Here is a 72,089-nt window from a genome sequence, read left to right as displayed (position 1 = left end):
CTCAACAGTGCTTACCTTGGAGAGGGATACTTGATTGATTCAACACCCTTGAGAGATGAGTTGAGGTGGGAGGAAAACTCGGGTTGGAGGCGTAGCTGCGCATGTGCAGCAACAATAGGGAAGTAGGTAGGTATTGACACCTGTTGGCGGTGATTTAGGCGGGAGTCAGAATTTTGCAGGTCGTTGAGCAACAAAATTTCATGTTGCGATATTGAGCTCAACTAGTGCTACGACGGACATTGATGACCCACCTGGGTGATAGCTTTTGCATCTACACCACTGGCATGGTTGGTGAGATTATGGGTGATATGTGGCCAGTGGGATGACAGGCTTTATGACAGCCATTTTGGATTACTAGATATAGCCATAGTTATAGCGCCAGCTCATTTAGTTAGGTTCACATTATGGACCGACCCTTGTACGTTGTAGTAGTTGAGTACTAACCCATATAGTGTGTACTCTTATCTTTATGTTATGTTGGTTGAGTAGAGAAGAAGAAGATAGAAGAAAATTCAGCTATCCATCTCTATCTTGTGTCTTGCTCTCTCTTGTGTGTGTGTGTTTGCTTGCTAGGGTTTGAAGCTCTCCCTCCCCCCCACATTCTCTTTATGGTATCAGAGCTTGGTTCGTGTGAGAGCTAAGGAGGCAAGCAAGAGGCATGAACAAGCAAGGAAGGAAGCGGTACTACACGGGTAAGAGCACCATCATCTCTTTCCCCTTCTTGGTTTAGGTACAACACCCTGAGTAGCTTTTTGAGAGCTACACATCTCCAATTGAGGAGCAATTGAGAAGCTGTCTTCATGGGAGCGGAGCTACAGGGCAGGTATATCGTCCTATTGGACATACGTTTTTCGGCCAGATTCATGTTTCAAGCGCGTTACGGACCCCATTTCGTCACTCCAGGGTATTTTCAGTAGTTTTCTATGGAAGTTCTGGTAGAGAACTGTTTTTGCTCGAAATATGGTTATTATAGTGCAGCGGTGCATTTTGGAAGTGCAGACAAGGTTTGCACATGTATTGTTGATACTGGGTGTATGTACATATACTCTGGTCACATTTGGTGACACACAGGCTATGCTAAAGTATCATTGTTTGTAGCAGTTTACAGGAGATACTGTTGTATTACAGGTTGCATACAGAAGTTGTCTGTTTTGCAGGTTATTTGATTGCTAGCAGGAAAACATGTCTAATGGAATTAATCAGATTTTTAGTGAGCAACTGGATAAGAATAACTTCCATGCCTAGAAGTTCAGAATGACCAATTTCTTAATGGGTAAAGGATTTTGGGATTATGTAGAAGGAGGCAATGAGGAGCCTCCAGAGTTATCTGGAGGCGAATGCCACTCCTGCAGACAATGAGGAGCCTCTAGAGTTATCTGAGGAGAATGCCACTCCTGCAGATATAAAGGCATTCAAGGATTGGAATCAAGGTGCAAGAAAAGTCATGTACTGGCTTTCAATTAGTGTCACAAACATTATGATAGGACACAAAAAGGATGCAAACACTCTAGCAGTTGCATGGTTCAGATGTTCCAGACTAACACAAAGGCAAGGAAGTTGCAATTAAAGCAAGAGTTGCATATTGTGGAAAAGAAAAGCATGTCCATCAATGAATATTCCTTAAAGATCAAGGGCATTGTTGAATCCCTTGGGTCTATCAATGTATCAGTGTGGTGGGGAGGATGATGATTTGGTGACTATCTGTCTGAATGGGCTTGGCAAAGAGTACAAGCCATTCAAGACCTCCATTGTAGTTAGGGAGAATATTCCCAACTTTTAAGACTTGATATCTATGCTGATCATAGAAGAAAAGGCTTTAGGTGAGGATTCTTCTTCACAAAGCAAGAACACATCGGAATAGGCCTTCTACTCTAATTCAGGTAGAGGCAAAGGTAGAGGTCGTGGTTGAGGCCAGGGTGGTGGCCGATAAGGAAATCAGAATTCTGGACAACGACAGTCCAATGATTCACAGCAAAAATCATACACATGTGGAAAAGGCCAGTCTAGAGGCAAGGGGAGCCAAAGAGGCCGAGGTGGTTAGCAAAGGAATCAAAATGCAAATAGCATAGAGTGCTATTATTATGGCAAACTAGGACACATGGTAAAGGACTGCTACAAAAAGCAGAATGACATTAAAAGTGGGAAGTTGCAGCAAGGCAACTATGCATCATCTAGCAAACATGGAGGTGATGTGACAGAAGTGAGCAGTTGTTTGTGATGCAGCACATGCTTATTTCCATAACAGGGGATGTGTCAGGATCTTAAGATATATGGTATGTGGATTCTGGCTCCTCTAACCACATGACCAGTCATGCTGAGTGGTTTAGAGATATGCAGAAAATGGAAAAACCGGGTTATGTAGAAACAGGTGATGATATTGTGCATCCCATTGCACATGTTGGTAAAGTGCCATTGACTATGCTGGATAGCAAAATGAAGTACTTGGCGGCGAACTGATGTACTTCATGTTCCAAATATTACAAAGAACCTGGTTTCTATTGGACAGATGGTTGAGCAGGGTCTAGTGAGGTTTAATCCTCAAGGATGTTTTGTGGAAGACTTCAAAAATAAGTGTTGCTTGGTTGCAAAGGGTAATAGAAATGGCAGGATGTTTACTTTGAACATGCCTGAGATAAAGGCAGCCATGTTTGCGCATAGAACAGGTGTTATTGCAGATATTGACATATGGCACAAGCGCATTAGTCATGTGAATGTACAGCGCGACTAAAGTCTATGTAGGCCCAAAATATTGTTGTTGCAGGTTTTCCAAAGTTTAAGGTTGACGATATGCATAAGGTATGTGAAGCATGCCAACTTGGTAAGCAGGCCAAACATGCTTTCCCACATAAAAAGCATGTCAGTGCAAGGCCATTGGATGTCATACATTCAGATGTATGGGAATCGACCAAGACTACAACAATTGCAAGTTGCAGGTACTATGTTACATTCATTGATGACCACACTAGGAAAGTGTGGGTTTATTTCATGAAGGAGAAAAGTGAGGTGTTTGCTCACTTTTAGAGATTTAAAGCCTTGGTTGAGAAAGAAAAAGCCTAAGCTTAGATGGTGGGGGACAATATTTCTCCAATGAGTTCAGTGATTTCTTGAGAAAGCAAGGAATCAAGAGGCAGTTTACGTGCAGGTACACTCCGTAACAGAATGGTGTTGCAGAAAGGAAAAATAGGCACATTCCAGAAGTGGCACGTGCCTTGATGGCTGAAAAGAATATGCCACATTACTTTTGGGCAGAAGTAGTAGCAATTGCTGTGTACATTATGAACAAGACACCCACTACAGTTGTTCATGGTATGACTCCTGAATAGAAGTTTACAGGCATAAGACCGGATGTGTCTCACTTGAGAGTGTTTGGGTGTATTGCATATGTACATGTTCTTGATGAAGGGAGAACAAAGTTGGATCCAAAGGCAGAGAAATGCATCTTTATTGGTTATGCTATGGAGAAAAAAGGTTATAGATGCTATAACCCTACCACTCGTGAGATGCGAGTAAGCAGAGATGTTGTCTTCGATGAGATGAGTAGCTAGTATGCACTAGTAGTAGTGAAGGCAACAGAAGATGTAGATGTAAGAAGTACTAATGTTGCACCACATGTAGAGGCTGCAGCAATGCTCAGTGGACCTGGGGAGTCCTCGAGCAATGGATCCAATGTTAGCCCATGGTCAAGCAGGTTGAGGAATGATGTAGGTACACATGTATCACGGAAAGGGAAGGAAAAGGTAGATAAACCTTTTGTGCCTAATCTGTCAGGAGGTCACTCATATGTGGATGGTGACTCTAGTGGCTCTGAGCAAATCCTTGATGAGGAGCTCGGCATTCCGTCTGTGGTTACTTGTGGTGTAAGGAGAACCAAAGCTATTTTGAGGACACCTGTGATCCAACAGAAGATGTAGATGTAAGAAGTACTAATGTTGCACCACATGTAGAGGCTGCAGCAATGCTCAGTGGACCTGGGGAGTCCTCGAGCAATGGATCCAATGTTAGCCCATGGTCAAGCAGGTTGAGGAATGATGTAGGTACACATGTATCACGGAAAGGGAAGGAAAAGGTAGATAAACCTTTTGTGCCTAATCTGTCAAGAGGTCACTCATATGTGGATGGTGACTCTAGTGGCTCTGAGCAGATCCTTGATGAGGAGCTCGGCATTCCGTCTGTGGTTACTTGTGGTGTAAGGAGAACCAAAGCTATTTTGAGGACACCTGGTAGTGATCCAAGTGTACGCAGATCTACAAGGGTTAGATACCTTGTTGAACCAAAGCTATTTTGAGGACACCTCATAGTGATCCAAGTGTACGCAGATCTACGAGGGTTAGATACCTTGTTGAACCAGAGCTATTTTGAGGACACCTTGGCATTCCGTCTGTGGTTACTCGTGGTGTAAGGAGAACTAGAGCTATTTTGAGCACCTGGTAGTGATCCAAGTGTATGCAGATCTACGAGGGTTAGATACCTTGTTGAAAGGTTGAGATATGATGGATATACAACCCATCATTATGCTTACATGGTAAAAGCACTAAAGGAGGTTGAGCCCACTTGCTTTGATAAGGCAATTGGAAATAAGAAATGGGAAGATGCCATGGACGAGGAGATGGCAGCATTGGGGATGCAAATGCAACATGGGAGTTAGTGCCTTTGCCTAAGGAAAAGAAGGCAATTGGATGTAAGTGGGTGTATAAAGTCAGGCACAATGCTGATGGTTCAATGAGAAGATACAATGCAAGATTGGTTGCCAAGGGCTATGCGCAAAATTATGGCATAGACTATGAGGAAACATTTAGCCCGGTTGCAAGAATGGCAACCGTGAGAGCTATCATTGCTATGGCTAAGCGAAGGGTTGGTCTCTACATCAAATGGATGTAAAGAATGCTTTCTTGCATGGTGATTTGCAAAAGAAGAAGTGTACATGATGCAGCCACTAGGTTATGAGAGTGATGCACATCCAGATTTTGTGTGCAGGTTACAAAAAGCCTTGTATATGGCTTGAAGCAAGCACCCAGAGCATGGTCAAACAAGATCAGGGAGTATCTTGTTACCATTGGATGTTAGATATCCAATGCAGATTTTTCATTATATGTGAAAAAGACACATAGAGAGATCATGATATTAGTCGTCTATGTGGATGACTTGATTATCACTGGTGATAGTGATGCAGACATACATGATGTCAGGATGCTTTTGAAGCAGAAGTTTGAGATGAAGGATTTGGGTGAGCTGCGATATTTCTTGGGCATAGAGGTGGTGACATCACCTCATGGCATTTTGCTATTGTAGAGGCAGTATGGCTTGGACATGTTGTCCAAGTATGGTATGATAGGCTACATGAGTCTTTTGCCCGACTTGAAAAAATTAAGGCGTCTGAAAGAAGAGTGCAAGATGCAACCAACTTGCGCAATCTACTAAACATTCACACATCTGATAGCCAATTATTGATATAATGTTAGAAACAGGGCAGGCACAACAGCTTTCAATGCAATGTCAAAAGCAGCACCCATGGATGGTTACTACACCAGCACCTTACACACCATATTATGGCCAATGGCAAGGCTGAGGAATAGGGGGTGCGAGCAGTCATAATGTTATTACTACGAAATGAATGTCAGCTATTCTAGAAGCATCAAGAAGATCTGCAAGAAAAGGTAGGCGAGTCAATGCACCAGCTGTCCATAAACATTATCAACATCAAAGATCGGGAAGGTGCACAACCAACTGTGGCAGCCATCACTAGATCCCAAAAGGTGAAAGAGAGGTTAGTTGTGTCAAAAGAACTAGCCAGAAATAAGAAAAACAATGTGGTCTGGGAAAAAACAAAATCAAGTCAGAGACTTTGCAAAACAAAGGAGGTGCAAGAATCAGAGAAAGAGAATTGGAAGCAAACCTTTCAATTCCCAAGAGGAGCAGAGGAAATCTCGGAGGAGGCAAAAGAACAAAAACTGCGAGAAGATAAGCCTCGCCAAGGATTCAGATAAAGAAGCGACACGAGAGGAAAATCCCTACATAATGGCCTAGATAGCAAAACAAGGGAAGCTGCGAGAAGATAAACCTTGCAAATCAAGGAACAGCAATAAGCTAGAGAACTAAAGGAAGAAGAAGAGCGTGCATGTAGCCACAGTTAGTAGAACATAGTGTGCTCATGAAACAGGAAACTTGCACAAAAGCAACAGAACAGAGTGGGAGTGGACAAGCCCACAGAAAGAACTCAAGTAGCATCAAGAAGCAATCTTGAGGCAGAGGCCTCAAGTGCTGCAGAAAGAAGACAATAGCAAGAAAAATAATTTCCTTTGGGCACAAGAGAAAGCAGGAAAATATGACGTATGGGAGGACATGAAGGGGTTAAAACTCGAAATATTTCTAGATGAACTCATGTCCTTAGTGCCCACTTACAAGGAGAAATTGCTAAGCAATCTACTTGGTTCTAGCAGTGAGTCAAAAGTAGACTACAAGTAAGTCAAAACAACAAAAGCCATAATGACATACAATAATGTACCCCAATTAACACTAATGTTAAAGGGAAAGCAGATACATGGAGTGATATTGGATGGAGGATTGGGAGTTGACATACTGTCAGAAGCCACAACAAAAGAACTCGACAAACTATGACCATGCTCCTTTTGTTGTGAAGATGGTAGATCAACACAGAGTCCACCCCTCAAGGGGAACACATTCAGATTGCAAGATATGATTTCCCTATCACTTTTCTTGTTCTGTGAATGGAAAATGATGGATCATACCCAATGCTGCTGGGAAGGCCATGGCTCTAGACAAGGAAAGATCGAATACGATTGGCATAGAGATCAAATCACAATCACAAAAGGGAAAGAGAAGGTGAAAATCTCCACAAATCCAAAGAGGGAAGTCAATCCAACTGCTATCAGACCATTGTATGCAGCAGAAATACTGAACATGCTCGAAGGTATTGAAGAGGATGAGGAGGAAAGGATCTTCAGAGAAAACCCACATCTCATATCCTTATTCCAGCTAGACACAGAATAGATTGTGTCCAAATACTCAGCTGAAGTACTGAACGTCCAGAAGAAGCTACAACAGCAACTGACACAAAAGCAGTGTCAAAGGAGTAGACAAGAGAAGCGAAAACTTCAAAAAAAGAAGCGCAAATTGACACAGAAGTAGTGTTAAAATAGAAAACAAAAGAAACTAAAGCCTGAACAAACACAAAGGAAAACCATCAGCCAAAGGGCAAAAAGAATGGATGGAAGCAATGCGCTGCAAGGATAGGGAGCAACACAGCAATCCATCTATGTGTACAAGAAGAAGAGCTCATGGAGCTCAATCTGGAGAGATAGAAGAGCTACCACAGACAGTAAAAATCAGTGCAAAACTAGAAGAAGCAATGCCGAACAAACTCCAAGAACTGCTGATGTAGTATAAAGATGTCTTTGCCTGGAGCTACACAGATATGCCCGTCTCATCAACCCAAGCTTCTATCAACACAAAATAAACCTAAAGGAGGATGCAGTGCCAATCAAGCAACAATGGTATAGGATGAACCCCAACTACGCTAAGCAAGGGAACACATCATTTGGCAATGTATTGATGCAACAGATAGAAGAAGAGTGGTACAGACCCATTTACTATGCCAGTCGGATGTTGTCAAATGCCGAGAAAAATTACAGCACCACTGAGAGGGATGCCTTGGGACTAATTTACTCAGTCACTATAAATTCCATCATTATCTGCCTGCTAGGAAATCATTTTGTGTTCCATGTCGATCACATGCCCTACTATATTTGGTGAATAAACCAAATCTGACCTAGGAAGCTAGCCAGGTGGATGTTTCTACTGCAAGAATTTCAATTCACCACCACCATCGTACACACCCCCGAAAACCAAAATATAGTATCAAATTTCCTCAGTAGAATAGACACATGAGAGTAGCCCACATGGGTAGCTAATTAGTTTCTGGATGTAAACTTGTTTACTATTCAGTCCGCACCCATGCAAAGAAACTGGTAATTTGACATGCTACAATTTCACAGAAGACACATTGCCCGCTAAAATGAGCAAAGATCAACAGAAGCAGTCCAAAGCAGGCTTTACCTTGTGATTGCAAAAGCCCTGTACAAACAAGGAATTGACTAGGTGGTCCGCAGATTGTGCGGCTAGAGCACGAAAAGACAATTGTCCTCACACGAAAGCACATCAAGGAGTGTCAGGAGGACACTACTTTGGAGAAAAAACAGGCATAAAAGCCTTTCAAGTAGGCTTATGGTGGCCCACTGTACTTAAAGATGCATAGGATCATGCCTGACAATGTGATGTGTCAGTGGCTTGAAAAATTGTCAGTTGTTTTGATGATTGAATGCCCCATATGGCCCGTCCTACCACTTGAACCCTTTTAGAAGTGGGGAATGGATTTCATGGGACCATTCAAACCCTACGCAAGAAGGACTGGTAAGATACATCCTTGTGGCAACAACTAACTCTACTGCACCAAATGGGTGGAAGCAAAATCCCTCAAAGACAATTCAGTTGCATAGTAGTAGCCAAGTTCCTATACAAAAACATCATGACAAGCTTTGGATGCCCAGTGAAGTTGGTTGGTGAGATGGGGAGGACACTTCATCAATGAGGTGATTCAGAAGCTGACTCAGCAACACATGATCCTCTACAAAAAATCAATTATTTGCTATCTGGATGAGAAGGTGCACTCCGCACTACTGTGGGCATTCCGAACAGTATTCAAGGTAAGCACTGGATTCACCCAATTTTCTTTGTTCTATGGCTTAAAAGAAGTAGTTCCAATGAAGTATGTGCCTCAAGCCAAAATACGATGGATGGATCCGTACCAAATAGCTAAAAAATTAAGCTCAGGCACATTCAGCCTGAAAACTCTAAAAGTGGGGAAATACTACCCAAGCTTGTAATGGATTCACACTCCGACCCTACAAAGAAAGAACTGACAAAGGGAAGTAACCAACCAGTCAGGTGACCACAGAGGCAGACACAAAAACCCAATGCACGATGATGTTGATCCCCATCTATACAGTGCAACAAGATGAAGATACGTGCACAACACTCCGATAGGTGACATCAAATGGAGAGCACATGCATGATGAAAAGCAAAGGTGTGGGAACATGGAGCAAAGATCAGTAAATAAGAAACGTAAAATATGGCACACACACACATGGGAATCGTGACATTCTTAGGCGGCTACCTTGCTTTTGGGGAAATCATCATGGGTAGGTGCAAAAACCTCAAAAACATAGCCCCAATCAAGGAACTATTAAAATTACAGCAATGTGATGAGCTATGGTGGATCAAATACTAGAATCAACATCATTAACAAAGTGATTAGATGATAATTAAGATGTGATTAGTGAGTAATTAACAAATAGCTTAATGTAGGCATGGATAATCAAAAACCAACAAATTCTCATTAGGCTAATGCCTCAATTTATAGAGTTTACATCCAAGCATCTAATCCCACTGATTTCTCCTTGATTCACTCTACCTCTTTTGCTTGATTCTCTCCACCTCTCCTAGAATATCTCCACACTTCCTAAATCTTCTCATGCTACCCTTTATTCTCTCCCAGTAGATTCTTCTCACCTTTTCACAGGTTCTCTCACATTTACACATTCTCTTTTACAGCCTCTAGCCAAGGGCTTGTTCCCGCACACACCCTATTCACTTGTATATTTCAACACCTCCCCTCAAGTGAATACTCCTAGCACACCTGGACCTTATACCAAGTTTCCCTCTTACTTGATAGTCTGCAAACAACTAGTCTCTAACACACCTCCCCTCAAGTGAACTTAGCACACCTGGACCCTATACCAAGTTTCTCTCTTACTTGATAGTCCGCAACCAGTGCCTCAAGTCCCTAAACTCATAGTCCTTTACACTCTCTCTCTCTCTCTATGTGTCCAAGGCTACTACAAGTGCCCGCGACCTTGATTAAAGTGCTCACACATACATCTACCACGTGGCCTACATCATCGGTGTGGCTCAGAGGTGGTTTTACTTTGTTGGGGCAGGTTACATTGGGTTGTGGGGTCTCTCTCTCTCTCTCTCTCTCTCTCTCTCTCTCTCTCTCTCTCTCTCTCTCTCTCTGAGATTTTCACATGGCTCCTCACTCTTTGGAGCCTCACATCTTCTCTTGTCTTCAGTTTTCTTGTCATGGCAGCTTCTCTTCACTTGTCCGTCTCTTCTTTCAGTCTTCTTGTTGTGGCAGCTTCTCTTCTCGTATCCATGTCTTCCTTCAATTCTTCCTCTAGATCTTCTTCTCGGTGTGGATCTTCCTCTTAGAAAGAGATGTTCTTCTTCTTTCATGGCTGGGGGCATGAGCTTGTCCATCAGGTCTTCTTGCTCCATGTGAGCAACATGTTTAAATGTTTTGCTGACAGTTCTTTTGGGCTTTTGATGATTATCTTGTGTCATTATGCAATGCAAACCCAAATCTATGCGGGAGGTCTTACCTCTTGCCTTATTATGGACAAGGGCAGTGTCTGATCCTATTTTTACACTGATGTAATGTGCCCAATACATAATGCATATAGCATTCATTCTTATTCACATTCCCAAATGCAACTCTGGTTGTGAATAATCTTGAATTTGAGTGTGATTTGCAGGCATTAACCAAGGGTTAAATGCAAAATGATGATTACCACAAATTTATCAGCATAATTTTACCAGAAATTACATTAAATCAAGGGTAACCAATTTGTACAGAATGGTTGGAGTATCAAACCAACTCCGAATTGCAATCTGAAGTTATAGGGATCACCAAAATACAGTGATTAGCATTGATTAATCACTAATTAGCAAATTAATCCTCTGTTTTGTGTGCAAAAAATAGAGTATGCGGGGAGCCCAGATCTGAGGCCTTAGAGTTCAAATGAGCTCAAATCCTTTCAAGGCCATCAATAGCAATTAGTCTAGTAGAGGATTAAGGCAAGAAACACAAGATTTGACCAAACATTGAATGCTTAATCTCTGTTTTACCACCAAAGTCACCTACAAATTTGATGAAGAGCTTGGATCTCACTATAGACTTGATCAAATCAATTTCTGACTTCACCAGCTTGTAGAGCATGCTTGAAAACCCCTGGAGCTATGAGGAATTAGACCAATTTGATCTCATGAAGTAGAAAACTCAGATTTCCTCCAAAAAAGGCGCCTGCAAATCGTGCTGCCGCGCCGACGTTCTGCGCTGAGTTGCTTCAATTCCTTTGGGCTGTGTGTAGGCCCTTGAGTCTAGAATGAGTACCTAAAAAGGCTTGGGCAATGGTTGAGCCTACAAGGAGAGGGAGCTCCTCCACTGGCTGGGGGTGCAGAGGCTAGTTGAAAAAGAGGTGAAAATATTAATTTTCTACTAATCCTAATTAGCAAAGTAATTAGCAAGATAATGGGCTCACAAATTGATGGATTCTAGGCTTGACTCTCATATCATGTTAAAATTACAACAATGTGATGAGCTATGGTGGATCAAATACTAGAATCAACATCATTAACAAAGTGATTAGTGAGTAATTAACAAATAGCTTAATGTAGACATAGATAATAAAACTAGATAATTAAGATGTGATTAGTGAGTAATTAATAAATAGCTTAATGTAGGCATGGATAATCAAAAACCAGCAAATTCTCATTAGGCCAATGCCTCAATTTATAGAGTTTACATCCAAGCATAATATCCCACTGATTTTTCCCTTGATTCACTCCACCTCTTTTGCTTGATTCTCTCCCTCTCCCAGAATATCTCCACACTTCCTAAATCTTCTCATGGTACCCTTTATTCTCTCCCAGTAGATTCTTCTCACCTTTTCATAGGTTCTCTCATTTTACACATTCTCTTTTACAGCCTCTAGCCAAGGGCTTGTTCCCGCGCACACCCTATTCACTTGTATATTTCAACAGGAACCCTACCACAATCAAACTCCCCCACCCTTGCTCTCCTTTAATCATTTACAAACTACTCTCTTGCTCTTCCCCACTACTTTTCCTTCTCAAGCCCCCTTTCTATCAACCATATTATCTCTTCTTGACAAAATCAATAACCAAAACCTACCATGGCTAGCAGCAACAACCAGTTGAGTTTGATTCCTACAGCACTATCCTAGACCCTGTGTTTCAGAGCAAGAATGGCTATAGAAGGTTGGGCTGTTTGGGTTTGCTACCACAAAGAACTGGATGAGCCTGTAACAAGAAAACATGAAAGCCAAAGTGTAACTAGCAGAGTTGTCAAAGAAAAACACAGTCAAGATGGAGGGATGCAAGGCGGTGCCGATTGCACCAGAAAACATAGCCAAGGAATTCAATCTTCCTATGGAAGGCATCACCAATGCCAACTCCTATGATGTGGATATTGAGGAGGAGCTCTCAAAAGTCAGTAAGGAATACCTGTTGCCACATGGTGTGATCTAGGTGACAAAGACAATTCAGATTTTACCTTAATATGATCTATTTGCTTTGCCAAAAACACCAACATCAGCAGAACCAACTACAGACTCTTGTGGCAGGCAGCTGAACATGGCCAGAAGGTGAACTGTGCAGCAATAGTGTGGCTAAAAAGAACAGCTAAAGGCCAAAGCATAGATTCTAGAATATGCCGCCAACTTGCTTGCAAAATTCAAACAGCAGTACGAAGATAAAGATTGGGACCTGCCTCCTGTCAACTCCTACAAGCTGGACAAATTTCTCCGCCCTGCAAAAGTACAAATGAGAGGAACAATCCGCATCCTAGGCCCCATAATCCTTAGCAGAGCAGATCCAAAATGATGGTGCATAACTAGGACATCTGTGAAGAGGACCGAGAGGCCGTGTAGTAGCTAGATCCCAGCCCATAACTACAAATATCTACTAAACTATTCTTTCATTCTCTAAATTACCAAGCAACCCATGTTGATGCAGAAATAATTTTTTATCTAATTCAACCCTAGGATAACAGGGGGGTTTGAGATGTGATCCATAGGAAGGAAACAGATTTTGGTGATGACAGAGTAAAGGGTCAGCCTGGTCAACCCCCCAACCATCTCCACCTTCATCAAACCTTTCGATCCACCTCTCAAGTAGCTGTTGGCGTAGAGCCACCGGGCGTGCCAGTTGTTGAGCGTCTGACATGAGCTGATTGGTAGGACCTAATAGTTGTTTTCAACATGCTACTTTACTAAGTGGACAGAAGCCAAAGCTACACAAAAATCCGATTCAAGGTCCATATCTAAATTCCTTTATGAAAATGTATGTACTCATTTAGGTTACCCACTAGAGATAGTGAGTGATCATGGTAGCCATTCATATACGAAGTGATAAAATTCTTGCTCAAAGAATCCCTTATGGTACATAGCAAATCTACACCTTATTATCCACAAACTAATGGCCAAGCAGAGAGCACAAACAAGACATTTTGTGCAATTCTCACTAAAACCGTAGAGGCATCTTGAATGGATTGGGAGCACAAATTACATGCTGCTCTATGGACCTACCATACAACTTACAAGGTAGCTATCAATAGCACACCTTTCCAGCTATCATTTGGGCTTGACGCAGTAATGCCATTAGAATATATTGTTCCAAGCCTTCGAATATCTACTCATCACAAACAACATGGAAATCTCTTATCAAAAAGACTTATTGAAATGGAAAAACTCAATGAATTGAGATTGAATTCTGCTTTGCAGATTAATGATTGAAAAGTTAATGACACAAGCTGTGGTTTGATAACCAGCTCAAATATAAAAACATGAATAAATGAGATGATACTTATGTACAATGTCAAAAATGGAAAAAGAAAACTCAAATATAGATGCCTAGGTCCCTATAGAGACTGACAAATCACTCCGAATACTAGTCTGACACAAGGTTAGAATTCTAGCTCTTCTAGAGTGGTATCGTTACCAGGGTTAGCGGCAACGAATCGTCTAAAAGGAACAGAAACACAACCATCACCATTGGTTTGTGCTAGCGAAAAATAAGCCGGATCCCAGCCAATCAATCCAAAAAGGACTAGTTCAGATTGAGAACTTGGATGGACAAGAAATGGTTGATTTTTTAATGGTAGCAAACTAAAACGCTACTATGGACCACTCACCCAGGATATGCTCTATCAAATCCACAAGAAGAAAGAAGAAAAGCAAAAAAAAAGACAACGAAAGGCGAAAAGCACAACTTGAAGCACTAGCTCAACAAAAAAAGAGCCAAAGAGGATGAAGGCCTGATAATGTACAAATATCTGTTCATAAAACTTACAAGTATCGATAAAGCTGAACTTACAAGTATCGATAATCAAGATCCGTATGTGGAACCAACTCGTCTAGAGATAGAGTTTCCCCAACTAGACAATATAGTAGCATGGCCAACCCTGGTTGATACAAGAGCTAGCCTTAACGTAATGTCATGGGAAACATGGACCTTGTTAGGTCACCCAAATCTCACACCGTCCCAATAGAAACGGTTGCAACAATTGTCAAACAATGACTATATGAAGCCTTGAAACTAAGTTTGTTATTGGGACTAAACATGCATTTTGTAAATTCTATGTGACCCCTGCAGGAACAATTGAAGAAAACATCATACTAGGGAGATTGTGGATAATGACCACGGATTTTATGGTCAATTGGACAAAAATAATGGCAACCCTTCAATTGCAAAATGACAAAGCGACCATACCATTGGAGAACGGTACTAACCAAAACCATGCAATCTCTCAAACTTCCACTAACAATAAACAAGTCAAATAAGTTTTAAACATGACAAAAATATTAAAGTTGTTGTGTCGACAAAAACCATAAACCTTAATAAAAAACCACGAACAAAAATTAGAACCTAGGCAACCAACAAAACAATTGCCTAAACAAGCCCCAAAAAAAGTATGGATACCAAAGAAAATCTTGGATCATCAAAATAGATACAACGCCATACCAAAACCTCATCCAAAGGTACTCCATACATCCAAAATTTCCAGCAAAAAGTGAAGCCGCAACCAAGATATCCAGCTTCAAAATAAATCTGGATACCAACCAAGCTCCTTGTAGCCTAGGGCTATTATGAAGGCCACTCTAGTATTTGGATCCCAAAGAAACCCCCTCCATCAAGGCCTAACCTTTCTTTACAAAGAGTGACCAAGATGGAGTGGAGACCAAAAACAATATGTTTATGCCACCCAAATGCACAAAGTAAGCAAGAGTGGAGACCAAAGGCTACAAAATATTTTGTAGATGATTCCCTAGCCTTTCAACAGCTACCTATACCTGCAAAAAATTCAAAAGTAGCCATACCCATCTCTATTACCGTCATAGAGTCACATCATCAATATCAACATGTGGATTTACCAAAATCCACACAAAGCCCATGTGCCACACCACAAATTCGGCTTTGCCAGTTGGAAAGCCAAAGTCAAGTCAAATTCACCAACAAATCCAGCGGCCATGATAGCTAAGGTATCATCATGGATGAGCAAGAAATTTAATGTTTAGGTTTCTTAAAACTCTAAAACTTAGCAACAATGTACATATGTAACATAAAACTCAAGGAAAATTGTTTAGAAAATTAATACTGGGAATTGAAATAATATCTTTTTTTTTTTTTAAACTCAGTCTTCTATGACTTTTGTTACTATAGGCCATAAACATGGACTTCTCATGGGTAGATACGGGTGCCCCAATCATTGACTTGGATTGTACAGAGTGGTTCTACCAAGGGGAGAGAAGTATTCCTCCATTCCAAACCTGTTCTTGTTACTTTTATGCATCATTAGGAGAAAGGTGTTTTGTTATTGCATTTGTGGATCTTTTTTGTTCACAGTTTCATCCTTCTGCCCCATGTTTAGTTTGTGAGAGATGCATGCTTCCCATAGCATCCTCTTTGTGCTAGCAGTGTAGAACTTACTTTAGACATTATGGGACAGGACTCCTTCAGTCATTTGGTAGAAGAAACCCAAAAAGGCACGATGACATGAGTGTACTCTACTCAATGGGAGGACTCTATCAAGTAAGAATTGAACAAGAACTCATAGAACAATGGAGAACAAATAGAAGATATGCAACAACTCCAACGTTCTATGAAATAATGCTACCATCTATATGTCCTTTTAGGAGCATACTGCAAGAATTCCTTGAACAGTTAATTGAAGATAGCTACTTTGCTTACTTGCTAGTAGTCCCCATATCATTCTATAGACAAGAACTGACACCATTGACTCGTACACCTGAAGAAGCGTATGCAGTAGAAACTAATGGTGAGGAAGAGGATGCACATAGTGAAGTTGATTCGGAACCCACATATCAATTAAGGCTATATGATGAATTGTTACAACGGTGAGAGTGTTTATTTTTACAGGATCACCAATGACCATGGAAAGTGGAGTACATAAAAAATTCAACACTTCAGAATCTACCAAGTGCATTCGAAACAAAAACTCTCAAAATTTAAAAATTCATGTTTTAGTCATTTTTTGAGTGCCTGCATTATACCATCTTGTGACTGGTTATCTTCCTCTAGTTATTTGTTCGATGAGCATCAAAGTATATTTCTTCCTAGAGAAAAAATCCTAGTCCAATACTTACATAAATTATGCCAAAGGAGTATGCCAAGTACTTCCCTCGTCTTAAGTGTACCTTCTCTAGCTAGAGTAAAGACTATTAGAATTTGCATAGGTGAAAATAGCCTAAATTAATTAATTAAAAAAACTCAAAAAAGGAGACCAAGAAGATAACCATCGCCATGTAGATCTTGGTAGGTCATTAGGTTCATTACAGACCTTGGGGCCATAGCCTTGACCTTATGGGGTAGGACCTTGTGTCCAAAATAAAGAGGGTAGAATAGACATCGTTGTACTTAGCGGTTCTTAGAAACTCTTGGCGGAGTTCTATGAGCCATTGCTTTGATCTCTACGGGGTGGTGCCTTATTACTACATACTTATTTGAAAAAAAAAAAGAAAAAAACATAAAGATTAAAATCCGTATATAATAATACTTAGCCCTCAAACAGAAGCTACCGATAGCCAGAGATGACTTCACATTAGTGATCGAGGGTTAAGACTAAAGCAAAACTAGAGGCATACACTTAAAATGTTATAAAAGGCAAGATTAGAACCACCATTTTATATTACTCTTTCTAATAAAAATTCTACCAATCATTTTAAAGCCCAATTAAAAATTTATTATTATCATTATTACCTGTTAAAGTGTTGCATTGCAAATTACGTATAACTTCAACATACATCCACAAGCTCTACAAAATTTAACTACTCCGATTAACATGGCCTTTGATCATCCTATTTTTAGAGAGCATTCCACCAACTTACGATGCTGTTACTTTATTTTTGCACTAAAAAGACATCTTTGTATTTCAAAAGACGCAAAATTTTGTATGACGATAACTGTACTATATGAGTGTTGAGTGTGCAACATTACACTGGGCTTATTGTAAAATAGGGGAAGTCTTGGACTTCATATGTAACTATTTAGGCTAGGAAAAGACTGCCATGGACTATTTTTAAGTCATGGCGGGCTAAGAACACTAGTAATCTTGCATTGTATAATGGAGTGCAATTGTGATTAGTGGTTTTCTTTTGCATAATCTTTTCTTTTTCAAGTGAGTGTGAGAGATTACCAAAGTAGAGAGCCTCTTCAATCATAGTAGTGAGATTGAGCACACTCTTTACATCCCATTCTCTATGGAGCTCTCTAGTGTGACAACGGATTGAGGATGCAAATGATTGGCTAGCCACCCTCCACAAGAGGAAGTTGCAGATTACCACCGCCAGCGACTCTTCGGCAAAGTTCCCAACGACAAGTTAATCGGTGGAAGACAAAGTGAGTGCTTCTAATTAACATTTATTTAAGGTTTATGCTTTCAATTTATGCAAGTATATTGTATGCTCTAATTTTTGTGTTGAGAAATTAGAGTTTCCTTCTTCAAGTGTCTTAGGTTCTGATAGTGGTTTCAGAGCTTTGGGAACCACTCAAGGAGAAGGATTTTTGAAGAAAATTTTAAAAATCAAGATTTGCACAATTTACTTGGTGCAAAGAAGGCCAAAGGTTTACTTTTTAGAATTTCTAAATCTTCAAACAAATCAAGGAGAAATTTCACAGGAAGAGAAAAATCCCGCAACAAGGATACAAGTGCTTGAAAAAAAAGAGTTCATTAAAGATCCAAAGGATAAAGAGAAGAAGACTATAAAAAACCTTTGGACAAAAGCTTTATCCTGTGCTGCGTAGGCTTAACCATTCACTTTCTCTTTTGAAAAGGAAAAAAAAAACAATTGCGTTATTGGTTCTCTCCTCCGTTTCTCTCCGCCGTCGTCGGTGACTCATACACCGTCAACTTGCTGTCGCTTATCGTTGTTCTCCTTGCCGATTAATCCAAGCGCATAAGCGCTACTAGCGAGTCATCAAAGCTTATTTTAATAAGCATAGTCAAATCTTTAAAATTAAAGCTTTAGGCTTTTTGTTATACAAGCTTTAAACTTCAAAGCTTTTATACCAAAGCATATTAGCCTCCACCAAAAGCTTACCAATCCACATTTCCAAGCTTCTATCTCCCCACATTAAATTGGTATTTATTTATTTTTTAAAGAAAAAAAAAGAAAAAAAAGAAAGGAGAGAAAAGTTCAAAGGCTTCCAAAGACGAAAAGGCTTGAAACCAAATTTTCGGATTACTACAAAAGTGGGTTTTCTCCAAATTTGATTTTTGGGATAAAGTAATTATCTCCAAGACGCAATTGGGCTACTTCAAGAAATTGATCTCGAAAGCTTTAAATACCACCTAACAGGCTTTGTGACACTTGAAGTTAGGAATTCTTCCTCCACAAAATTGGGACAACATACAACTTCAACAAACTCGAAGCAAGGACCGTAAGTATTACTCTTCACATATTATGTATTTGCTTATCTCAATTATTATCAAGCTTTTGTAATTTTATTTTATTTTAGAATATTTTATTTTGGATGCGCCTTTTATTTATATCATTTACCAGGATTAATGTGTTTAATCAAGTTGTGTGTGCTGATATGATATGGTCATAATTGATGTGTTTAATTAGCTGCGTACACTGACTATTATTATTTTGGATGTAGGCGAAGAATGAGTAGTGGATTATGTGTTATATGTGTTGGACCACTGAGATATTTGGAAGACATATAGACACCTTTTATGGTTTTTTATTTAAGCATCTGTATTTTTGTAAGACTAAGGCCTCATACCTTTGTACATACTAAATAGTATTTTGTGCTTTTGGTAGGTCCAAGAGTTTATATTAATGCTTGCCTTTTTTTTAAGAGCTTGTACGCTCATAACCTCAAAAACACTTGCTTGTGCTTTGTTTTTGAAATTATCTTTTTGAAAAGTAAACGCTTTTTCTAATACATATAAATATGGGACAATGGTACAAAGACCACACTCTACCCAAAGGAGATTGAACCCACTCTTGTGTCGACACTCAATCTCTCTCTTGTTTATTTAATTTGATTTATTTAAGGTTTATGCTTCCAATTTGTGCAAGTATATGTTATGCTCTAATTTTTGTGTTGTAAAATTAAAGTTCCATTCTCTTAAGTGTCTCAAGGTCTTGACAGGAGCATTGATATCCAACAGAAATAACATTAAAAACTAGGATAAAAGTTTCAATAAAATCAATCTCGAGCTTTTGATAATACCCTTTCATCACTACTCTACCTTTATATCTACTAGCTATACCATCAACATTATATTTTACTTTATAGACCCATCTAAATCCTCTTTTTTTTCTTACGTAGCTCAAGTACATGAGTTTTATTCTAGTCCAAAGCATCAATTTTTGCTTGATCCTAGTCTCACATTGAAAATTGATGGCCCTTGTTGCTATATCATGTTGTTATCCCACATTAGACATGGATGCATCATGCATTGCAACAAAATAATCATAGGTTAACATGTGTATGGAAATTTTAACTCTTTGTGACCTTCTCCTAGTTATTTCAAAACTTTAACAAGGGATCTTCCTTCTACCACATGTGTTTAGCTTAGCAATACACATATCATGATTAAAATGCATGTTGTTGATGTTGAAATCATCTTAACATGACTATTGCTTGTTGCTAACGTAAAAAATTTGCTTCTATTGCCTTTGTAGACATGTCTCGAACCTAAAATTGACTCTATTTCTTGTCATTTTGTTTTCACAACCTAGAACTTTTCTATTTTTGAAGTTGCTTCACCTATATTACCATAATGAAACATTACCAAGCAGAACTAGTCTCTCATCTATATTCTTTGGTTTTATTATAGAGTACCCAATAAACACAAGTCTACCACAACACGGGAGAAGAGATAACAAGACATGTATGTCTCTCGAGAGAAGCGCATCCACTACCAACGACGTTGCTCCAAACTCCATATGCCAAACGAGCCTGTGCCACCCAATCTATCAATGAAGTAAAGTATCTCCTCTGTGTAGATCCTGGACTCTTTCAAACAGATCAAGGCTTCACATTTCAAGAACTGCCACGTGTGCCATCACCAAAGCATCAATATTGATTCTCAAATTCTGCATTTGATCCTTGTCTAAAATCTTGATGTGGCCAGGAGTAGAAGTTTCTTTCAGTGGGCACATTCACAAATGTGAACGATGACCATATTCTTTTATTTAACCTTCAACGTTGCCTTATTACTTTCCATCTCATCCCTCACAACCTTCCCATTTGAAGTGGAATTGCCATGGTGCCCTGCATGCATCTTCCCTGAATTAAATGTTAAGGCTAAATGCCAGCTTTCCTAAACCACCCAAGGAATCAAATCTTTCAAAACTTCTACCCCCACATCATACTCCATTTGCCAAAAAAAAACATTCGAGACAGCGATGCAAAATGCTCTTGTTTGCCAAGGCAAGTGCCATGGTAGAACTCTGCTATTTTGTATAGCGGCTTCCTTAATATGCGACCTACCCATTATTAAGAAAAAAGTACAGCTCCTACCAGTGTCTAAACAAGTAAACTCAGCATGCACTATAATCTGTTTTTGAGATGACTGGATTGTAAGTGACCACATTTGATAATGGCCCTATAAGAAAACGAATATTATTAAAGATTGTTTGCCAGAGAACAAATGTCATGCAAATACAGTCTTAAGTGCCAATAGAATATCCAAAAACTCGACAAGCAGTCTAATGGAGACAGAATGATAAAGTTTCTTTGTCACAACACAACCACAACTTAAAAAACAAGAATCCAGTTCCAATGCTAAATAGAAAGGTAGGAATATCAATAATCCTCTTATGTAGGCACCTTAGGTGCATGCTTCTATATTAAGTGTTCGATCTGATGATGTGTATTACAAGCTTTAGCTTCCTACAAACTACAGATTTACGAAGTACTTTCACTGGCAGACCTGGCATATAGAAGTAATGCGGCATAGAGATTCATCCCCTTAACGCACACTGACAACATCAGCCAACCTGTCGCTTCCACGAATCTTCTACAATCAGCTCGTCAACACCCCAGTCCTCATAGCTTCAGGAAACCCAACATTCAAAGCCATGTATGTCAAGATCAAAAATCAATAAGAAAAAAACACATGAACAGATTAGAGTGCAAAGAACAGTCAATCTCATTACCTTCCATCTGGCAAATAGCGCCTGATAGTGAAGGGAACCTTGCGTGCTCTAAGCTCCTTCATTGCAATCTACAGAAATGGCACCAAATCTGTTAATCAAATGATTGATTACTTAAAACTTATGCAACTTCAGTAGCATTTGCATTCCATTACCTCAAGGGGGTCGGTCTCTCCCTCCAGCTCAACCATCACAGGTGCGTTCATGCTGCCCCCACAGACAAAAGGTAAATGTGTTAAGTTGAACTACCTTGCTTGTGGGCAGCCTTTGGAGAAATTATCAAGCAAGTCTACATCCATAGAAAGGCCTACACGGCAGTTTTAAAAAGTCCCCGAGCAGTAACAAAAACTTGAACTGATTTTGAACTGTTGCGGCGTTGGATGTATGCTATTTGCATAGCCCGGTATTATTGTGATTTAATATGGCGAGGCACACATGTACCTAATTGTTGGGCAAAGGTTTTTATTTTTATTGATACGTTGGACAAAGGTTATTTTGTTGTAAAGAAAGCCCAAAGTTGGAAAACATGCTATTTATGGCTCCAAGGGCTAATTTTATGAAATTGCACCCAATTAGAGGCTGCTGAAGAGCCCAATTTTTCGAGTGATTTCTGTTGAACCTGAGAATCAACAGAGAAGGCATGATATATCTTCAAGTACAATGGCTTTGAAATGCTGCAGATGTCTCGTACTGATAACGATTGAGACTCTCTGATGAACTGAAACAGACACTAGTTCCATACTCGATCTTGGAATTGTCTCAGCCTCTCAGGGTTAGTACACACGAAGGTTACAGAAAAACACCAAGCCACCTTGTGTTACGTGTGGATGCTTTCTTGTGGGAGGCAAGGAACCAGAGTCGGACCATCATCCTTACCACCATAAACTGATGCTTAAATTGGAGGAGCATTGGGAGTTTCCAAAGAAGGGTATTCCTAGCAAACCAATCAAACTTTAAATGGCATCAGAAATCAAAATTCTCCGGGCAAGTCTTCAGTATCATCGGGGTCTCTTTGACAATTAACCACAACAGGAGAACATGTGTCACGTAGGCTGTAACGCCTGTAACCAACGGCAGACCGGATGGCCAGACGGGGCTTTAGCGTCAACGCCTCGGCCGGAGCGCCGAGGACGTGGCCATCTGGGGTTCAGTGGGAGAGGACGCCCATGCAGAGTCATGGGCGGCCAGGCTAGTGTGGACGGCAGGCCACACACTATATAGCTTGGGGGGTGAGGGGCAATCCTCATTCTTCCTCTATGGCTAGGTGGTGAGCCAGAGGCCATCCCCTCCTGTGGTAACGCCCGTAGTGGTGCTACGGGGATCTAACATTGGTATCAGAGCTTGGCGTCGGGGTCGCGAGTGGCGTGCGAAGCGGGCCCAGCCGTTTAATGATTGGCTCTCAATCAAATTTGGGGGATAACCTTATCCCAAAGGTCCTACGGCAAGAAGTCGTGGAGGAGAAGAGGTTGGCCATAGCTGGAAGGAACGTTTCCTCTATTTTCTCTCTCTCTCTCTTCCTTGCACACACTCAAGCTCTCCATTGCAGGCACCTTTTCTCTCGGATCCGAGCATCCCGGAGTAGCGACGCTTGTAGAGGCTCGCAGCGCAACACAGATCGGCAGTTGACGCAGTCGCAGGCGACCGTAAGGGGGGTGACTATTCTCTCTCCACTGCTCATTTTATTAGCGTTTTTGTAATTTCCGAGTTCTCGCATTTTTATTTGTGCAAGAATTAAAATATGTCTGCTATGCGTAGTGCCTTCTACTTCTCTAGGGTTTTCAGGTCTCTTGTCCTCGGTCGCGGGTTTGACCCTGACCGAATTATCAAGCCGTATATGTCCGACCGTTGTCCGGTCCGGAGTGCGCTCGTCGATCACGCGTGATCCGCCAGCGCCCTCCTCGTCTGTTGACCTCGCCTTAGGACCCAGCGAGCCCGCAGCGGCCGCAATAGCAGACGACCCCTTTTTGGTCGATGAGCCAAATGACATGAACACCGACGTCGTCGAGGGGACCGAGAAGGACCTCTCTTGGAATATGACGACGACGATTATGACCTATTGGACCCTGCCGACGTCCTGACACAGACGGAGCTCTCTAGTGGACTTTTTAAATATCTTAATGCAAAACTGAACAATATGGGTAAAGTCCAGACTGACTTAGTCACGATGCTACAGAGCATCTCCACATGGTTAGACGCACTGACAGCCGCCTCGGCTAGTACTCCGACTCCTCGTGATAGACGAGCTCCTGCGACACGGGTGAGCGTAGCCTCGCCAGTGGTTGCAGGAGTACAGGCCGATGCGCCTGCGGGGCCGTCCGTATAGACAGCTTCGTCGTTATTGAAAGACTTGAAGCTGCCTAGTTTTGGTGGCGAGGAGAAGGAGAGAAACAAGGACTCGGTCAACATGTTTCTAGCGAAGTGGTCAAACTTGCACGCGCTGCGACAGCAGCCTAGCCGAGTGCAGCCCGTAGAGGCTAGCCTCTCATTAACCGGCACAGCGTACAAGTGGTGGATGAGTTTGACAACTCGTCCTACCACTTGGACGGAGTTTGAAACGATGTTTCGAAAAGAGTTTTTGCTTGTTAATGAGGCAGAGAGAAACTGGGAGTTATGGAACAAGTGCTCGATGGAGAACAAATCCTTGACTCAGTACATCTCAGACTATAGGGAGATAGTACTCAAGCTAAAGGGGATCGATGCATTCCAAACATTGCGAGGCTTTAAAAGAGGCCTCAAAGATGATTACCTTGAGTACGTAGAGCCTTACAGCCTAAAGACTTAGCAGAGGCAATTAAGTATGCGCAGATATTTGATGACATCAAGTGTCGTAGCACGCGTGGTGGTTCGGCAAGGCCGAGGGTAGTGAGAAGAGGAGGTCATGCCTTAAAAGAAAAGGGTTCCGCAGTGATAAGCAGGGGGATAGAATGGACCAGGGAGAACAGGGTGGTCATTGGTCTAAAAAACCGCGACCATCCAGGAAGAAAAGAGACAGCAAAGTCCAAAAAAAAGAGGAGTATATTAAAGCACGAAAGGAAAATCGCTGCTTTAATTGCAACGATGTGGGGCACACAAAGGCTGAGTGTCCAAAGCTTAAAGCCACCACGAGCGGCAACGAGCCCAAAAGAGATGGTAAATCCTCTAGACAGTTGCATACAGTGCAGAGACTCCCTCAGTTCCGCAGAGTTCAGAGAGGTGACAGTGTGTCATTGTGATGAGCATCACGCTTGTTCGGTGACACCAGCGATGTGGCAGTCTACTGTAGGTCCGCATGACATGGTCCGCATGTATGGCACCATAGGTGGCCGTAGAGTCATAGTTTTTATCGATGATGAAGCTAGCCACAACTTCTTGAACTACTCGTTAGTCAAGAAGTTGGGGTTGACTGAGACCCAGAGCGATCATGAGTATACTATTGGCCTAGCCAACGGGTATGACAAAACGGTATGGAATACCGTAGTATTGGGGGTCCCATTATCTATGCAAGACTACGAGGCTCCGCTTGACTTTCAAGTCATGCACTTAGCCAGAGCAGACGTATATCTAGGCAGGGAGTGGCTGTATGGCTTGGGCCCTAGTCTAGCTCAAAGTTACCTACATAATATGCTACGTTTTGAGCATGGAGGTAGTCATTACCCTGCAGGGCGACCGTACTGTATTGACGGAATATTTGAACAAAGGCTTCATTCGGCCTAGTTCAAGTCCATGGACATCGCCTATTCTTCTGGTAAAGAAGAACAACGGATCTATGCGGATGTGCATAGACTATAGGGCTCTTAATCAGATAACGATTAAGAACAAGTATCCGATGCCACGCATGGATGAGTTGTTTGATCGACTCTATGGATCGAGATACTTTACAAAAGTAGACTTGAGATCAGGGTATGATCAAGTTAGAATTAAAGCAGAAGATGTTGCGAAGACAGCATTTAGGACCCGTTTCGGGCATTTTGAGTTTTTGGTTATGCCATTTGGGCTAATCAATGCTCCAGCGACGTTTATGACGCTAATGCACAGCATTTTACGTCCATATCTGGGAAAATTCGTAGTAGTTTTCCTAGATGATATTCTTGTGTACAGTAAGACACAGAAAGAACACATAGAGCATTTGCGTCTAGTGTTTGAGTTGTTGTGAGAGCACAAACTATTTGCAAAGAAGAGCAAATGTGGATTTTTTGAAACAGAAATTCACTACCTTGGCCATATTATATCCGCCGATGGTATGCGGATGGAGCCAGAAAAAGTAGAGGCTATTCTTAAATGGCCAGTGCCAAAGAATCTCGAGGAACTGCAGATTTTTCTTGGCATGTCGGGGTTCTACCGACAATATGTGAAGGACTACATGAAGATCGCAATCCCGTTGACTGACCGGTTACAGTCAAAAACTAAAAACATTAGTTGGGGGGAAGCCCAACAGAAGAGCTTGAGACCATTGGGACCGTACTTATGCAAAGGGAACGCCCAATTGCATTTGAGAGTAAAAAGTTAGATTGTGCGCAGCGTAACTACTCGGCTTACGAGCGATGTTGGGGTAAAGGCATTATGCCCACCCTTATAGTGTGTACAAGCCCATAAGTTTTATAGTACATAGTACACTTAGTACTTTTAATGTACTAAGTGCACTATGTGCACTAGAGCAAATATACATGTGTGATAGGGGAGTCACTGTGAGGATTATGTTGTTAATCTTGCATATTGTGTACTAATTACTACTTAAGTAATTAACTTAGAACAAGAACCTTCAGGAGAACACTTGAGACAAGATTGAATTGACTTCTTGTTATTAAACTGAGTACAATAGGTCTCTTATATAGGAGATGAAGAGACACATTTGAAGAGGCATGTCCTTTGATGAAAGGACATGACCTTAGACGAAAGGGTACAACTTTCAGGTTAAGGGATGTGTCCAGTCGATGTAGAGGCACAACCATTCACTAAGGGATACAACCATTCGTCGAAGAGATGTGGCTATTCGATGAAGAGGTACATCCTTTGACGAAGAGTCGCAACCAGTCGAGGAAGAAGGTTAGGGTACTGCTGCATTTCTTCATCTGTTTGCCAAGTGGAATCAGACTCATCCAAGTCCATCCACTTCACAAGAAATTCTGTAGTCAACTTTCTTCTTGTTTCCTTCTGTCTTACGTCAAGTATTACTTCTGGAACAAGGATAATATGGTCATCTTCAATTTCTGGTACATAAGAAGATAAGTCTGGAACAGGCGAATCTCCTTGAATATACTGTTTGAGCCAAGATATGTGAAAAGTCGGATGAATCTTTCCCCATGACGGTGGAAGTTCCAACTTATAACTGACAGTTGAATTTTTCTTAAGAATTTTGAAAGGCCCATAGAAGCGAGGTCGTAACTTTGGAAAAACTGACTTCACTGTTTTGTAGCGGTGAGGTGCCACATATAATAAGACCAAGTCTCCTTCTTGAAATTCTGCATGTCGACGATGCTTGTTGGCCTGTTTTTGATATTTTTGTTGCACATGGACCAATTTATCTCGAACTTGTACAAGTACATCTTGCATCTCCTGAACCAACTGATCTGCCAACGCCACTTTGTGTTGTAAAACAAAGTTTGTAGGCACAAGAGGAGTATGTCCATATGCTGCTTGAAATGGAGTTAATCCAATTGCTGAATGATGGGAATTATTATAAGCAAATTCCACGAGTGGTAAATAATCTTCCCATGATGCCAGACGTAATTGAATGTAATGTCGAATCATTTCTTCCAAAATCTGATTGACTCTTTCAGTCTGTCCATCTGTTTGAGGATGATAGGCTGAACTGAATAACAAATTCGTGCCAAGAGATTTGAACAAAGACGTCCAAAAATGTCCAGTGAACTTTGGATCTCTGTCAGAGATGATGGTCTTTGGTAAACCATGCAATTTGAAGACATGTTGCACGAATAATGACGCTACGTCTGGGGCTGAAGCAGCTTTCTTGCAAGGAATGAAATGTGCCATTTTGGAAAATCGATCAACCACCACAAGAATCTGAGCATTGCCTTTGGATGAACGAGGCAAGGTGGTGATAAAATCCATACTGATACTTTCCCATCTCTCATTGGGAACTGGCAATGGTTGAAGTAACCCTTGAGGAAGTTGTCGAGAGGCTTTCATTGTTTGACATGAATGACAAGCTTTGACAAATTTGATAACATCTTGCTGCATCTGAGGCCAGAAGTATGTAGCAGACAAAAGTCGATATGTCTTGTTGATACCAGGGTGAGCAGCATAAGGGACTTCATGATGTTCTTGAATAAGAATCTTCCGCAATGAAGTATTGTGAGGCACACAAATGCGGTCAGAGAAGAACAGCAACTCATCTATGATAATATAGGCTGCAAACATGTTCATTTCTGCAGGACTGGGATTAGAAGATTTGAGAGCACGGAACGCATCTCCAAAATCTCTATCCGTCAAATATTCATTTTTGAAACAAGCAGGGATTTCCATTTGCACATCTGTGATGGCAAAATTGATGGCTCAAGGCATGCGACTTAAGGCATCTACAACCACATTCTGAAGACCAGGAACATACTGAATAATCATGTGGAAATTAGCCAAGAATTCCACCCATCTGCCTTGTCGAGAGTTCATAACAGGCTGAGTGAAAATATACGTCAGAGATTGATGATCTGTACGTACAACTGAATCTGCTCCAAGAAGATAATGTCTCCATGTTCGATAAGCATGCACGATTGCCAAAAACTCCTTATCATACACAGGATACCTGCTTTGAATGGCTGAAAACTTTCTGCTGTCAAAAGCAATGACACGATCATTCTGCATCAGAACTCCACCAAAAGCACGATCTGAGGCATCTGTCATTACATCAAAGGGCTGAGTGGGATCTGCAATGGCCAAGACCGGGGTTGTCGTCAAGGCATGCTTGAGATCATTGAAGGATTGCTCAGCTTCTGAAGACCACTGAAGTTTGTCCAGCTTTGTCAATTCTGTCAAAGGGGCAGCAATCTCCGAAAATCTATGCACCTTGTTGTGATAGAAGTTAGCAAGTCCCAAGAAAGATCGAACATCTGAAATGGTGAGAGGCAAAGGCCAATCCACAATCGCCTGAATCTTCTTAGGATCTACTGCAATCCCATTAGCAGAAATTATGTGACCAAGATATTCCACATGGTTTTTGAAAAATTCACTCTTCTTTTTGTTGATGTACAGCACATTGTTGCGTAGTACTTCAAAGACTATCTGTAAATGCTCTTTGTGATCGACCATAGATCGGCTAAAAACCAGAATATCATCAAGATAAACGATCACGAACTTATCCAAGTATGGCCCAAAAATTTCATTCATCAGGGTCATGAAAGTGGCCGGGGCATTGGTTAACCCAAAAGGTATGACCAAGAATTCATAATAACCATATTTTGTTCGAAAGGCTGTCTTGTATTCATCACCATTACGGATACGAATTTGATGATAGCCGGACTTTAAATCAATCTTGGAAAACACCTTAGCACCAAGCAGTTGATCGAACAATTCATCGATGCGAGGTAAAGGAAATTTGTTCTTGATTGTCAGCTTGTTGAGAGCACGGTAATCAATGCAAAGCCGCATTGATCCATCCTTCTTCTTGACAAGTAAAACCGGGGCTCCGAAAGGACTTTTGCTGGGACGGATGTAACCTTTGTCCAGCAACTCCTGTAATTGCTTTTGTATCTCCTGAGATTCAGAGTAAGAAACACGGTATGGAGCTCGGGTTGGAGGAGGTTGACCTGGGATAAGATCAATCGGGTGATCCACAGGACGACGAGGAGGCAATGTCATCGGAAGATCATTCGGAAACAAATCCTGAAAAGACTTGAAGAAGGGTTGCTCCAAGTAAGCAGTAGTTGATGACGAGGCTTGAGATTGCTCACTGGTTTCTGCTTCAATCTCCCGTAACATGACCAAGGATGTTGCACTGTCACGTTTGCGAACGAGACGTTTGACTTGCAGGGCAGAAACAATGGTGATGGGTTTGGCACTGAAAAGGCCATGAAGTTCCAGCTCTCGACCATTATGATATAATTGAATTGAATGGGAACGAAAGCTAATCACCGGATCATATCGATACAGCCAAGATTGTCCCAATATCATGTCATAATGTGACAACGGCATCACTGAAAAATTAAGGTGATCCTGGTATTCTTGAATCTGGAACTGGAGCTGTTGCACCTTTTGGTTACAATTAAGGAAGGAACCATCAGCAAGCTCCACTTGAAAAGCATCCACAAAATGTCGGGTCTGTAGGCGAAGCTTATGAACCAAAGAAGTGCCCACAAAATTAGTGGAACAGCCACTGTCCACCAGCACATTGATGGGATGGTCGCCAATGAAGCCAAGAAGACTAAGGACCTGTTTGGATAGATTCACCGGAACAGGGTTGGTACTTTGGCCATTAAGCATCAGGGTACTGACAAACTCTGAAACGCGAACAGAACAAGCCATCTGTTTGTTCTTGTCTTTCACAGGAGGCGGGTCATGATCAGCATGGTGATAACTGTCCACCTGAGAATTGCGCCGAGCGTTGGAGGGTTTAGGACGCTGAGGGCATTCATACCACCGGTGATCGCCAGAACAAATTGTGCAGAGGCCTGGGCGACTAGGTTGGGATGAAGGGGCAGTTGATGAAGAGGTTTGCTGTCCTGAAGAGGGTTCTCGCTTGAAATTGCGCCGATCATTGTTGCGACGGTCCTGTCGAGACCGATCTCGGTTTTTGTCGCTGCCAGAGGATTCGGTCTGAGAGGATCCTGCATTTGACGCGGAAGTTTGCCCGGAAAATCACGGCCGGAAGGACTGTTGTCCAGAATATGGTCGCCGAGAGTTGGGTTGTCCAGAATTAGGACGCTGGGGTTGGCTAGTCCCATTGGATCGATTCCGCTGGAAGGAACGGGCGCCGGAGGAAAAGTTCCTGGGAGGACGCCGGTAATCACTGATGCGCTCGACATACGAGATTGCTTCATCCAGGGTGGCAGGATTATACTTATGGACTTCGTCTTGGATTGTGGGTTCAAGCCCGTCAATGAAGCTGTGAAGCTGGTCAGAGGGGCTGAGTGTCTCTATCTCCAAAGCCAATTTTTGAAACTCTGAGATGTACGCGGCCACGGAGCCAGTTTGACTCAGGCGGCGGAGAGAAGACCTGGCATGAAAATTCGCATTTGCAGGCTCAAAAGCCTTGCGAAGAGCACGCCGGAATTTATCCCACGTTGGAGTAGACTTGCCATCTGCAATCCTGCGTCGCCACCAGAGGAAGGCGGTATCCTTCAAGAGGGTACTGGCCAATGCTACTTTTTTGTTCTCGGGCAATTCAGTATTCGAGAAGTAAACCTCCATTTTGTAGAGCCAATGATCGATTAACCGCTTATCACGGCGGCCATTGTAGGGCTCAGGTAACTTGATGTCCATCTTCCGTGTTTGTGCTGTGGTCATTAATTTATATAAAAGTTTAAGTTCAGCATTGTCTACCCCGGCAGTCGGATCGGGAGGAGGTAAGGGATCGTCCTGCTGGCCCACCGAGGATGATGATGATGACTGTGGAGAATGCGAACGATGCGCTCGCTGGGACTTCCTGGATCCCTCGCGCTGATGTTGGTGCCGCTGCTGCATGTCGTCCATCTGGGATCTCATTGATACCATTCCGTCAAAAAATGCCTTTTGCAAGTCCTCCATCTGTTGTTGGAGAGTAGTTATCAGCAAGGCTTCCATCTGAGGATCGGCGGGTGGCACGTTGTGCGACGTCGACATCTGAAGCACTCAGAGAGAGTACTGTGGTGAAGCAGGAAAGGTCCACCCGAAATGGAGAATGGAAGGAACAGCTGCTGGAGAGGCAGTAATAGGGTCCTCGTATGCGAAGTCGGGATCTTCCACTTCGTCGGGATCGTCCTCCGAAGTTACTGCATTGGCTTCCTCCAAAGAACTGGGCACTGGAGATAATGGAGTATAGTCGGGGACGAAGATCTCGCAGTAAAATGTCACAGGAGGGCGCGTGGAGGAGACATTGCGTAAGCCATCCACACTGCACTCTGGAAGAAAGTGCGCCAACTGCGGGTACCGTGATAAAAAATACTCGAAATGAGTAAGATGCAGTGGCTCGCAGGTGAGGAAGATAGTCCAAATCGCCCAAGTGTCGGGTTCGGTCACATGCGGGCTGCTGACATGAATGCGGTACACCTGAGAGGCCGGGGATGCTGGGATAGGAGAGGCTGAAAGACTTGGAATCCACCCAACATCGGCGGGTAGTGGCACTGATTCCGGAGTGAGGGCACGAGGAGGGCTGTGTTCGGGAAGAACAGCCTCGGGGATCTCGTCGATGTAACTTAGGTAAGAGATGTGCATGTCGGGTTCCTCCGGGAAGTTGTCCATGATGCATGCACGTAGGGGGCGAGAGCACACAAGGTATGTGGTGTGGGCAAAGCCAGGAAAACCCACGAACAGCCAGGAAGAAGGGCGCCTATTCGCTGGAGAGAAGGAGGCGAGTAAGAACTAGGCGACATCCTGACAGCCGGGTGGTGGTTTTCGAGTCGCCCACGTTGGCTGTTCACACCAGCAAATCCCGAACGGCGGGCAGAGCACGCCCAGTGGGTTACGCACGCCTGTTGGGTTTGTTTGGGTTTTTTATTTAAAATTCCACGTGGCAGTACACTTATTAATGTTGTGTATTGATGTTGTTTTTTGAAGGTTGATGCTTCGAAGGCCGTCGCCGGGTGGAGGTGACGCTTCGAAAGCTGAATCGCCGAATGGAGGTGACGCTTCGAACGCTGATCGCCGAATGGGTCACTGCGAACAGTCTTGAACCAGCAGTACTGCATATAGTAGCACACAAAGTATGAGTGGAGGTGACGCTCAGCCACGCTCAGCATATAGTAGGCAGCCACGCTCAGCAAACAAGAGCGCCTGTTGGCAGCAACCAAGGCGAAGAGAGGGGGGCTCCATAGTCAGCAGCGAAGGGGGCAGTTCCTGCCATGTTGCGAACGCCACCGGCAGCAGGGAGGGAGGGCATTCCGGAAATACTGCAGGGGGTCCCTCTCTGCTATACACACAATACGTGTATATGGGTGTGAGACCTTGTGTACTTGTTTACATTACTACAAGCAAGGATTCACGCCAAGTCCACCATCGCTCTGCTTCTTCCATACAACACCGAAAGGAGAGGTGGATGAGGGAGTGCCGCGGAGAGGGTGAGGGCTTCACAACCCACGGGTAGGAAAAAATTTGCTCTGATACCACTGTGAGGATTATGTTGTTAATCCTGCATATTGTGTACTAATTACTACTTAAGTAATTAACTTAGAACAAGAACCTTCAGGAGAACACTTGAGACAAGATTGAATTGACTTGTTGTTATTAAACTGAGTACAATAGGTCTCTTATATAGGAGATGAAGAGACATTTGAAGAGGCATGTCCTTTGATGAAAGGACATGACCTTAGACGAAAGGGTACAACTTTTAGATTAAGGGATGTGTCGAGTCGATGTAGAGGCACAACCATTCACTAAGGGATACAACCATTCGTCGAAGAGAGGTGGCTATTCGATGAAGAGGTACATCCTTTGACGAAGAGTCGCAACCAGTCGAGGGTAGGGGTTCCCTTTGGCTGGTAACTCTTTGCATCTGCAACAGTAATCAGCAATGAAGAGAGAATCTGATATATAAACACGTCACAATCGTGACAGTCACACACTCATACTTTGTGAGTTGACTTATCCCCACACGTCTCTCTCTCTCTCTCCCTTCTTCTTCTCTGTGTGTGTCTCCCACATGAAACCCTAACTGTTTCAGCTGAGCTTCTTTAGCTCCTTCAACTAGTATCAGAGCTTTGGTTTTAGGGTTTTTATCTCAGCAATATCCGTCGCTACTATTTTGTCAACTGTGAAATATCGTCAACATCACCTGCCGTTTGCACCTCTGACGCTTTCGAGTGCCACTCTCAGCACTGCGATACCTGAGTGCTAACATTCGGCTGCTCGAGCTGAGGTGGCACAAGGTGTGCGCGTGAACACAAGTGCGCTGCGCCCGCAGGTGTGCATGAAGGACAGTCAAAGTCGGCCTCTCTACAACTGATTCAGCCCCTACCGGATGATGCCCCCGCTGCTCTCTAAGCAGCCTCCACCGACGTTGCCACACCATTGCTGTTGCCAGAGCTGCAAGTACTGCGCCACCAAATCCACCAAGTACTGTGTACTCGGCTACACGAGTCAGCAAATACGACGCCCCCCTCCTTCCTGCAACAGAAATCAAAAATTTCAGAGGTATTTGCTTCAATTTTGGGATTTGCATGTCCGTTATCATCAATTGAGCAGGTACAGGTCCTAATGGCTCAGATTTGAGCACAATTGGCAACATTGGGTGACATTGGTCACATTCCGTGTCAATTGGCAAGAAATTGGGTGTTAACATTTGCGGCTTTTGATGTGATTATGCTATTGGGCATTCATACATGCTATATGATGTGAGCAATCTCACATTCGGGGCTAAATTGCAGGAAATTGGAGTGCAAATCAAAGGGCTTTTGTGCCAATTGGGTTGATTTGCATGCAGGCACTGGCATTTGATGCTTTGGGCATGCAGGTGACAGTGAGGATGAAGTCCTATTCATGTCTTCACTTGATGCCCATTCACTCCATGCAGGAGATGGTCATGGTATGCACTCATGGATCATTGATTCAGGTGCCTCCTTTCATGTCACAGGTTGCAGAGACTTGTTTGTCAGGTATACTGCTAGCAATGAAGGAGTAGTTTATTTGGGTGACAACCATGCATGCCAGATTCTTGGCAGAGGTGATGTGAGGCTTGTGTTTTCAGATGGCTCACAACTTATGCTCCATGATGTCAGGCATGTGCCTGAGATCAAGAAGAACCTGTTTTCTACTAGACAGCTTGATGATGCTGGTTATGTTACCACATTTGGTAGTGGAAAGTGGAAGATTAGTAAGGGCTCACTGGTTGTTGCCAGAGGCTCTAAGGTAAACACTCTTTACTTCATGCATGCTGGTGTTTGTCACCATGCTAATGTAAATGCAACCGAGCTGCCGGAAATCTCTGTGGCATAGCCGGTTGGGACACATGAGTGTCAAAGGAATGGAGCAATTGTCTCGTTTTGGTTACTTGCCTTCTCTAAAGTTCTCAAGTTTGCAATTTTGTGAGCATTGTATATATGGCAGGCAACTCCAGTGCCCCCACAAGAAAGCTCTTGGACAGAAAGATGCTTAGTTAGAGCTTGTGCATACAGATATATGTGAGATGCCTCAGCTTTCTTTGGGAGGGGCAAAATATTTTGTGTCTTTTATTGATGATGCCACATGCAAGGTGTGGGTTTATCCTCTTCATTTGAAGAGTGATACATTCTCAGTGTTTGAGAAGTTTGTTGCTCATGTTGAGAATCAAACTGGCAAAACACTGAAGGCTTTGCGTTCCGACAATGGTGGAGAGTATACGTCCAAACAGTTTCAGGACTTTTGTGATGCTAAAGGCATCAAGAGGGAGCTCTCTGCTCCTTATGATCCTCCACAAAACGGGACAGCAGAGAGGATGAACAGGACCATTCAGGAGAAGGTCCGTTCTATGTTGTCACATGCTGCATTACCTCATGGTTTTTGGGCTGAAGCTGTTATGACAGCCGTTCATCTTATAAACAGGTCACCTAACACGAGGCTTGGTGGGAAAGTGCCAGAGGAAGTATGGACAGGGAAGCCTCCGTCCTACAAGCACTTGAGAGTGTTTGGTTGCGTTGCGTACGTGCACATACGCACGGAAAAATGCACCAAACTTGATCCTAAGTCTCACAAATGCATATTCCTAGGATATGGTGACAGAGGTGAAATGGGGTATAGACTTTGGGATCCAGTGAATAGAAAGATTATACGCAGCAATGATGTCATTTTTTATGAAACATGCATGTATAAGGAGCCTGCAAGGCAACAGGAGCCTGGCAGAGTCATCTTTGATGATGATGGACATCATGGACAACAACCAAGGGCTGTAAATCAGCCATTACAGCAACAAAACCAGCCCTTAAATGGTGCTGAAAATGGTCCAAATGGACAGCCAGAGATGGCAGAAAATATCCCTATGGATATCCCACAGTTAGAGGAGATACCGGGCATGATCTTTCAACCTTATGGCATGCAACAGGAGCCACCAATAGGTGATATGCAAGCTGGACAGCAACCTGCAAATGATGATCATTGGGTACGGAGGTCCACAAAACCCTCCAGACCCCCTGACAGGTTTGTTCCAGGGGTTGACTACTTGATGCTCACTGACTGTGGGGAGCCCTCTTGTTATAAGGACGCTTTACAGAGGGCAGACAAGGCTCTTTGGGAGCGTGCTATGAAGTCAGAGATGGATTCTCTGCACAAAAATGGAACATGGGAGTTGGTGCATTTGCCTACAGGCAAGAAGGTTTTGCCATGCAAGTGGGTTTACAGGCTCAAAGTTGCACCTGATGCAAAGCCAAAATACAAAGCCAGGTTAGTGGCTAAGGGCTTCAAGCAGGAATATGGTGTGGACTTTGATGAGATCTTCTCTCCAGTGGTCAAAATGACCACACTTAGAGCTGTATTAGCTTTGGTTGCTCATGATGATCTGGATTTGATTCAGATGGATGTGAAGACTGCTTTTCTTCACAGTGATCTCCATGAGGAGATATATATGCAACAGCCAGAGGGTTATGCAGTAAATGGAAAGGAGAAGCTTGTATGCAAGCTGAAAAAGAGTCTTTATGGGCTCAAACAGGCACCAAGGGAATGGTATCATAAATTTGATACATTCATGAAATCCCAATATTTCAGGAGGAGTGACATAGATCACTGCTTATACACCAAGAAAGCTTTGGATGGCAGTCTATTGATCCTCATCTTGTATGTTGATGATATGTTGATTGCCGGGAAATCTCGTAAAGAGATGGATGCCTTGAAGAAGCATCAGACCTTTGATATGAAGGATTTGGGTGATGCAAATCACATTTTGGATATGCGGATACTTCGGGACAGAAATCAACATGTGTTGTATTTGTCTCAAAAGGAATACATTGGCAAAGTTTTGCAGAGGTTCAATATGGAGGGGGGGAAGAAGACTAGTACTCCTTTGCCTCCATATGTGAAACTCAGTGCTATGGACAGCCCACAGTCGGATAGTGACAGGGCTGATATGGCCAAGATTCCGTATGCTTTAGCTTGTGGCAGTCTCATGTATGCCATGGTTGCTACCAGGCCAGACATTGCATTTGCAGTGGGAGTGGTTACTAGATACATGGCCAACCCTGGCAAGAAGCATTGGGAAGCAGTGAAAGGTGTCATGAGATACCTGAAGGGCACACAGGATGCATTAGTGCATGGTTACACGGATTCGGATTATGCCGGTCATCCAAATAACCGGAAGTCTACTACCGGTTATGTGTTTACATTCACAAGAGGTGCTGTGTCATGGATATCAGGATGCAGAAGTGCACTTTCTTATCTACTACAGAGGCCGAGTATATTGCAGCCACAGAGGCTTGCAAGGAGGCATTATGGCTATCTCGGTTAGTGGTTGATTTGGGTTATACAGGGGATATTCCATTGTTGCATTGTGACAGTCAGAGTGCCATCCAGTTGGCAAAGAACCTTGTCTTTCATGCAAAGACGAAGCATGTGGATGTGAAGTATCACTTCATCAGAGAGGTGATAGAGGACAAGCTGATTCAGCTTGTCAAGATTCATACGGATGACAACCCGGCTGATTTGTTGACAAAGAGTTTGCCTCCAGAGCGGTTTGCTCATTGCAGACACTTGATGGGCATTGGATGAGGCCAGTTTCAGCCTTGATATGGCCTTGTATATTATCATGTACATGCTGATTTTTTTCTTTTCCTTCACTTAAGGACACATTGCCTTTAAGTGGGAGGTTGTTGGGGTAAAGGCATTATGCCCACCCTTATAGTGTGTACAAGCCCATAAGTTTTATAGTACATAGTACACTTAGTACTTTTAATGTACGAAGTGCACTATGTGCACTAGAGCAAATATACATGTGTGATAGGGGAGTCACACACTCATACTTTGTGAGTTGACTTATCCCCACACGTCTCTCTCTCTCTCTCTCCCTTCTTCTTCTCTATGTGTGTCTCCCACATGAAACCCTAACTGTTTCAGCTGAGCTTCTTTAGCTCCTTCAAGCGAGAGTTGATAGCGATAGTTCATGCACTGAAAAAGTGGAGACACTATTTATATGGTACTTCTTTTGAGGTCTGAACGGACCATGAAAGTCTGAAATGGCTTTCAAGTCAAAGTGAACTGAAGGGTCGATGGGCGGAGATTCTACAGGAGTTTGACCTTCAGATACATTACCAGAAAGATAAGTATAACGTGGTGGCAGATGCACTTAGTCGCATGCCACAGATTAATGAACTTAGTTTCACAGTCTTCAAGAATGATTTCTTGGACTCACTACGTGGTTTATGTGAGCACGATCCATCTTTTTCAGAGGTCTAGCGCGCTGTACGCGTACGCACTTCTTCACAGACGCAACCACCTCCCTCGTTGGCACGGATTGCTAGTCCGGAGAGACTGGCCGAAGGTGCAACGGAAAGGGAAGCGAGAGTTAGTCCGGAGAGACTAGCCGTGTCTTCCGGGTATAGTTTGGAGCCGGAGAGCTCTGACGTAGGCCCTTCATCACCTTTGACTGCCACGGCTTCAAAGGGAAGTGATAAACTTCGTCGAGGGGAGAAATATGCTAATTACTCCATTGACGACGAGTACTTACTCTACAAGGGTAGAGTATGTGTACCAACTATTGGTGACTTTCGAGCCCAAATTCTTAAAGAAAGTCATGATAGTCTAAGCGCGGGTCAACCCAGGATTCAGAAGACCCAGCACTAGTAAAAAGACAGTTTTATTGGCCTAGTTTGTTTAAGGACGTCCAGACTTATGTGCTGAAATGCAATAAGTGCCAAGTCAATAAACACGAACGTCTTAAGGTTGGAGGACTAATCCATCCGCTGGAGATTCCTCAAGGGAAATGGGAAAGCATTTCCATGGATTTCATTACCGGTTTACCCAAGACGAGTCAAGGGAATGACTCGGTGTGGGTGGTAGTGGACAAGTTAACTAACACGAACGTCTTAAGGTTGGAGGACTACTCCATCCGCTGGAGATTCCTCAAGGGAAATGGGAAAGCATTTCCATGGATTTCATTACCGGTTTACCCAAGACGAGTCGAGGGAATGACTCGGTGTGGGTGGTAGTGGACAAGTTAACTAAAATGGCAAAGTTTATCGCCACGAAGAAAACTGTTAAAACGCCAGAGTTGGCAAAACTCTTTATTGAACATCTCTACAAGCTATATGGCTTGCCTGCAGATATAGTGTCGGATAGAGATAGAAAGTTCAACAGTCCCATAGTTGCATCCAAACTACATTTGGATGTAATCCAAACGTTCCAAACGTTTGGAAACGTAGTGAACGTGCACTTTTGATTTTATAGGTTAAAAAAACGGACATAAGTCAACATCGTTTTTTTTTTCGTTTTTCCTTACGTTCGTGTGGCAGCCTCTGTGCGGTGTGTCTCTATGCGGCACTCAAGTCTTCTCCTACGGGCGTTTCTATGCAGCGCTCAACTCTCTCTCTCTCTCTCTCTCTCTCTCTCTCTCTTGAAACTAAAGATTGTATAGTATTAGTAAGTACTTTAATGTTCATTGATGAATCTTCAAACTTAATATTTCAAAATTAAATTTTATAAGTAAAATATAAATTTTGTACATACATACATACATACATACATACATACATATATATATATATATATATATATATATATATATCGGGGGCAACGTTCAATACGTTTGGAATCTTTTCAACACGTTTTCCAAACATACTGAACGTATCGTTCACTACGTTTAGAACCACCTTGTACAGTCCTACATCTTCTTTCACCTCAGCTAGCATCTGGGGAGGAGTGGACAGCCCCCAAAAATCTACTTGCAACCTTTCCGTTGTAGATTCAAGAGGAGGATTCCATGGCTTCTACACCGACTGTCATCTCTTCATTTATTCACTAACTTTCCAAGGAATCCATCCTAGATGGAACCAACTACCTTGATTAGTCTTTGTAGATGAAGACTTTACTCCGGTATCATTGGCTATGGGATATTGTTACCAGGGGACAACGCTGAGCCAATCGCCGACTTCTCCTCGTGCTGTGATTGATCCCTAGCTTGATAAGGATGCTCAGGCACATGCATTTATCATCTTCAACATTAAACCATCTATTGCTCGTCAATTTGATGACAATGATGATGAGACTGCATAAGAATTGTGGGATGCCATTCAAAGGAGGAATCATAAAGAGAACTCTATTGAGAAGATTGCCTTGGAGAATCAGCTTGCCAACCTGAAGATCTCTAATACCACCAACATCATGGATTCCATTACAGAGTTTGTTACCATCAAGAAGCCGTTGGTCTCTTTAAGGAGCAAGGCTACTGATGAAGACTTTGTTCATCGGCTCCTCGCCAAATTGCTCGAAACTTTCTCATCTTTCTGGATACTATTCTACTTCTTCTCTCTACTCCCAATCTGCATACTATTGTTGGCATGCATGAGGATAGAGCTACAAGAAGAAAACAAGCCAAGGTGCTTCCGAGACCCTTCTTCAGGTCAAAGGCACATGACAATCTAAGGGTTCCACGAGCAACAAAGTTGACTCTAAACCTACTAACAATCCTGCTCATAAGATCTTACTTGCCATTATTGTGGTCACAAACGCATAGTTACCAAGGATCACAAATGCATGGTTACCAAGAAACAGGAACGGGGAAACGTTTTGATCCCTAGGAACAGGAACGTTTTAAGCCCCCGGAACGGGAACGCGGAAATGCGAGAACACCACCACCTTGGTCCTTCCGAGCTGGAAGCACACTAGGAGCCCTAGATGAGTCACTAGAAGTATCTGTATCACTATCTTGTGTTGTGTCTTTGCCCTTCTTTTGAGATGAAGACTTGCCCTTGGTCTTGTCCTTCTTCTTGGACAAACAATCCTTAGACAGATGTCCTCTCCATAGTTGTTTCCGTACGGCATACAACACCATATCGTACGAAATACCGTATGGACTCGTGCGAATTTTTTTCCCAAATTCCTTTTTTTGGGGAGGTAATGGTCTTGTTTTTGCTTGTCTATGGTTGTTTGAGAAGCAACAACTCCGACCTTTCTTTTGTATTGAAGCAAGGGACGTGACACTCAAAAAGCCTTATCCTTTATCAAGGAATTTGATGCCGCCTTTGGAGGAGAGGACTTCTCCGAAAAGTCCAAGCTTCGCATGGTTCGCATGCACTTGAAGGATGCCACCTTGAATTGGTGGTTAAAAGTGGTACAAGAAGAGACCGAGCCAAAGATATGGACCGACTTCAAGGTTATGTTCAATAAGAAGTTTCTACCCGCAACTTTGAAGCGAATGTGCAAAAAAAATGGGACAAGGTAAAACAGAAAGTCAATGAGAATGTGGCAACTTACCTTAACAACTTTTCAATCTATTTCATTGAAGTTTACTTCATATACTCCTATTCCACCACTAACAGAAATGTGTAAGTTTGTGAATGGACTACAACCTAAGCTTATGCAAGCCGTGTATATGTCTAGACCAAAAACCCTAGAGAAAGCACGTGACAAAGCTTTGCAAGCTGAGGCTTGGTACATGCCTTGGATGGGGGACAAGACAAAGAATGACAATTGGGATCCACCTCAAAAGAAGAAGTTTAAGACCAACCTACCTCCATCAAGGGCCGAGTCTCAAGAGAAGAAGGATGGGAGTGAGGACAAACCTCCACTCTTTCAAAGAAAATTGTCTCTCAAGCAACGTGAAGAATACACCAAAGAAGGGGCGTGTTTTCAATGTGGAAAGAAGGGACACTTGGCTGCAAATTGTCTCCACAAACCAAAGCAAGAGATCCGAAGATCATCGGATTGACATCATGCCAAGAAGTTCATCAAGAGGTTTTCAATGGATGCTACTCCATTGCAAGCTTTGGCAAAAAAAAAAGCCATGGATTTCGGTATTCCAATATAGTCATCTAGGCTATGTGGTCGCAATGACCGGCCGATTGTGAAATCCTATGCGGTCATTTGGACTATTTGGTTGCCATGACTGCCCGACTGTACATCAGTAGTCATCTGGGCTATCTATTGACAATGACCACAAAACTATTCAAGGAAAATTCGTAATTGGCAATGGTTACAATAATCTTGTTGGCTTTTGTCAATCAAACTTAACCTTCTGACAAAGCATACAATCTAGAACATATAGCTCAATGTTCTTTCTGCTAGGCCAAAAGAAGTAGCTCTCCAAAGCTTGAGTTATAGTGAATATACCTCTATGCCCTATGTAAGGTGGAGCATGGTATTCTTCGATCACTTTTGGCCTCAAATCCTTGGTCACACATAAATGAGTTTGCTTCAAAAAAGAAACCCTCCTTGATGAAATTAAAACTTTATTTTGCAATCTGTTCCAAATGTTCTTGAAGTCCTCATCGATAGCATAAAGATCTTTCATAGGCCACAACATAGCCCTCTTGGTTAAGACTGCTCCAAAGCAATCTTCCTGAGACAGCACATTCAACTATAAAGGTTTTGATAAATCTGAAATAAAACACTGGGCCTTTGCTAGCATAAAATCTCAATGCTTCAAAGGATTCTCTGTCAACTTTGGTTATCATAGTTGGGTGATCAATGCAACCAAATGGCCTAGATAACTGATGATGAACTCTCGAGCGGTCCTAGTGACAAGATGGCCTTGAGGATCGACTGAGCGGTTTCCTTCGAGAGCCAAATAGCTCATCACCGGTTTTCGATGAAACCAGACAAGACAATCCATGAACAGGAGGATCGTTACTTGTGCACTACATGATGATTTATGTTTGAATTTCTTTGACTTTGTGTGATGTTTTTGATGTGTGGTCCACTAGGCTCCAGACTACCTAGCCAATACTTGGAATGCGCGAATAATGCATACCTGTTTGTTGAGTAGCTTCTGTCTAGTTTTTTTTACAGGAGGTGAGTATGCATTTCTTTCATCCAACACATGTAACAGGCCTTGAAGAAGTACCATCAAGAACAAAGCTATTGGTTAAAGAAAAGGCATAGAGATAGCAGAAGACTCCACAAATATGGGGAAAGACCAAATGCGCAAGCTCACCAGACAAGGCTAGTACTTGGAACATATGCATATGCTTGGAACATTTGCATTCTGCAGTTGATATAAGAGGGAGAGAATGTAACTATTTGGCCCTCCTAGCTCTTTTCACATGATGGAACCCTTGTGGACAAGTAGATGAAGGCACGGGAATAGGGATCATGAAGTTTGCACATTGAAAAGCGCAAGTCTTGGTCAAAAAGCAAAGAAACGCAAACTAGGTTGACCACGAGCCAAGAGCACCCGGACCAAAAAAGCAAAAAACATCTATAAGGCCAAAAAGGAAGGCCCTGAAGCTAGAAAAGTAAAGCACAAGAACTTTGGAAAAAGCTAGTCATATTTAAGTAATATTTTATTATTAAAACTTATAAAGGGAAAAGCAAAGTGAAAAAGGAAAAGCAAAAGCCTTACTAGCTTTTGGCAAAAAGCAAGACTCCTCCTCAAGTATAAAATAAGCATGAACCTCTCCAAGATCATGATCATTATTGAAGTGTGTGGAGCTGAGCACTATTGCCTTGCACTGCCAGCTACTACTGCTTGTTACTCGGCTGCTGCACTGCCTACTACTTGGCAACCATCTGTGCCAGTAGAACAACACCGTCCCTAGTCGCCACCGTCTATCTTGCACCAACTGAAATTAGTCGTACAAGCTGATTTGTGTCGTACCCTCTTGCTGTTGATTGGTCCAAACTTGATTGACTCGTGGATTGGTCCTGGATTAAACTCCCCAGTATAATTTCTTGTCAAGTTGTTTCTTCTCCAATTATGGGCGGCAAGACTACAACTGGTCATCTTATTCTACGTCATCTGCACACATCTCCTATGTACCTGCTGTGCCAGGGTTCTTTGGATCTAGACTTGGACTTGGATTTGGATCTGGTACTAGCCTGGTGAGAGATTCTCGTGGGTCATCCCCGTGGTGTGCTCGGCATCAGAAATCTCATGCCTCGACATCGACTCCGACTTGGATTTCTACATCGGCATATTTGTTTGATTTTGTATTCATTGGTTGTATTGATCTTGGCTTGCGAGTCCGTAGATTATTCCTAAATGAATTCCTGGAAGGGAATGCAGCTTGTTCCCCGCTCAATGTGTGTACTGTGCAAGTTAGCTAAACCCTTCTGTCTCTCCCACTCTCTATCTTCTCTCTTTTATAGTTCTATCTTTTGGATACGTGGTGGAATCTGTCACAGCACGCCCCGTCAGGCTTACATAAACACTTGCTAATGCTATCTCTAGACTAGGTCACACAATGGAGTCACAGCGTACAAAAAATGTTCCTAAAAGGTACTATTTCTATCTAAGTATAGCACTGATGATGAGCCACTGAGTCATGTTGGATAAATGTAATCCCAACTCCTTAGTCCAAATTAATATGTGGTTGATAGGCTAGTGGTCAGTGGTTGGTGTGTAAAGCCTACAAATAGTTGATGCATGTTGTTCATGCAACTCATGCAACTAAAAATAGGGTAGAGGAGTCTCTAAATAAGGTACAAGTCGTGATCAAGTGATTATGTAAGTTTGGTTCATGTCTAATCACAATTAGTGTCTTCTTGTGTTAATCTCATATCAATTTTCTGCATATACCAGATTTTTGTCCCTCATATTTATGATGTCTTGTACAATCTTTGATCCACCTTGAGGATGTTTTGATCAATCTTCATAGCTTAGTTATCATATCCAACATTTGGTATCAGACTCAATTAGGCTTAGTTTATCAAAAAAAACCCTAATCAATTTCTTAATCACCATAGCCAGTTTTTTTTGTTTGAACCCCTTGCTGTAGTTTGATTCCATGTGTGCACTGAGTTGATCATACCCTAATCTTTTGATATAGGCTCTTAGATTAGATCCCACGCATGCTACAAATCCAATCTCATCGCCCAATTTCAACACAGCCGCGCGAATTTGTCAACGCCACCAACGCAGGCCGTTTCCTATTCAGCGCAGAAATTCGTCTTCATCGCTTCGAATTGCGCCAATTCCTCTGAGGTATAGCAAGTCTATCAAGTGAAGATTGTGCATATCAAATCTTGTGATATTTGGTGCACTGTAGCTGCTGTACGGAGCAAATTTCCAGTCGCCCCTTTTCTACAATTTTTGCTCCTCCAACGTGGTGATACCAAGTTTGATTTATATTGATGATATTTTTGTTATTTGGACTTAAATCATCTATGTGAGCAAGTTCTCAACATTAATTATCATATTTTATCGTCATGAGTTCCAAATTCTCCGACAAATTCAACGGAACTGGATTCCATACCTGGCAAATCAAGATGAAGGGCTACCTCATGAAGAAAAATCTGTGAAATATGATCAAGTCACTTACTGAAGATGAAGCTGGTATTTCTGAAGCAGTTACAAGAGCTACAACGGCTGCACTTCAAGCAAAAGATCAACAAGCACTTGATATTATCATTACTGCTTTAGAAGATGATTTTATTCATTATATTGATAATGTTGAGTCAGCTATGGAAGCTTGGGAATTATTAGAACGTACTTTTGGTGCAAAGGCAAAGCATTCCAAAATCAGTTTGAAGATGCAACTCTTTGATCTAACCATGGAGAGTAATGAAAATTTAGCAGCTTTAATTAACAGGTTGAAGAGCTTAATGACACAGTTGGTTTATGTTAAATCTACTGTTCCTGAAGAAGATGCTATTGCTATCCTGCTTAAAAGCTTACCTTCAAGCTTTAGACAAATTGTGACGGTACTTAAAGAGAAGGAGCCAATTCCTTCTTTGGAAAGTATCATAAATTCTTTGCAGGAAGAAGACAAGAAGATTACAAAGGATGTGATAGATCCTTATGCATATACTGTTATTACGATATCAGCAAAGAAGAAGTGTACTATTTGTGGTCGTACATATCATCTTACTAAGGATTGTTTCTCTGAACATCCTTGTGAGTATTGTGGAAAGACGAATCATCCATCCTCAAAGTGCTACCAAAAAGATCAAAAGCAAGCAAAGACACGTGATTGAAGAAGTCAACCAACAAGAAGAAACAAATCTTTGTTCTAGTCTTAGTATAAAAGATGTAGATGAGGAGTATGCTTTTTAGATTATGTCATGTATGTGGTTGAGTCAAGACTTATGTTGTTTCAACTTAACGAGTTGTAGAGAAGAGTACACTAACCTATGTTGTTGTTCAGGGGGCACTCTTACTCATTGTGTCAAGGAGGTTTGTTAGACTTGATTCATGTTTTGTAAGAAGTTGGTCTTAAGAGAGGATTGTTGGATAAATGTAATCCCAACTCCTTAGTCCAAATAAATATGTGGTTGATAGGCTAGTGGCCAGTGGTTGGTATGTAAAGCCTACAAATGGTTGGTACATGTTCATGCAACTCATCAACTAAAAATAGGGTAGAGGAGTCTCTAAATAAGGTACAAGTCATGATCAAGTGATTATGTAAGTTTGGTTCATGTCTAATCACAATTAGTGTCTTCTTGTGTTAATCTCATATCAATTTTTTGCATATACCAGATTTTTGTCCCTCATATTTATGATGTCTTGTACAATCTTTGATCCACCTTGAGGATGTTTTGATCAATCTTCATAGCTTAGTTATCATATCCAACAAGTCATAATGCACCTTAGTGCATGGGTGCATGTGACACTGTCTCCTGCAACCATGTATAGGTTCTTTTGACCATTATGTCATGATTAACCTGTTCTGATCTTGGCCATACAACAAACAACTTTTGAGAAGCTAGCGAGGATGTCACTAGCCCAAACATTTCCTTGTATAAAAGGGATCTAATGGACTCTTATACGTCTAAATATTTAGAAAGTACGAGCTCAAATGTCAAGTGAAAAGCATGTATGGCAAGCTCTCGAGGATTTGGGAGAGATCTAGCACTGAAACATGTTTCTACATGGTGGTCACATACATTTCTAAGGTGGAATACAAAGGAACAAACAACTCAAATCTAGGAGAACTACAATTTTTGGATAATCCTCAATGAAAATTATGTTCACATCATTAAGACCGTAAACTAAGCAATTGGGCAAACTTGCCAAAATACCTTTATCAAAGCTCTACAAGTTAAGATATGATGAGTGGAAACTATCTCTTAAATTGGGACATGTGGTATGACAGTGGATCAAAGTGGGACAAGTAGCCTCACACTTGTCACCTCAGCTCTACACTTGTCATTATAGCTTTTGCTTGCCATTCTAGCTCATGAGAGCACCAGCCCTCTTTCTTCATTTGGGCAGACTCTCATGCTACAAACTAGCCTCTACAATGGTGACTATTCACATTCTGAGAGTCACTACACCATGGTTATGGCTCCCTACCACCGCTCTACAAGGTGCCCTAATGCCAGTTGCTCTCTTTCTCTTTCTTTGCAAGGTTGCCCATAAAGAATACCGGCTGTTCGGGGCTGTTTTGAAGGATTCCATTGTGAAGACATATTGAAGGCAAGGGTATTTAATCATTGTATTATGATTTTCAACCATTGGGCACTTGCTATGGCCATGGGGTATTGTATCTCAGCCAAATCTTGCTCCAAGCCCCAACAAGGTCCACAGCTTCACCCCACAAAAGAGTCCTTCACGCATCCATGTGATGTTTTGAGGACCAAATAAGTCCGCGAGTGGAAGCAAGACCCTTCCAAAGAATCCTCTTGTTGCATTTGTTCTCCCAATAACTTTCTCATCTACAGGGTGGCACACCAATGGTTTTAGGGCCCGGAATGGCGGCTATGGGGGTGCTGCTGGGTGGCTATGGCTGAGATGACAAGTGTGATTACCGCACAATTAGTAGAGAAAGTATGCGTATGAATGCCAAATTGCGAGCAGGGCCTTTGGGCAACAGCTTGGAGAAGAGGCTGAAGGCAGCTGCTAAAGCAAACGAGAGGGAGAGAGGGTTAGGGCAAACAGCAGCATGGAGATGTAAAGGTGGCCGGCTGTCTGCAGCCAAAAGCCCATGCTAGAGAGAGAGAGAGAAGAAAAAAAAGGTCCAAGGTGGCCTACCATTCTCTACACTCCTTGCTTTTTCTTGCAGAGTGCTATCGTAAAAATACTTCTCCCTGGTTTAAAGTACCTTATTTGCAGAGCCCTTGTGCCAAGGACACGGGCACGCTCATATTTCGTCATGTATCGGGTGGTTTTGCGGGGCTTATCCGGGGGGTGGTCTCCATCTTTCATCTCAGCATCTTCCCCTCCGATGGTGTCAATGGGTGCAGCTTGATCCTCATCCTCCTCGACGTCTTCCTGCCATATAAATAGCATTTTGTGAATAGTTAAACCTAGCAGCGTTTTTTTCCCACTGTTATCTTTTTCTTGGGTCTTTTTCCCCGCGCGCTGTGTAACCAAACACAGAAATGCAAACCCTGTCTATGGCCTCTTACCTCTACTTCTGGTTCCACTGGCTCCTCGTACCTGCCACAGAGAGATTATCATGAGCTATACATAAACGTTGATTGCAAAAAGGGGGACGGGGAAGACGCACCCGCCATCGCCCCCATCGAAATCGTTGAAGTCTTCGTCCGCCATGGTTCTGCTTTTAGGGCTCGACAAAAATGAGTTACAAAGAATTTATAGACCAATAATTTGTGTATCCTATTTTTATTACCCCGGATATGTTGGTTACAACATACACCCATCATCCGACAAGTTATGTTACAAGGACGTCTTGCCGTCAACTCAATTGTCTATATCTTCTATTAAGCCGTCCTGCATCACCTCTAATCTCATCTAAACCATCTCTTCTCTTCCTCCTTTAGTCACGTGGCAGCAGTGTACAAAGGGACAGACTGTGCACAGGCAGGGGTAGTGCCGGCACCGCGCAAGTGAAGAACTAGTATATACTAGTGTTGCGATTCGTCTTCGACGGGCAAGAAGCATTTTGCATTTTCAAGGAAGCATTTTCCATGAAGTTACAGGCAAAAGAAATATGTGTAAAATCACCCTTCCTTTCCTTTTAGAAGCTAGGCACATCGAGTTACACACACACGCATAAAGATGTATGTACGTATGTATGTACATGTACGTGTAATCCATTGAAACCATACATGCTACAACTGGAAGATATGTGTATGTGTGTGTGCGCCTATGAATGCATGTGTGCATGTCACATACACACATGTAAATATGTGTTTGTGTATGCACACGCACCCATAATATCCATAGATATTGTTCACACTCATACATATATGTATACATCGTCCTCAACTTGCCAACCTTATATATAAACACATCATGATTGCTATATATATCCATATAGAAGCTTCTAAAGCACCAAACTTGGCATATAAATATACATCTAGCATTACAAACCCATAAAATGATGACAATCTTAACACACTTGAACACAACTTCAAAACAATCTTCGGACAACTGGATTATCTCTCCTTGGTAGCCTATACCCCGCACCTCCATCTGGCAAAATGTATGCCAGAAAAAAAACATTAGCATTGAAGATATAATTCTTGTTGAAAAAAAGTAGGATAAGGATAAAAGTTTACAAAACTCATTTGGTGGATCAATATTTGAGGCGAACGGCGTTTGAACAGGCTTCAGACTTGTAAACAGCAAATCGAAAAATTATGTATTGTCCAGTGCCTATGCACCAAAAATCTAACTTTTTAAAGTTGAGGCAAGGATGTCATACCTTCCTTGGGAGTCCATGGACTCAAGTTCCTGCAGAGGCACATGCATTTTTCACATCACATGGCCCAGCAGACTCTAAAGATGAAAAGCTCACGACCATGATGGTGGCAAAGACAACCATGAAGCCCAACCACCTCCACCCCCACCACCCTCATCTCCTCCACATCAACCTCCACCCCCCCGCCGTCCCTCTCACTCAAGCACCAACACTCAACCACCACCACCACCACCACCACCACCCCCATATGGTACCTCAATACTACCCCTATTCCCTTCCCAATCATCTTCCCCCATTCATTTTCCTACCCCATCTTCCTCACCAAACCCACCCTCTATCCTTGAATTTGTGAATGCACACCTCATTCCAAGATATCCCTTCCATCTCAGTAAAGCCCCCACCACTCCTTGATGCCAACCTCGCCACATAAGCTTCTTCATCAACTACCCCTCCCCCCCAACCCTGGAAGAAGGTGAAACTCCACCGCCACCACTTGAGCATGAGAAAGTCGACCCGTCGACCCTTTGTTAATCCACTCAACTTGCAGGACCCCCTTGATCGAACAGAGTTCGAGCAGGCGATACAAATCCTGCTTAGTCCGACAGCTCCAAGCCATGCCAATTACATGCATCACGGATCGCATGGACATCCATGTCCTGCTTTCGTACATTGATGCCAAGCATCCACTTGGCGGGAGCATCCACCCAGATAGCAAAGAGGCTACATTTGGCCATTCGCTGCTTGCTCCATCACTTTCGAACTCATGGGCGAGCAGCCAGCTTGGAGGTGCCCTTTTCTTCTCAAACCCTTCATTTGGGAGACAAATTGCAAGGTGTCGCGTCCCCTTCACATCAACCCAGAGTACTTGCTAATCAAAAGACGGAGGGTGTGGAACCTTTTCCATGAGGAGCAACACAAGAACCCGAAGCTGTAGTTTAACTTTCAATGGTTTGCTCCTTCGATGGCGCAACAACCCTCACAGAGGAATCCATGATCAAGTGCTTCCATGAGTGTATACGAAGATAAGATCAAGTCCTAGACCCAGCTGTGATAGTGACGATCGGATTCTTCAACTTGATGATCACACTGCTGGAGGCCTTCCTCCTCACTGGGACCACTACCATGTGAAGGCGCGCAGGGCTTGGCCTTCGACATCAACAAAGGGTCGACTCTCAACAAGCAGATATTTGGATACTATGAGCGTATCATGTGGATGTGTGCTTGGTACCTTCAGATGTTCGAAGATATGATGGAGATGACATTTTGGACCAGCTATAAAGTCTTCCATCAAGCCCCCCCTACTCATACCTCCCGCCAACGACTTTATTCGCACTTATTCAATCTTCTACCGATAGATTCGGCCAACTTTGAGGACGGACCTAAATTAGGGAGGGGATATGTTGACCTCCTTGGTTAACATTACTTTTCAAGCATGGCTACGCTCATTGTAATCTCTCTTTTGTAATTGCCATAGTAAAAGCAATACACAAGAGGTTGAGTCCACTTACTTTGAGCAGGCAATTGGAAATAAGAAATGGGAAGATGCCATGGATGAGGAGATGGCAGCATTGGATACAAATGCAACTTGGGAGTTAGTGCCTTTGCCTGAGGAAAAGAAGGCAATTGGATGTAAGTGGGTGTATAAAGTCAAACACAATGCTGATGGTTCAGTGTGAGCAGGTACAAGGCAAGATTGGTTGCCAAGGGCTATGTGCAGACTTATGGCATAGAGACTATGAGGAGACATTCAGCCTGGTTGCAAGAATGGCAACCATGAGAGCTGTCTTGCTATGGCTGCAACAGCGAAGGGTTGGTCTTCACATCAAATGGATGTAAAGAATGCTTTCTTGCATGGTGATTTGCAAGAAGAAGTGTACATGATGTAGCCACTAGGTTATGAGAGTGATGCACATCTAGATTTTGTGTGCAGGTTACACAAAGCCTTGTATGGCTTAAAGCAGGCACCAGAGCATGGTCAAACAAGATCGGGGAGTATGTTGTTACCATTGGATTTCAGATATCCAATACAAATTTTTCACTATATGTGAAAAAGGCATATAGAGGGATCATGCTATTGGTTATCTATGTGGATGACTTGATTATCACTAGTGATAGTGATGCAGACATACATGATGCCAGGATGCTTTTTTGAAGCAGAAGTTTGAGATGAAGGATTTGGATGAGTTGCGGTATTTCTTGGGCATAGAGGTGGTGAGATCACCTCATGGCATTTTGCTATTGCAAAGGCAGTATGGCTTGGACATGTTGTCCAAGTATGGTATGATAGGCTGTAAGCCTATTTCAGTGCCATTGGAGCAGAACACAAAGATTTCCGCAGATACAGGTGAGCTTTTGGAGGACCCCACTACATACAGGCGCATAGTGGTAGTTTGATCTACATGACTATTAACAAGGCCAGACTTGAGCTATGTTGTTGGACTTGTGAGTCAGTTTATGCAGGCCCCTAGGAAGCCACACTTGGATGCGGCTAGACGGATCCTCATGTGCATAAACTTCATAGTTGATTATGGACTTTTTTATGAGGTTGGTACAGAGATACAGTTGCATGGGTACATAGATGCTGATTGGGCTGGTAGTATTGTAAACATAAGATCTACCAGTGGTTTTATGTTCTCATTTGGGAGTGCTACTGTGAGTTGGAGTAGTAAGAAGCAGCCAATAGTTGCCTTGTCGAGTATAGAGGAGAGTACAGGGGTGCTGCTATGGCATCTTGTGAGGTAGCTTGGTTTCAAAAGCTACTTGGTGACATGGGAGAGCCCGTTGGATAGGGCAGTTGTCATATATTGTGACAACCTAAGTAGCATACAGTTGGCCAGTAACCCATATTATCATGCTAGATCGAAGCATATTGAGGTGCATTATCACTTTGTGAGGGAGAAGGTTTTAGCAGGAGATGTCGATTTGGCATATGTCAGTACACATGATCAGGTGGCTGACATCTTCACGAAGGCATTGGGCACAGAGAATCTCCATAGGTTTAGGAGCTTACTTGGAGTGCAGTGTGTGTGGAGTTGAGCTCGAGGGGGAGTGTTGAGATATCGAGCTCAACTAGTTCTAACCGTGGTAGACATTGATGACGACCCGCCTAGGTGATAGCTTGCGCATCTACACCACTTGCATGGTTTGTGAGATTATGGGTAACTTGTAGCTAGTGGGATGACAGGCTATGTGACAGCTATTTTGGATCACTAGAGACTGGCATAGTTATAGCCCCAGCTCATTTAGTTGGGTTCACATTATGGACCAACCCTTGTATGTTGTAGTAGTTGAGTACTAACCCATATAGTGTGTTGTTATGTTGGTTGAGTAGAGAAGAAGAAAATTTAGCTATCCATCTCTCTCTTGTGTCTTGCTCTCTCTTGTGTGTGTGTGTGTGTGTGTTTTGCTTGTTGCTAGGGTTTGAAGCTCTCCCTCTCCTCCACATTCTCTTTATTCATCAATGGACATCACTATGAGTTTACTCCCTAGCTTCTACTAGCATACAACCTTTGTCTTAACAATTCCACATCTACCATTGATCCATTCCATTGGAGCATATGGGTGTGGGGATTTGCCATCTATTTCATCACTTCAGTAATACAATATTTTTCTCTATCACGGCTATTGTGTAATTTGAGTTTTAAAATTTTGTGTTGTGAAAGATACTACTTCTTGTGAATGTTCTCTTATATACACCGCATGTTGTATTCTCTTATAACCTCTATGCAATGCCATTAGTGCTTGAAAGAGGGTGAAAGAATTGAGAGCTAACTAAGGGAGAGCACACACAAGAAAAACTAAGTAAGGGAGAGAGTAAGAGCTAACTTTGTGTGTGTGTGTGTGTGTGTGTGTGTGTGTGTGTGTGTGAGAGAGAGAGAGAGAGAGAGAGAGAGAGAGAGGTAACAAAGGGGAAGAGAGAGCATACACAAACAAAAACTAATGCAAACACCCAACCATCCATAAGCATGTATCAACAAGTGGGAAGCAAGCATGCAAGATTTAGTCGTACAAACTAGCCATGAATAATGGTGTCTAAATCTCAAACTTGGATGGACGCTCGTAAAGGTCTAATAGATAATTAAGGGCATTCCTATTTCAAGAGCATGTGGTAGTGAGCTAGGATGTGCTCCCTAGTGTTGTAATGCATCAATGTATTATGAGATGAAGCAATGTACAAGAAATAGGTCAAATAGAAGCTTTAGGCACTTGCTATGGCTATAGTTTAAGTGTGTGAACACTTATGGCTATAGTTTAAGTGTGTGAACACTTATGGCCATGTATATAAGGCAATTTCTGTCATAATGCAAGTATACTCCCATTGTGTAATTGAGCTTTCCCTCTTGCTAAACCTCTCTTTAATCTTCTCTTTGCTGCATGCTAGTGAGTGTGTGTGAGTGATTTGAGGTGAGAGGAGGGAGTAGTGCTCGTGGTGTAATGCGAAGATATGACAGAAAATGAAAGAACGGACCCTGTCATTGCCACGATCCCACAACTGTGCTTGTGCCTCGTGTTCCTTCCGAATCAAGGGTAACTCCCCTTCCTCTAACTCTGGTCGTGGAACCCCAACAACAATGAAATCAGCAAGGTCATAAGACTCCAAAATAGATTCCATCATTACCTTCCATATGCCGTAGTTGTTCCCGTCCAAATGATGACGGTCCACTGGGAACGTGGGGAGTGTCAGGATCTTCAAGTGCCTCTCAGCCATCTCAAGTAAATATGCCATTAACTGAAAAGGGTGGGTGGGTGGGAAAAAAGAAGAACTTAAACCTGTGTCAGGACTATGGTCCTACGGAAGTCGAACCCTAGCATAAGTTAATAGCTTTCGGAGTCTCGAGACTCCGAAAGCTATTAACTTATGCTAGGGTTCGACTTCCGTAGGACCATAGTCTTGACAACCTGCAAGTGGTTGTCCAGCAAATCAACCCGCCTTCCTCTTGCTTCTCCTATTCCCAAACGGTCCAAAACAGTCCACCAATCAGCAACAAAATAGCCCCCCTCTTGATCACACAATTCCCAAGATTTATCATCAAGAGCCTAGAGCTCTGATACCATGTCAGGATATGCAGCGGAGATGAAGACAAAATGTGGAAACTCAAGAGCAAGTGCACTATAGAAAAACACAACAATAGAGAGGGAGGAGAGAGAGAGGTATGTAACACTACTATATACACAAGAAAATTCGGAATACCCAATACTACATGTGTGGGGGCAAGGGGCCATTTTATATGGCCCCTATGAGTTAGTCGGCTTGCCCAAAGAGCACCGACAGCAGCAGGAGCTACAGGCTCACAACCTACTCCCACCTCCAGTTAGCCAGCAAACCTCTATCGACCTGCACTCAGGGAAGGTCAGGGAGAGGCAGAGACAATTGGCCAGCATATAGAACACTCAGACCAACAATCGGCCAGTGTCTAGAGATCAGCCCAGGAGCCACAGAACGGCCTCCCACACCTGAGGAAAAATAGAGAAAAATATGGAGAGTGGGAAAAAATGAGAAAACACCTAATCCGGGTGGGCACACCCACAACAACAGAGGCCCTGGCATAAATATACAGACAAGAGATGACTGATAGCAGAATCACAACCGTGACTACAAAATCACGTCCGTGATTTTGTAGGTTTTACCCAAAAAAAACATGATTTTGTAAAATTTGATTTTTTGGAAGTTTTTAATGTTTTCTCTTAACCAAGTTATCCAGTATGGGTCTCCTAAGCATGAAGATCATGAATATGTGTTTAATGGAGCCCAACTTACCCTCTAAACTCTAATTTTGCGGTTTTTGTCTCAACTTCACTAATAAAAAAACCAGTGTATTAGTGAGAATTAGCAAAAATCAAGTGTTTTGTTTTGTTTTTTATAAAAATTTTTGTTAAATTAAGCTACCTATGCTTATGTAATCAAATACCATAAAAAATCTAGTTATCATGCAATTATAATTAAGCATCTAAGCCCTAAGTTAACACATAAAAAAGAGAGCAAAAAGAAAGCAACAATCACACCATTTTCACAAAAATCTCCATCAAATCTCACTCCCATTCATGGCACTCCACTAATCAAGAGTGTGAGCAATGGGTAAACCATACATTAGAGAAAAATAAATGATAATGCCAAGGGATTTCTCCTTGACAAAGTGGTGCCAAAAATGTTAAGGTTAAGAGATACAAAGAGAGAACCACTCACCTCCACGTGTCGTGGGGATCTTTCCAATGGCTAAGCTCATAACCCTTGAAGTCTCCAAGCTCAACACCGCCATGGATAGCTACCATTTGCCTTCTCCCATATGAGCATTTTCCTCAACTGCACAGTTTGAGGACAGATGGAGGTGGTGAATACACCTCACATGCTTTTGAGAATTTCTTGGTGAGAAAGCATGGCATAAGAAGGGAGCTAACTTACAAGTACACACCTGAGCAAAATGGTGTTGTTGAGAGAAAAATAGAGTCATTTGTGATGTGGCTAGGGCAATGCTCAAAATGAAAAGAGCATGCAAGACTATTATTGGGTAGAAGCGTGTGCCACAGTGATGTATGTACTTAATAAGACACCCACAGTAGCCATACATAGAAGTACGCCGCCAGAGATGCGTCTTACAGGTTTTAGGCCACACATTGGACACCTCAAAGTGTTTGGTAGCATAGCTTATGTGCGTGTGCCAGATGAGAGAAGGAAGAAGTTGGATCCTAAGGCAGAAAAGTGCATTTTTGTTGGGTATGCATAGGATCGCAAGGCATATAAATGTTACAATCCACATACTAGGCAAGTGGTTATCTCATGAGATGTGGTGTTTGATGAACTTGCTAGTTGGTAGAAGGCAAAGGATGAGGGTTTCATTGATTCCGTTGATGCTAATGTGCATGTGAACTTGCCACAAGCAAGTTCTATTTCTATGTTTGGGCCAGCAGAGTTTGAGAGTAGCACTATACGTCCATGGTCAGGACACTTGAGACATGAGAGTGTGAGCACTGGGAGTAGTGTTGTGGATAAAGGGAAAAAGAAGGTTGAAGGAAATGGCATTACAGGTTATGAGTCGTCAAGTTCAAAAAGTTTGGTTGAAGAACTTGGCATACTAGTTTTATGCACACCAGGTGCAAGGCATGATAGATATGTGCCTCCACATGCTAGAGTGACAGGTGTTCAGAGTGATCCGCATGCATTGCGGAGGTCCCAAAGGGTCAGGTATCCACTTGACAGGTTGACATATCGTGACTTTGCTATGCATTACGCATATATGACCTCTTTGGTGAAGCATGTGGAACCTACATGCTATACAGAAGCTATTGGGAAGCATGTATGGGAGAAGGCAATGGATGTTGAGATGGACGCATTGGTTCAAAATGAAACTTGGGATTTGGTTGCCTTACCACAAGGCAAAAATGTCATTCGTTGCAAATGGGTTTATAAGGTGAAATGCAAATCAGATGGTTCCATTGAGCGCCATAAAGTGTGGTCGGTAGCTAAGGGTTATGCACAAACCCCAGGCTTGGACTATGATAGAACATTTAGTCCAGTTGCAAAGATGGGAACACTGAGAGCAGTCATTGCTATGGCTGTAGCAAATGGTTGGGAAATGCATCAAATGGATGTGAAAAATGCATTTCTAAATGGTGATTTACAAGAGGAAGTTTATATGGCACAGCCAGAAGGATATGTACACCCAAGGTACCCCACTCATGTATGCAGATTAAAGAAAGCATTATATGGTTTGAAGCAAGCACCTTGTGCTTGGAGTGATAAGATAAGTCGATATCTTATCTCCCTTGGATTTCAGGTTTCTTCAGTAGATTCTTCACTCTATGTGAAGAAAACAGATCATGGGAGAAAGCATTATATGGTTTGAAGCAAGCACCTTGTACTTGGAGTGATAAGATAAGCCAATATCTTATCTCCCTTGGATTTTAGGTTTCTTCAGTAGATTCTTCACTCTATGTGAAGAAAACAGATCATGGGATTGTCTTGCTTGTTATCTATGTAGATCATGGGATTGTCTTGCTTGTCATCTATGTAGCTGACTTGATTGTAATAGGAGATCATGCTACAGATGTTATCTATGTAGATCATGGGATTGTCTTGCTTGTCATCTATGTAGCTGACTTGATTGTAATAGGAGATCTATGTAGATCATGGGATTGTCTTGCTTGTCATCTATGTAGCTGACTTGATTGTAATAGGAGATCATGCTACAGATGTTATGCATGTCAAGAAGGCATTGAGTGGGCAGTTTGATATATGAAAGACTTGGGTGAATTGAGATATTTCTTGGGATTGAAGTGATTAAAGACTATGCAGGGACATGGTTAGTGCAATGCCAATATGCATTGGGGATATGTTGGCAAAATATGGGATGACAGGGTGTAAGCCAATGAGTACACCTTTGGAGCAGAATGTGAAGCTGTGGGCTGATTTTGGTGAAGAGTTGGATGATCCATCTATGTATAGAAAGATGGTTGGCAGTCTTATTTACATGACTATCACACAATCGGATCTCAGTTATGTTGTGGGGCTAGTAAGCCAATTTATGTAAAGCCCTAGAAAACCTCATTTGGATGCAATGAGACGCATTATGCGCTATGTAAAGACCACTACACATTATGGTCTTCTTTATGAGTATGGTAAAGGCTTGGATGTACACGGCTACACAGATGCAGATATGGCAGGTAGCTCATATGACAGGAGGTCTACTAGTGGTTATGCCTTTACATTTGGAAGTGTAGTGGTTATGCCTTTACATTTGGAAGTGCAGTGGTGAGTTGGAGCAGCAAGAAGCAACCTACTGTTGCTCTATCTAGTACAGAGGCTGAATACAGGGGTGCAACCATTGCTACATGTGAAGGAGTATGGCTAAAGAGTCTCTTGGTTGATTTGGGTGAGCCTATTTGATGGCAAGGTTGTCATTCATTGTGTGACAACATGAGCAGCATACAGGCCAAGAATCGAGTTTTTCATGTGCGGACCAAACATATAGAGGTCCACTATCATTTTGTCAGAGAGAGTGTTGGATGGTACAATGGATTTACAGTATGTGAAGACTGAAGAGCCGACATCTTTACAAAGCCACTTAGCAGGGAGAAGTTTGAGTACTTCCGTACTATGTTGGGAGTACATGGGATGAGCTTGAGGAGGAGTGTTGAGAGCTTTAATAGCCCAAGCTCATCTACATCTTCATCTATGGCAGTACATCATGAGCTTGAGAGGGGCTGTTGAGATTCAAGCTCGATGTCAGCTTGTGCCAATTGCACTATGTGCTGGCATGTTAGGTAGTAACATGTGTGAGACATAAATGACCGTGTCCAGCTGGTCATAGTGTGTGGACATTAGCTAGGGTTAGCTGTGTGTGGACACAACACATGTAGTGTGTTGTAGCTTATGGATTATGGCTTTATGCATTGTGTGAGTAGGGATATGGCTTCCCTCCATGGTTAGGGTTTGCTTAATACATTAGGGTTTGCTCTTGTGTGTGTGTCTCCTCTCCCTCTACTTGTTTTCCATCAAATACTTGAGTAGAAGAGCAAACTGGTGATATTCTTCGTTGGTTTTGCTCCCCTGATTTAGCTCTAAGAATTCATTCATTTTGGTTTCTAAAAACCCGGGGGACAAAATATCTTCCTTAATAGGCTTTAAGGTCGTTCGAGGATTGGGTATTCCTGTCCAGATGGTTGGTGTCACAATGGTTCCTCCATGCCACCCTAGCTGTTTCCACAATTTTTAGCCTGGTAAGAGCCATTTTGCTCCTTTCATTGTAGCCGGTGACATCAAAATACTCTTCCATAGCTTCCACCCATTTCTCTATAGCCTCGCCCAGGTTCTCTCCTTCTCCTTTGAAGGGTCCTAGCTGAGTTATGTGAAGAGCCTTGCGAACGTCGAGGTCATGCTCTTCTTCTTCAGAGAGAGGGTCTAGCTCTGCTGACGATCACAGTTTCCTCGCCTCACAATTCTCCCAAAAATGATATGTTATTAAATTTTTATTTTGATATCGTCCACGAGATCCTAAGACTTAAGAGGTTTGAGAAATAATTTCTTAAACAAGATGAATGATCTTATTGGAGATCTATGACATATGTTCGGTAACATATTTTACTTCATCAATTCGTTAATAAACAATCACTTATACAACAGGGAATTTTCCCACAAAACATTTCTTTATTTATAGAAAGTTTATGTAAGATTTCTCCCTCCAGCTTTTGAGGTGTACAGGTGCAAGAACCTCCCCTTCTGATCTTGTAATTATTCCCCTCTCTGAAATAGAAGAAAGATCCTGTTTTATCCCGTTTTGGCTTGGAGAGAGAAAATGTCTAGAGGAAGGTAGTCCAAAATTGAGATATTTTTGGATATAAAAATCCTCCTAGCATCTAAAATGGTTTCCCCTGAAACAAAAATTCAAAAAAAAAATTTCAATGTGCAATTGGAATTAATTGAAAATATGTATAAAGGACCTTAGCCTAAGGGTCTAGATTTTCAGAAATTTTTGGATTATGGTCCAATTAAGGTTCCTATGGGCCAATTGGATCAATCCAAGTGTGGGGAGGAGATAAATCCAATTTATAAAAGAAAAATACCCAAAAATGAGTAAATACCCACATAAGATGAAGAGTTGACTGAGTACAAGGTTTATTAGTAAAAAACTATGAGATATTACTAAAAAAATGAGATATTTTGGGTATAATGATACATTTTTGACACCTTGGTAAGGAGAAGGGGGCACTTCAAGGAGGCGCCTATTTCACACATGTGGTGGAGTTTTTAACTCAAATAAATTATGATATTTTTATCTCTCCTCTCTCTTGGATCAAACCAAATCAAAAGGGAGCCAAACTGAACCTGAAAAAATCTTGTCCAAATTCAGCCAAACTGAACCTGAAAAATTCTAGAATCTAGTTAGACTTGGTTAGAGGCCTCCCTCACCTATAAATAGATCCTTAGTCCTTTGTAAAAAAATATGTGAGCTATACCATGCTAGTATTATACTAAAATAATGATATTTTCTATTATCCTCTAAAAATCCTCTACAATTTGGAGAGATTGGAGCTTCTCTCTCTCTTCAACCTTCTTTGGAGCCTTCCTCAACATACTAACCAATTTATTGGTTGGGAGCCTCTCCAATGACTAAAGAGTCAAGCAAAACAAGAGGTAAAGTGTGACTTTATGGTCTTTTTCTTAATCTTCTAAATGTTTTTCACTTCTCAACCCCTCTCAAGCTTGAGAAGTATTCAATTGAATGGTTCTTCAATGCAAATGAAGCTCTCTAATGAATTTTAGTGAATAATCACATAAAGTTTATATTTATGCTTAAAGTAGAATGCTTTTATATTTATCTCTCTCTCTCCCCCAAAGAATGGTCATTCCTATGACCAATTCTCTATTCAAATTAGTGCTTCTCATGGAGAAATTCTCAATTCACAAATAAAACTCTAGGCTTGCGAAGCTAGAGGTTTAAGAAAATGGTTTTTAAACGTATATGCTTGAAAAAATTATAATATTATGAGATAAATCCATAAATTGGATTTAAGGCTAAAAGACAGGTTATACTATCATAATTACATTACTATGTATTATTCTTTTCATAAAAATTAAAAATTGCCAGTAATAGTAGTGGAGCTATGGTAAATTTTTTAAGAAATTGATACATAATTCATTCTTATGCATATTAACGTGAAAAGAGGACTTCCTACCATATTCTAAGATTGAATATCCTAGGCTAAAAGAATGGTTTTTGTCACATTCAATGAAAAACTAATTTTTAAGTTTATGTGTAATTAAATAATTAAGAAAAAAGAAAATTATGGTAATTATATTTAAATGATAAAAGAGGAATTCCTTTGACAATTGGAATTCAATCATTTAAATGGGAAAAGTGAAATTCTTAGCATATTGAATTAATGGATATTTTATGAGTTTATTTTATTAGAAATATTTAAATGATAAAAGAGGAATTCCTATGACAATTGGAATTCAATCATTTAAATGGGAAAAGTGAAATTCCTAGCATATTGAATTAATGGATATTTTATGAGAAATATTTGATGATGAAAGAGGAATTTCCATGACATTAGAATGCAAATAATTAAATGCAAAAAGAGGAATTTCCATGATAATTGAGGTCCAAGAAATTAAATGAGAAGAAGAGAATTTTTTAGTATAATTCAATTTATGATTATTTATCAAAAGTGAAAATATGGGTAGAATTGATTTTTGTAAACCCCATGAATTCTTTTATTCAAAAGAGGAATATTGAATATAATTCATTTGAGGAATTAAGAAAGAATATGGAAATAGTCGTCGAGAAAACGAACCTTTATCTAGGCCAAGCAATTGGTAAAAATTTAGAAAAAGTCCCATTATCAGTATCGAAGTAGAAAAAGCTACTAAATGGGAATAAGATGTGGAATGGATATGATAAGATATAAATGGGATGCGATAGGATGTGAATGGATGTGATAAGATGAAAATAGGATGTGATAGGATGTGAATGGATATGATAAGATGTAAACGGGATGTGAATGGATATGATAAGATGTAAACGGGATACGATAAGATGTTAATGGATGTTAATGGATGTGATAAGATATAAATGGGATGTGATAGGATGTGGTGTAATGAAAATGAATGTGGATGAGATGTGAAGTAAATGGACGTGGATGTGAATGATGAGATGAGAATGGGATGAGAGGATATGTGAAAGGGTGAGATGGGAAGTAAATGGATGTGGATATGTGTGTGAAAGAATGTGATGTAAATTAATGTGGATGTGTATGTGAAAGAATGGATGTGGATGTGAATGAGATGTGATGTGACATGAATATATGTGGATGTGAATGTGACGTGGATATGGATGAGATGTGATGTGATGTAAAGAGATGTGATGTGACGTGAATATATATGGATGTGAATGTGATGTGGATATGAATGAGATGTGATGTGATGTGACGTGAATATATGTGGATGTGAAGTGATAGATGTGAATGTATGGATAGATGTGGGTAGTCGTACATGTGAATGATTGGATGGATGTGGATGAATGAGATGAGATGTGTATGAATGAGATATGATGTGGATGTGATGTAATGTGGATGGGACAAATGAAATATGATGTGGATGTGATGAATTGTGGATGGGATGGATGAGATATGATGTGATGTGATGTAATGTGGATAGAATGTATGTGATGGGATGGTGATGAGAATAAATGCGATGTGATGGATGTAAATGGATGTGATGTAAATGAATGTGATGGACGACTTGAATGGATGTGATGGATGTGAATGGATGGATGGGATGTGATGTGAATGGAGTGATGTGAATCGGATATATGTGAATGAATGAGATGTGATGTGAGATGGATGTGATGTGAATCGGATAGATGCGAATGAATGAGATGAGATGTGATGTGAATCGGATAGATTTGAATGAATGAAATGTGATGTGATGTGAATTGGATAGATGTGAATGGATGAGATGTGAATTGGATAGATGTGAATGGATGAGATGTGATGTGAATGGATGAGATTTGATGTGAATGGATGAGATGTGATGTGAATTAGATGTGATGTGGTTCGGGGTAGATGGAACTGTAGGTAGAACAAGACCACAAAGGTGGCTCAACAATATCTCTCCCATTAGGAGGCCTTTAGAAATCATTCAGGCCTTGAAAGGATTCCTAATTTTTAGGGATTAAGACTGATTTTGTGCTTTCTTAAAAGGTCAATCAAGAGGCCTACTTAGAGCCTATAATTTGAGCTTTCTAGCCCAGAACGTCTCTACAAAAATAGGGTCTAATGTTGTCATTCTCTCTCATCTTCTCTTTTTATAGCAACCTTGTAACTAGGGGGGAATGGACAATTTTGTTCTTCCATTTTGCAAGTTTTATTCTAAAAACTGACCCCATACCCATATATATGTAAAACATTCAATTTTTAACCTTGATTTTTCCCTAAAACCCACTCTATCTCATCATTGAATGCCTCCACCTTTTTCTCCTTCATTTAATGCCTCCACTTCCCCACCAAATGAACCAAATCAGTGTGGAAAGTGTCAAGATCTCTTGTCACTTTCCACATCATCAATCTCGCAACTAAGGGGGGGGGGAATAGTGATTTTTTTTCTCAGGTATTGTAATGAGCTTTCACAACGAGGAAGCATGTGCTTAAAATGATTAGGGATCCCCGTTGCAAGAAGATACGTAGGGCTATTTCTAATGAAATCATACAAGAGGTTTCCCAAAGTATCAGCAATGTTGATGTTGTTAATGCATGCGATGAGGTAGCACAAAGGGCTACAAAGCTCTTCATCAATTACTAGGAGACACCCTTCATAAGAAAGGTATCACACGCAACCTCTTCCTGCCGCCACCACCGCTGCCAAAGAGGGTTCATCTAGCAAAGGGAGTGAGCAATGAAGATGTAAAATGCAGGATTGGGGATTACTACCACATCAACGATACACTTTGCATTGCAGCATGGGGAAAGAAGAAGACTACGGATGGTAATGTTTCATTCGAATTCAATGTGTTCAACAACATTTTTGTTGAAATGCGAAAGCTACAAAAGGCAATGATATTGTTATATGGGTTGCCTTCTGGATTGTGAAGGGAATAAGGCTAGAGAGAATGAGTGTCACACTCATGAACCATGCTATGGCAGAAGCCTTTAAGTCTCCATCTTCTACCATGCATGGATTGAAACAAAAAACCAAGAAGAAATGAAGAGGGATGGCTAATGGTGAAGAGGAATGTGAGGAGACTGGAAATTGTGAGAGAGAGTGGGACGGTGGTGTGCTTTCATTACCTATGTTGGCACCTCCAAATAGGTACTTAAGGGATAATAGCTGGAACCCTATAATTCATTTCCCTCTTAGGAATGTTCACTTTTGTACTTTGCATGCTTTCATGCGTATCTTTGACCACCTCTTAAAGTGTCACATAGACTATGCATTCACTATGCTTGGTAAAACTCGATAGAATGAGGCGATTGCTAGAGTGGAGAAGATTTTAAATGACATTGGTTGCCATGGGGGTAACATGGAGATACGAGTTAACCAAAAGACCACTGAAGTTTCACATATGGTTGCTCAAAAGCTTTCAATGAGTGGAGGCAAGGCAAGAATGTTTCTCTAGAAGCCTTTCAACAAATGGGACAAGGTGTAGAGAAATGCAAATAGGCAACATGTCGAGGAAGGTGAAAATGTTCCTGCAAAGAGATGGGAGCTGTGGAAAGACCTTTGTGCTTGTACTGCTTTGGACTACTTGGAGGCAAACATTTTTGTTTTGTGTGAGCAAATTTCAATAAGGTAGTGCGGTTGATGAGTCAAAGCAGCTCAATAAAGGAAAACCGCAAATAATTCTAAGCAGAGTTGCAAAGCTTCATTGAAGCTGTGGTCCACACCCACATGGGATGAATTGAATATTGTGCATTACATGGTAAGATAATGGTTATAAACATTTTATAAAACAGATTTCTTCTTCTAATGCACCTTTCTTGAATGGTGGTTTTGTTTGGTATCTGCAACACATCTTGTACGCTCATGGTGCATATTTCATGAACGCATACAGCCTGCTTGACATGCGGAGCACCCAAGGAATGGAGAAAAGTCATTACCATGCAAGTTTATTTCAAGAACACAAGACATGGAGGTGGTAGGACTCGATCAAACTATCTCAAAGAAATGTTTGATTGGCTCTTCCATTATACCTTTGGAAGAAAGCTTTCAAGAAGGGAGAGGACTCAAAAGTCCAAATTGGCCCAAATTGCCAAAATGAAAAGTAAGGGTCAAAAAACAGCAAGGTGGAGGGCAGGGACAAGACCTACATGTCATGCAAAATGGAGGGTTACACGTAGGAGAGTTGGTAAAGTATGGGTCCCTATAGAGTTGAATGAGGCCTAGGGTTGATGTGTAGCTAATCTATAGGGATATTATCTACTATAGAATGTAATCTATGAATGAGAATGAAAATGGTTCTTTTTTTGCTAAATATGGAACCATGTTATCTTTTGTGTTTAAAAACTTGTTTTTCTGGTGCACGACATTTCTCTAAAAACTAGGGTTTGGTGTAATGATTACGTTGGTCACTATAAATGAGCACCCTCTCTCTTTTTGTCCATTTTGTACAAGCACTTTGAGAGCACACAAGCACTCAACTCTTCATGGGCACAATCACTTCTTTCGAACTCGCACGATACTTATTCACTATCGATGCCCCCCATCCAACATGGCGAGGATGCTCTCTCAGCCTAGGAGCTAGAAGTCAGGGATTTGCACAACCTTGCCACCTAGATCGACAATTTTGTTTTTGCATGCAGTATCAGCAGAGCAGGGCTCAATTTTCCATGCTGACAGATCAGCAGCAGCAGGAGGCCATGTCATGACCCCTACATACCATAAGCGGACCGCACGAGGGTGTTGCAGTTTGCTAGGAACATTGCAGAGCACCGATAGCCTATGGTGCAAATTTTGTTGTAGTTTTTGGTGTCCCCCTTGGTTTCTAGGACTGTGAACTCATGCGTTATTATCAATTTCATTAGATTGTTATACTTCCCTTGCTAGGTTTTATTGGTAGGGAGGGAGCTTTGTAATACCTTCAAATACAGTTTTTTTTAATGACTTGAATTGTATCCCAAAGATTTACGATGCTTTGTAATACTCGAAGAAGTTGAAAGATGTTGATTTTTGAAATATGACATGCTTTGTATTCCACATGTTTGTGTGTTTTGATGCTTTGTGATAAGTGTCTAGAAGGGTGTGAAAATACAGTGTGCGGGGTGGCCAGACATGCTATTTTCACACCCTTCCGGACTAATAAAAAACTTGGTTGATTTTTTTCAATATTGTGAACGCTTATTGGAATGATGCCCCATGCAGCTTGACATGCATTTAGCCTGTGTACGATTTGTTTGCATGCATGAGTGACCTCTTAAAATTAGGGTTTTTTAGGGTTATTGCAATGATGGCATTTTCTTGTATAAATAAAGGTTGACCTCTACTTTTGCCCATTCCTGTTGCCAGCAAGAAAAACACACTAAAGCCTTCCCATCCTTGCCCTCAACTCTCCTCACCATGGTGCGTACAAAGCAAATAGTGAAGAAGATGGCCGAAGAACCACACGTGCAATAGAAGGACATCACAAAGAAGAATTTGGAGCATTACAACCACAGTTTGAAGAAAAAATTGACAGAGCAAGCCAACTCATTCCAGTCGAGCAGTAAACATGTTAAGTTGGTGGATTGTGGCATGGAAGATAGCAGCGTAATAGACACTGACACTGACACCGACTGGGGGGAGCCTACATGGGCACACATGGAGATTCCCAACCACCCAGCCGTAGGAGCAAAGACTTGCCATGCATCACCATGCAACATCAAGAGCAATAGCAGGAGTAGGAGCACGAGAACACAAGCTAGACTACCCCATTAGCTTTGCCAGTCGCGCCAGTTGAACGATGCTGAGATGAACTACACCACTACGGAGCGAGAAGGGTTGGTAATGATATATGCAGTAAGGAAATTTCGTTATTACCTCCTTGCCACTAAGTTTGTTTTCTATGTGGATCATCAAGCATTGTTGTATATGGTAAACAAACCATGCTCCACAGGAAGAATCACACGATGGCTATTGATTCTTCTTGAGTCTGATTTCACTGTTGTTGTGAGACCTGGCAAAAAACATGTTATGGCTGATCATTTGTCTCGCATACCTAATGGTGAGGCTCCTACGGGGGTTGATGATGACTTACCTGACACTTCCCTGTTCATGGTGGAGACAATGCTTGAATGGAGTGAGAAGATTGTTAACTTTTTGGTTAATGGCTTTCCACCCAAGGAGCTTCGTAAAGATCTAGCTCGAAAGCTGATCAAAGAATGCGAACCCTATTGCCTGATAGCCGGGACTCTTTATAAAAGAGGAAAGGATGATGTTCTTAGGCGTTGTGCCCGAGAGGATGAGTATCTATACATTTTGCAAGAGGCACATATGGGTGTAGCCGGTGGTCACTTCTCAGGAGACTTAACTGCGCGAAAGATCTTACAATCAGCGTATTGGTGGCCCACTATGTTCCAAGATGCATCACTCTTTGTGAAGGGTTGCGATGAATGCCAACGATACAAGAAACCCCAGAGGAAAGATCAGATGCCCCTACATCCGATCAAAGTAAACCAACCATTTGAAAAGTGGGGTTTAGATTTTGTAGGTCCAATTAGCCCAGCGGCCCGCAACACACAATCTCGCTATATTATTGTGGTCACTGACTATATGACCAAAATTTGGGCTGAAGCAAAAGCGACACGTAAGGCAGATCCAGGACAACAGCCAAGTTCCTCTTTGAAAATATAATCACACGCTTTGGTTGTCCTTTTGAACTCGTGTGAGTGACAATGGTACGCATTTTATAAATGAAGTGATTAAGGAGCTCACAACAAATTTCATGATATCCCATATTAAAACTACTCCTATCCGCAAGCGAATGGCCAAGCCGAGAGTACGAACAAGACCTTAATCTCTATTTTGACAAAGACAATTGAAGCGCATCGCACGGATTGGGATCTAAAGCTTACAACAGCTTTATGGGCCTATCGTACTGCGTACAAAGTGGCTATTAAAAATTACACACCATTCAAAATGGTATATGGCCAAGAAGCGGTCATGCCATGGGAATTTGTCATTCCTAGTCTTCGTGTCACTACTCAAGAGGGTTGGGATGGTAATCCCTTAGCAGAGCGTCTGTATATCCTTGATGAGCGGCTAAACGAAGAAAGACAATTGGCTGTGTACAATGCCCTTGTGGAGAAGGATAGAAGGAAAAAATGGTTTGATCACCACCTAAAGGACAAGGACATCAAGGTTGGGGATAAAGTCCTGATGTATGGAGTGTGGAACGAAAAGAAGAAGCTCAAATACACTGGTAAGGGACCGTATAGAGTATGTGAAATTACCCTGCAAGGTACCATTAGAGTAGAGACTCTCGACGGAGTTGAAACCATTGGATTCCTTTATGGGAGTAAATTCAAAAGATACTATGACCCCCTAAGCCAAGAGGAGTTATATGCAATCCATCAAAAGAAGGCAGCTAAAGAACAAGCTAAGCTTAAGAAAATACAAGCGAGAGTTGAAGCCAAAGAACGTCAACAGCGTGCTAGGCACCAACGAGAAGCCAACTTGGGAATTACGCAAGTATTTTTCGAGGAGGCAGAGGAGGATTCACTGTAATCTGACCCACCTCTAAGATACCCAATTGAGTTACAGAGTCCTTACGGGGAGGTGTTGTATAATGCATTATTGGATACAGGAGCTCAACACAATTTGCTATCATATGGCGTGTGGTGTCAACTTGGAAAACCACCTTTATCCAAGAGTGCTATCCAAGTTCAAGGTATCAACAAGAAGAAAACCCCTATCTCAGGAATTCTGCACACTCCGGTTGCCTATGACAAGGGGACCGTAATTCAAAGCTTTTTGGTTATGTAGTTAGGGAGGAAGCAAAAAAATGTTGAGCGTGAGTACATGCTCCCCCTTTCCTTGGGTAGATCATATTTTCTGCAATGATGTTGCAGCTTCTTGGAACCAATTTGTCCAGCATGTCATAGGTTGTGATGTGGGCAGATAGCTTTTTATGACCCTTGTGGCCACATCCAATTGCAGAGATGGAAGTGTACGTTCCCATTGATGAATGGAGGAAATGGTTTCCGACGATACTTTTACAAAGGGAGACATAGACTCATTGGTCTCTTGTTGGGTGTTGACAAGAGTAGGTGTAGAGCATGAAGAAACTTCTATATCAATGTGTGTTTGGCATGAAGAGCTAGAAGCTTCATGTGACTCCCCCCCTTCCTGAGCTAGGTGGTATTGATCGATATCGTTTGGGAATCCAAACTAGCTCTGGAAGAAGTGGTGCGGAGCACTCTGTTACCTCTTTATTATCACGGTCTTGAATTGTCCTTGGGGTGGCAACATTTGGTTTGCAAGGTTTTACAGGTGATGTAAAGGGATTCAGCTTATGTTTAGGGACCCAAATCTGGTCATTCCCCTCGTAGTACCCTTGGGCTACTAATAATTTTTTAGGGATCCATCGTGATGTTACATTGCCCTTTCTCGGGTGGATAGCTGCTTTCCTTCTACGAGGCTTCTTGTCTGAATGAGATTGAGCAGGGGAAGTAGCTGTTAAGGAAGCTTTTGGGACCCATTTGTATATACTCTTTGGCATAGTAAGCGGAACCTTAGAGACCACCTTGCATGTTTCCGCTCTTGGCGTTGAAGAGTTAGAGGGATGGCAAACAATCAAGGATGGTTTTGCCACTGGACTTTGTGATTTTTCATTATCTAATATTTGAGTGGATGACTTAGGTGCGAGATTTTGAGCGGTCAGACCTAGTGTTAGTTCTTGCGTTGTGACTCGTCTGGTTGCCCAATCGATATTGCGCTTGGTGGCCATCATCCATTTGCGCCCTAAGTTTACAGTCCCTTCCATGGTACCAGAGATTCCTGGATAATGCCTTGTGTTAAACATGGTACCAGGATCGATGTTAGTTTTGCCTTAGGAAGGTCGCCATTGTGTTTAAAAATTGTCACGTGCATAAAAAAATAAAGGCAAAAGGCTCCTGTAACTCTGACGTTTCTCGTGTCTCTAGGCTCGCGGTATTAACTTGTTCTTAGAGTAGACACAGTGTGGTCATCTGTTTATTTATTAAGCTTGGTTATTTTCCTTGACTTAGGCCAGTTATAAACCTTGATTAACCTTTGACACTCTTGATTTACTTTCAATAATTTTAAACTCCTGTTAATTTGCTACACTAGCTCATTCATGTGACCCCTTAAACTAAGTCTCATAACAACATCCATTATGGTCTAACATGCTTGAATTTATACACTTTATATCTTTTGAATTCCAGCATACTTTCACTCTACTTCTCTGTTTTGCAGACGGTCTACCACAACAACCCTATCGAGCTTACCATACCATAGCTTCCGAGAGGACGGAATCTACATCAGGAAGGGGGGCATGTTAACCTATGACAGACATTGAGACGTACTATGTTTTACGTCATTAATTTAAATATTCTGAGTCATGGGCCGGGCTTGTCGGCACCATATGTTAAGGATAAAGGGATTGGGTGATCGCCGATGAGAGGCGCACCTTGAATATCAGCAAGGTAAGGGTTAGGATCGGCCGGCCATGTATGGGCGCCCATGTGTGAATGGCCGTCACCTATAAGAGTCAAATGTAACCCTAAAACCATTATTCTCATGTGTTGAATACAAGAGTGCTCTTGCCTTATCTCCTTGGTGTCCTTCTCCTGTGTGTGTGTGTGAGAGAGAGAGAGAGAGTGAGAGAGCGATCGAGCACTGTGTAGCGGCACGGCGGTGGGGCGGGGCGGTAGAGCGGCGACGACGGCGGCTCCTCCCTCATCATTACTGCGATGCGGGAATCCTTCACGGTGGCGGTTAGAGCGGTGAGTGACACACCCTTGCATTCTGTTTGAGCTTGCTTTCCTGGTTGTATGCTTGCAGCCATTCATGGCTCGCATACGGTGTTTGGCAAGTCCCCAGCTACGACCTGTGCGGCAAAAGCGCACAGAGGCATTAGCTTTCTCTTTTCTCTCAACCATTTTACAAAACATTAATGAGGGGCCGAGTTCGTCTACTACATTAATGAGGGGTTGACTATAGGAGATAAGGGGTGACGAGTAGGGGAACAAGTAGAAAGTTGAGATGGGGGTGAGGGGAGGGCGTGAAGGGGGACAAGTTAGCTGGTGGTGGTGAGGGGGACGAGTCCAAGGGTGAGACTCGAGAGCCTAGAGAGGGGTCAAGTGATTTTGTTTTTTTGTTTTTTTACTACCTTTGCGACGTTAGCCACACCCCTGAGCGATATTGGTCAGACCGAGGTACTATGAGTAAAATAGGCTGGTCTAAAGTACCATAAAAAATTTGGCCAATCCAAAGCACCCCTAAAAATTAGCAAGTTTAAGCACCTAAATTGATCAGTCCAAGTCAATCTCTCTCCTTCTAGCTCTCTCTCTCTCTCTCTCTCTCTCTCTCTCTCTCTCTCTCTCTCTCTCCCAACCTCGTCCCTTTCTCTCTCCCTCTCCCTCTCCCTCTCCGACCCTCTTCTCTCTGTCCTTCCTTTCCCTCCTCCTCCTCACTCTTCCTATGCATAATCTGTCCTTCCCTACGATCTCTAATTGGCCCATTGGCCGCATGCACCTTTGATTTTTAGCCATCTTCACTCGGCCAAGCCTACTATATGATGAGGCTAGGCACTTCTGCACCAGAGGAGCCACCACTTGGTCACTTTTGTATTGATGGATTGGCCACTTGGACCAACTAGTTTTTTATAGTGCCTTGGTCAATTTTAGTGCTTGGACTGACCACTTTTATAGGTGCTTTGGACCGGTAAATTTTTTTATGGTACTTTCGACCAACCTATTTTGCTTAGTATCTCAGACGACTAACCAATTTCGCTCAGGGGTGTCAGTTGCATCCGATTTTTTGTAGTGCAAGCAAGGCCCTAACTACCCTCCTGGTAGTGTTCCCACTTTAGAAAGGCTTCTAGGAGTGTGATGATGAGGCCTTTGCATTGATGGAGGAAGATAGCATTCACTCGTGCTCTTCTACTGCTGCCAGTCTCGTGATGTTGCATTGTGAGAGAAATTAGCGTTTTTCTCCCCATCATTTCTACACTTCCAACCTCAACTAGCTTCCTAGTAGCGATGGGAGGAAACAAGCATCTATTAGGTGGCCTCATTTGTTACGAGGAGAGAGAA

General features: G+C 42.1%; 1 protein-coding gene across 1 annotated transcript; it reads right to left on the bottom strand.

The window, feature by feature from the left end:
- Positions 1–21,166: 21,166 nt before the first annotated feature.
- Positions 21,167–48,316, bottom strand: LOC147624727 (DNA-directed RNA polymerases II, IV and V subunit 6A-like). The gene is made up of 6 exons (XM_086819763.1): positions 48,189–48,316; positions 48,088–48,118; positions 47,781–47,950; positions 21,720–21,771; positions 21,568–21,635; positions 21,167–21,463 (listed from the first exon to the last, which is right to left on the bottom strand). Exons 1-6 carry the CDS (start codon positions 48,230–48,232, stop codon positions 21,400–21,402), a joined length of 429 nt encoding a protein of 142 aa, XP_086675889.1. The 5' UTR covers positions 48,233–48,316; the 3' UTR covers positions 21,167–21,399.
- Between the last annotated feature and the right edge of the window lie 23,773 nt (positions 48,317–72,089).

The sequence above is a fragment of the Cibotium barometz genome, chromosome 25, assembly GCF_041138505.1.
Source record: "Cibotium barometz isolate CiBa-2024 chromosome 25, ASM4113850v1, whole genome shotgun sequence".
Lineage (NCBI taxonomy): Eukaryota > Viridiplantae > Streptophyta > Polypodiopsida > Cyatheales > Cibotiaceae > Cibotium > Cibotium barometz.
This window is presented reverse-complemented; position numbering and strand designations above follow the sequence as displayed.

Coding starts and splice junctions, on each gene's coding strand:
- LOC147624727 (XM_086819763.1), bottom strand. CDS start 48,232: ATGGCGGACGAAGACTTCAACGATTTCGATGGGGGCGATGGCGG. Junction 48,119..48,188: donor TTCGATGGGGGCGATGGCGG/GTGCGTCTTCCC, acceptor TCTCTGTGGCAG/GTACGAGGAGCCAGTGGAAC. Junction 21,772..47,780: donor ACAAGGGCTCTGCAAATAAG/GTACTTTAAACC, acceptor CTGTGGGGGCAG/CATGAACGCACCTGTGATGG.